At 44.8% G+C, this 72,089-nt stretch overlaps 1 long non-coding RNA gene and 5 pseudogenes across 3 annotated transcripts; 5 read left to right on the top strand and 1 right to left on the bottom strand.

Moving 5' to 3' along the window:
• Nucleotides 1–36,404: 36,404 nt before the first annotated feature.
• LOC120103588 (WW domain-binding protein 11-like) lies at nucleotides 36,405–40,512 on the top strand (annotated as a pseudogene). The gene has a single exon (XR_015623273.1). The product of XR_015623273.1 is annotated as a WW domain-binding protein 11-like (transcript).
• Nucleotides 40,513–40,575: 63 nt separating this feature from the next.
• Nucleotides 40,576–42,665, top strand: Gle1-ps8 (GLE1 RNA export mediator, pseudogene 8; annotated as a pseudogene).
• Nucleotides 42,666–45,761: 3,096 nt separating this feature from the next.
• On the bottom strand, nucleotides 45,762–63,327 carry LOC148005404 (uncharacterized). Its single transcript, XR_015623274.1, has 3 exons — nucleotides 62,981–63,327; nucleotides 56,671–56,965; nucleotides 45,762–46,482 (listed from the first exon to the last, which is right to left on the bottom strand). It is a non-coding gene; the product is annotated as an uncharacterized LOC148005404 (long non-coding RNA).
• Nucleotides 47,166–49,009, top strand: LOC100912568 (probable ATP-dependent RNA helicase DDX41-like; annotated as a pseudogene). The gene has a single exon (XR_015623272.1). The product of XR_015623272.1 is annotated as a probable ATP-dependent RNA helicase DDX41-like, transcript variant X2 (transcript).
• Nucleotides 49,235–51,038, top strand: LOC148005405 (WW domain-binding protein 11 pseudogene; annotated as a pseudogene).
• Gle1-ps3 (GLE1 RNA export mediator, pseudogene 3) lies at nucleotides 51,669–53,738 on the top strand (annotated as a pseudogene).
• Nucleotides 63,328–72,089: the final 8,762 nt, after the last annotated feature.

Raw genomic sequence — 72,089 nt, 5'->3', positions numbered from 1 at the left:
TCTTTCTTCCTTCCTTCCTTCTGTAGGATTTATTTTATTTAGATGAACACACTCTACCTGTCTTCAGACACACAAGAAAAGGGCATCAGATCCCATTACAGAGTCACCATGTGGTTGCTAGGAATTGAAACCAAGACCTCTGAAAGGCCAGTCAGTGCTCTTAACCACTCTCCAGCTCTATAGCAGATTTTCTAATTTAATGGTATCTTTGTTTTCCTTCTTGATAAGCATTGCATTTTCCTGGGCCCTACTTGTTAGAAGCTCTTATGAATGCTTTGCCAACTGAATATTCATGTTTTAATATTTTAAATATGAGTAATTTTAATAATGAGTAATATTTTTACTTGCAATGATAGAATTCATTTTTTTTATTTCTATATTTTTTTTATAAACTTGAGTATTTCTTATATACATTTCAAGTGTTATTCCCTTTCCCGGTATCCGGGCAAACATCCCCCTCCCCCCTCCCCTTCCTTATGGGTGTTCCCCTCCCAACCCTCCTCCCATTGCAGCCCTCCCCCCACCAGTCTAGTTCACTCGGGGTTCAGTCTTAGCAGGACCCAGGGCTTCCCCTTCCACTGGTGCTCTTACTAGGATATGCATTGCTACCTATGAGGTCAGAGTCCAGGGTCAGTCCATGTATAGTCTTTAGGTAGTGGCTTAGTCCCTGGAAGCTCTGGTTGCTTGGCATTGTTGTACATATGGAGTCTCGAGCCCCTTCAAGCTCTTCCAGTTCTTTCTCTGATTCCTTCAACGGGGGTTCTATTCTCAGTTCAGTGGTTTGCTGCTGGCATTCGCCTCTGTATTTGCTGTATTCTGGCTGTGTCTCTTAGGAGCGATCTACATCCGGCTCCTGTCGGTCTGCACTTCTTTGCTTCATCCATCTTGTCTAATTGGGTGGCTATATATGTATGGGCCACATGTGGGGCAGACTCTGAATGGGTGTTCCTTCAGTCTCTGTTTTAATCTTTGCCTCTCTCTTCCCTGCCAAGGGTATTCTTGTTCCCCTTTTAAAGAAGGAGTGAAGCATTCACATTTTGATCATCCGTCTTGAGTTTCATTTGCTCTAGGCATCTAGGGTAATTCAAGCATTTGGGCTAATAGCCACTTATCAATGAGTGCATACCATGTATGTCTTTCTGTGCTTGGGTTAGCTCACTCAGGATGATGTTTTCCAGTTCCAACCATTTGCCTACGAATTTCATAAAGTCGTTGTTTTTGATAGCTGAGTAATATTCCATTGTGTAGATGTACCACATTTTCTGTATCCATTCCTCTGTTGAAGGGCATCTGGGTTCTTTCCAGCTTCTGGCTATTATAAATAAGGCTGCAATGAACATAGTGGAGCACGTGTCTTTTTTATATGTTGGGGCATCTTTTGGGTATATGCCCAAGAGAGGTATAGCTGGATCCTCAGGCAGTTCAATGTCCAATTTTCTGAGGATTCTCCAGACTGATTTCCAGAATGGTTGTACCAGTTTGGAATCCCACCAACAATGGAGGAGTGTTCCTCTTCCTCCACATCCTCGGCAGCATCTGTTGTCCCCTGAGTTTTTGATCTTAGCCATTCTCACTGGTGTGAGGTGAAATCTCAGGGTTGTTTTGATTTGCATTTCCCTTATGACTAAAGATGTTGAACATTTCTTTAGGTGTTTCTCAGCCATTCGGCATTCCTCAGCTGTGAATTCTTTGTTTAGCTCTGAACCCCATTTTTTAATAGGGTTATTTGTTTCCCTGCGGTCTAACTTCTTGAGTTCTTTGTATATTTTGGATATAAGGCCTCTATCTGTTGTAGGATTGGTAAAGATCTTTTCCCAATCTGTTGGTTGCCGTTTTGTCCTAACCACCGTGTCCTTTGCCTTACAGAAGCTTTGTAGTTTTATGAGATCCCATTTGTCGATTCTTGATCTTAGAGCGTAAGCCATTGGTGTTTTGTTTAGGAAATTTTTTCCAGTGCCCATGTGTTCCAGATGCTTCCCTAGTTTTTCTTCTATTAGTTTGAGTGTGTCTGGTTTGATGTGGAGGTCCTTGATCCACTTGGACTTAAGCATGGATCGATCTGCATTCTTCTACATGTTGACCTCCAGTTGAACCAGCACCATTTGCTGAAAATGCTATCTTTTTTCCATTGGATGGTTTTGGCTCCTTTGTCAAAAATCAAGTGACCATAGATGTGTGGGTTCATTTCTGGGTCTTCAATTCTATTCCATTGGTCTATCTGTCTGTCTCTGTACCAATACCATGCAGTTTGTATCACTATTGCTCTGTAATACTGCTTGAGTTCAGGGATAGTGATGCCCCCTGAAGTCCTTTTATTGTTGAGGATAGCTTTAGCTATCCTGGGTTTTTTGTTATTCCAGATGAATTTGCAAATTGTTCTGTCTAACTCTTTGAAGAATTGGATTGGTATTTTGATGGGGATTGCATTGAATCTGTAGATTGCTTTTGGTAAAATGGCCATTTTTACTATATTAATCCTGCCAATCCATGAGCATGGGAGATCTTTCCATCTTCTGAGGTCTTCTTCAATTTCCTTCTTCAGTGTCTTGTAGTTCTTATTGTACAGATCTTTTACTTGCTTGGTTAAAGTCACACCGAGGTACTTTATATTATTTGGGTCTATTATGAAGGGTGTCGTTTCCCTAATTTCTTTCTCGGCTTGTTTCTCTTTTGTGTAGAGGAAGGCTACTGATTTATTTGAGTTAATTTTATACCCAGCCACTTTGCTGAAGTTGTTTATCAGCTTTAGTAGTTCTCTGGTGGAACTTTTGGGATCACTTAAATATACTATCATATCATCTGCAAACAGTGATATTTTGACTTCTTCTTTTCCGATCTGTATCCCCTTGACCTCCTTTTGTTGTCTGATTGCTCTGGCTAAAACTTCAAGAACTATATTGAATAAGTAGGGAGAGAGTGGGCAGCCTTGTCTAGTCCCTGATTTTAGTGGGATTGCTTCAAGTTTCTCTCCATTTAGTTTAATGTTAGCAACTGGTTTGCTGTATATGGCTTTTACTATGTTCAGGTATGGGCCTTGAATTCCTATTCTCTCCAGGACTTTTATCATGAAGGGGTGTTGAATTTTGTCAAATGCTTTCTCAGCATCTAATGAAATGATCATGTGGTTTTGTTCTTTCAGTTTGTTTATATAATGGATCACGTTGATGGTTTTCCGTATATTAAACCATCCCTGCATGCCTGGGATGAAGCCTACTTGGTCATGGTGGATGATTGTTTTGATGTGCTCTTGGATTCGGTTTGCCAAAATTTTGTTGAGTATTTTTGCATCGATATTCATAAGGGAAATTGGTCTGAAGTTCTATTTCTTTGTTGTGTCTTTGTGTGGTTTAGGTATAAGAGTAATTGTGGCTTCTTAGAAGGTATTCGGTAGTGATCCATCTGTTTCAATTTTGTGGAATAGTTTGGATAATATTGGTATGAGGTCTTCTATGAAGGTTTGGTAGAATTCTGCACTAAACCCGTCTGGACCTGGGCTCTTTTTGGTTGGGAGACCTTTAATGACTGCTTCTATTTCCTTAGGAGTTATGGGGTTGTTTAACTGGTTTATCTGTTCCTGATTTAACTTCGGTACCTGGTATCTGTCTAGGAAATTATCCATTTCCTGAAGATTTTCAAGTTTTGTTGAATATAGGTTTTTATAGTAAGATCTGATGATTTTTTGAATTTCCTCTGAATCTGTTGTTATGTCTCCCTTTTCATTTCTGGTTTTGTTAATTTGGACACACTCTCTGTGTCCTCTCGTTATTCTGGATAAGGGGTTATCTATTTTGTTGATTTTCTCAATGAACCAACTTTTGGTTCTGTTGATTCTTTCTATGGTCCTTTTTGTTTCTACTTGGTTGATTTCCGCTCTGAGTTTGATTATTTCCTGCCTTCTACTCCTCCTGGGTGTATGTGCTTCTTTTTGTTCTAGAGCTTTTAGGTGTTCTGTCAAGCTGCTGACATATGCTCTTTCCTGTTTCTTTCTGCAGGCACTCAGCGCTACGAGTTTTCTTCTTAGCACAGCTTTCATTGTGTCCCATAAGTTTGGGTATGTTGTACCTTCATTTTCATTAAATTCTAAAAAGTTTTTAATTTCTTTCTTTATTTCTTCCTTGACCAGGTTATCATTGAGTAGAGCATTGTTCAATTTCCAAGTATATGTGGGCATTCTTCCTTGATTGTTATTGAAGACCAGTTTTAGGCCGTGGTGGTCCGATAGCACGCATGGGATTATTTCTATCTTTCTGTACCTGTTGAGGCCCGTTTTTTGACCAATTATATGGTCGATTTTGGAGAAAGTACCATGAGGAGCTGAGAAGAAGGTATATCCTTTTGCTTTAGGATAGAATGTTCTATAAATATCCGTTAAGTCCATTTGGCTCATGACTTCTCTTAGTCTGTCTACATCTCTGTTTAATTTCTGTTTCCATGATCTGTCCATTGATGAGAGTGGGGTGTTGAAATCTCCCACTATTATTGTGTGAGGTGCAATGTGTGTTTTGAGCTTTAGTAAGGTTTCTTTTACATATGTAGGTGCCCTTGTATTTGGGGCATAGATATTTAGGATTGAGAGTTCATCTTGGTGGATTTTTCCTTTGATGAATATGAAGTGTCCTTCCTTATCTTTTTTGATGACTTTTAGTTGAAAATTGATTTTATTTGATATTAGAATGGCTACTCCAGCTTGCTTCTTCTGACCATTTGCTTGGAAAATTGTTTTCCAGCCTTTCACTCTGAGGTAATGTCTGTCTTTGTCTCTGAGGTGTGTTTCCTGTAGGCAGCAGAATGCAGGATCCTCGTTGCGTATCCAGTTTGTTAATCTATGTCTTTTTATTGGGGAGTTGAGGCCATTGATGTTGAGAGATATTAAGGAATAGTGATTATTGCTTCCCGTTATATTCATATTTGGATGTGAGGTTATGTTTGTGTGCTTTCATTCTCTTTCTTTTGTTGCCAAGACGATTAGTTTCTTGCTTCTTCTAGGGTATAGCTTGCCTCCTTATGTTGGGCTTTACCATTTATTATCCTTTGTAGTGCTGGATTTGTAGAAAGATATTGTGTAAATTTGGTTTTGTCATGGAATATCTTGGTTTCTCCATCTATGTTCATTGAGAGTTTTGCAGGATACAGTAACCTGGGCTGGCATTTGTGTTCTCTTAGGGTCTGTATGACATCAGTCCAGGATCTTCTGGCCTTCATAGTTTCTGGCGAGAAGTCTGGTGTGATTCTGATAGGTCTGCCTTTATATGTTACTTGACCTTTTTCCCTTACTGCTTTTAATATTCTTTCTTTATTTTGTGCGTTTGGTGTTTTGACTATTATGTGACGGGAGGTGTTTCTTTTCTGGTCCAATCTATTTGGAGTTCTGTAGACTTCTTGTATGCCTATGGGTATCTCTTTTTTTAGGTTAGGGAAGTTTTCTTCTATGACTTTGTTGAAGATATTTACTGGTCCTTTGAGCTGGGAGTCTTCACTCTCTTCTATACCTATTATCCTTAGGTTTGATCTTCTCATTGAGTCCTGGATTTCCTGTATGTTTTGGACCAGTAGCTTTTTCCGCTTTACATTCTCTTTGACAGTTGAGTCAATGATTTCTATGGAATCTTCTGCTCCTGAGATTCTCTCTTCCATCTCTTGTATTCTGTTGGTGAGGCTTGTATCTACAGCTCCTTGTCTCTTCTTTTGGTTTTCTATATCCAGGGTTGTTTCCATGTGTTCTTTCTTGATTGCTTCTATTTCCATTTTTAGTTCCTTCAACTGTTTGATTGTGTTTTCCTGGAATTCTTTCATGAATTTTTGCGATTCTTTCAGGGATTTTTGCGATTCCTCTCTGTAGGCTTCTACTTGTTTATTAATGTTTTCCTGTGTTTTCCTAAGGGAGTTCTTCACGTCTTTCTTGAAGTCCTCCAGCATCATGATCAAATATGATTTTGAAACTAGATCTTGCTTTTCTGGTGTGTTTGGATATTCCATGTTTGTTTTGGTGGGAGAATTGGGCTCCGATGATGCCATGTAGTCTTGGTTTCTGTTGCTTGGGTTCCTGCGCTTGCCTCTCGCCATCAGATTATCTCTAGTGTTACTGTGTTCTGCTATTTCTGACAGTGGCTAGACTGTCCTATAAGCCTGTGTGTCAGGAGTGCTGTAGACCTGTTTTCCTCTCTTTCAGTCAGTTATGGGGACAGAGTGTTCTGCTTTCAGGCGTGTAGTTTTCCTCTGTACAGGTCTTCAGCTGTTCCTGTGGGCCTGTGTCTTGAGTTCACCAGGCAGCTTTCTTGCAGCAGAAAGGTTGGTCTTACCTGTGGTCCCGAGGCTCAAGTTCGCTCGCGGGGTGCTGCCCACGGGCTCTCTGCGGCGGCAGCAACCAGGAATACCTGCGCCGCCCCTTCCGGGAGCTTCAGTGCACCAGGGTTCCAGATGGCCTTTGGTGTTTTCCTCTGGCGTCCGAGATGTGTATGCAGAGTGCAGTCTCTTCTGGTTTCCCAGGCGTGTCTGCCTCTCTGAAGGTTTAGCTCTCCCTCCCACGGGATTTGGGGGCAGAGAACTGTTTATCCGGTCTGTTTCCTTCAGGTTCCGGCAGTGTCTCAGGCAGGTGTCCTGCCGCTCCTGGGCCCTCCCCCACGGGAGCCCAGAGGCCTTATACAGTTTCCTCTTGGGCCAGGGATGTGGGCAGGGGTGGGCAGTGTTGGTGGTCTCTTCCGCTCTGCAGCCTTAGGAGTGCCCACCTGACCAGGAGTTGAGGTCTCTTTCCCACCCTTCATTAGGTTTCTATTGCTGTGATCAAACACCATGACCAGAAACAACTTGTTTATTATCCATTCAGTTGGGCAGGAGCTCAAGGCAGAAACCTAGAGGTAGGAGCCAATGAAGGGGCCATGGAGGCATGCTGCTCACTGGTGTGCTCCTCCTGGCTTGCTTGGTCTGCTTTCTTATAAAACTTAGAATATCCAGGCCAGAGGGCACCACTCGGAGTGAGCTGTGCCCTCCCATATCAATCATCAATAAAATAAATCACAACCTTGTCCATAGGCCAAGTGGTGGCATTTTCTCATTTAAGGTTTTCTCTTCCAAACTGAATCAAGCCTGTATCAAGTTGACATAAAACTAGCAAGCAGGGATGGCCTGTCTGTGGAAGTGACATTAGCACATAAAACAGATGTTCCGGGATGGAGTGGACCTGTGAAGATATGTGGAGTAGAAAGTGCAAGGCAGCAGCCATCTTGGCAGGTTGAGGAATACAGAAGAAGCCGCCACTGTTGCACTGTGGTGAGTCTTGAGAGAAGCACTGGTGGGTTTTGCTCTTCAACGCAATGATGTGTAACTCCGAACATGAATATTCTATTCATGAATTTATATTCTAGCAGCAGACAGACAAAACTATTTGATAAAATGAATTCTAGATCCCGGCCCGCAGCAGCTCTCTGCTCCCAGACCCTGTGAGAGAGAGACCCAACCGCCTGGTCCATATACTTGGAAATTGAACAATGCTCTACTCAATGATAACCTGGTCAAGGAAGAAATAAAGAAAGAAATTAAAAACTTTTTAGAATTTAATGAAAATGAAGGTACAACATACCCAAACTTATGGGACACAATGAAAGCTGTGCTAAGAGGAAAACTCGTAGCGCTGAGTGCCTGCAGAAAGAAACAGGAAAGAGCATATGTCAGCAGCTTGACAGCACACCTAAAAGCTCTAGAACAAAAAGAAGCAAATACACCCAGGAGGAGTAGAAGGCAGGAAATAATCAAACTCAGAGCTGAAATCAACCAAGTAGAAACAAAAAGGACCATAGAAAGAATCAACAGAACCAAAAGTTGGTTCTTTGAGAAAATCAACAAGTAGATAAACCCTTAGCCAGACTAACGAGAGAACACAGAGAGTGTGTCCAAATTAACAAAATCAGAAATGAAAAGGGAGACATAACAACAGATTCAGAGGAAATTCAAAAAATCATCAGATCTTACTATAAAAACCTATATTCAACAAAACTTGAAAATCTTCAGGAAATGGACAATTTCCTAGACAGATACCAGGTACCGAAGTTAAATCAGGAACAGATAAACCAGTTAAACAACCCCATAACTCCTAAGGAAATAGAAGCAGTCATTAAAGGTCTCCCAACCAAAAAGAGCCCAGGTCCAGACGGGTTTAGTGCAGAATTCTACCAAACCTTCATAGAAGACCTCATACCAATATTATCCAAACTATTCTACAAAATTGAAACAGATGGATCACTACCGAATACCTTCTACGAAGCCACAATTACTCTTATACCTAAACCACACAAAGACACAACAAAGAAAGAGAACTTCAGACCAATTTCCCTTATGAATATCGACGCAAAAATACTCAACAAAATTCTGGCAAACCGAATCCAAGAGCACATCAAAACAATCATCCACCATGACCAGGTAGGCTTCATCCCAGGCATGCAGGGATGGTTTAATATACGGAAAACCATCAACGTGATCCATTATATAAACAAACTGAAAGAACAAAACCACATGATCATTTCATTAGACGCTGAGAAAGCATTTGACAAAATTCAACACCCCTTCATGATAAAAGTCCTGGAGAGAATAGGAATTCAAGGCCCATACCTGAACATAGTAAAAGCCATATACAGCAAACCAGTTGCTAACATTAAACTAAATGGAGAGAAACTTGAAGCAATCCCACTAAAATCAGGGACTAGACAAGGCTGCCCACTCTCTCCCTACTTATTCAATATAGTTCTTGAAGTTCTAGCCAGAGCAATCAGACAACAAAAGGAGGTCAAGTGGATACAGATCGGAAAAGAAGAAGTCAAAATATCACTATTTGCAGATGATATGATAGTATATTTAAGTGATCCCAAAAGTTCCACCAGAGAACTACTAAAGCTGATAAACAACTTCAGCAAAGTGGCTGGGTATAAAATTAACTCAAATAAATCAGTTGCCTTCCTCTATACAAAAGAGAAACAAGCCGAGAAAGAAATTAGGGAAACGACACCCTTCATAATAGACCCAAATAATATAAAGTACCTCGGTGTGACTTTAACCAAGCAAGTAAAAGATCTGTACAATAAGAACTTCAAGACACTAAAGAAGGAAATTGAAGAAGACCTCAGAAGATGGAAAGATCTCCCATGCTCATGGATTGGCAGGATTAATATAGTAAAAATGGCCATTTTACCAAAAGCGATCTGTAGAGAGCGGTGTGGCGAAACAAAGATGGCGCCGACATCCAGCCTTGTCTGGATATAAACGACTTACTGCGCATGTGCAGGCTTGTCCCCTTGCTAGGGCTCCCTCTAGTGGTGAACAGCGGTACTGCACATGTGCGGTTTATGCACCAGGTGTTAGTTGACCGTTAATATGCTAATGAGGTGATTCATTCTCCGCCAATCCCTGGAGGACAAGTAGTGGGGTGATCCAAGCCCCACCAATCCCTGAGAGATAATTAGCATACTGTTGTCTATATAAGCCGAGCGATTTTGCTGCTCGGGGTCCCTGTTCAAGAGAGCTGTAACACTGAGAAGAGCTGTAACACTAAGAAGAGCTGTAACACAGTAAAGGCTTGCTCGCAGAAGAATCCTGTTGTCGCGTGTCGTTCTTGCTGGCGGGACATTGGGCGCGCGACAAGTGGTGCCGAGACCCGGGAACCAACATCGCCGGTGCCGAGGGGACCCTTCAATGTGCTAAAGAGGATTCAGAACTGCGAGAAGGTAAATTAAAAGGTAAGCTTCGAGAGGCATGCCCCTTTTTGGAAGAGAGCATGTCAGAAACGGATCAGAGTGAGAAATTAGGCTTCTGAGAGGCATGCCCCTTTTTGGATTTAACAGAGCATGTCAGAAACGGAGCGGAGTGAGAAATTAGGAGCGCGCAAAAAAGAAAAAGGTTACTAAAACAAAAGTGAAAGAGATACAAAAGGCGGAAGAAATGCCGCTGGAGGAAAAAATAGGTATACCCCGGAGGATGAAGTACAAGTCATCCGGAGAGGATACTTTGTATCCATTAAAAGAATTAGAAGCCTTAGAACTGGCTGGCAGTGACTCTGAGCAAGAGTTGTCAGAGTCGGAGGAGGAGGAATTAGAGGAAGAGGCAGCCATATATGAGGAAGAAAGATATGGGCCTAGGTGGAGAGCCACTGTGAAGAAACCTAAAGTTATGGATCCTTTGTGGGCAAGGCTGGTAATTTTGTTTCTTTTTTTCTTTGTGTGGGATAGAGAAGTCACTGACGGCAAGCTTAAGCCCGGACCAAAACCTCTTTGGCAAATGGTCCCTGCCTGCTTAGAGGATAAACGATGTGAGGAAGCCCTTAGAGCCGTTAGGACAGGTCAGAGGGTCCTTGCAGAACAACAAGAAAGTATGTCAGAGGGAGAAAAGGCCTCGAAAGAAAAAAAGAAAAGAAAAGGAGATAAAAGGAACAGAGAGAAGGTAGAGATAAAAAATGGGGTCAGTGCAGCTTTTGTTGTGGCTCAAGTTGAGGCTATTGCTAGGTATGTGATTAGGCTCTGGAAACCTCACAGAGTCATACTGATCAGATTTGATAGAGGTAGACCGCCTGAAAATTTATTCAGGAGAATCAAACAAAAAGATAAACTTGAGTGTGCCTACTTGGATTCCTGGTCTCAAGGAGATTTAGCAAGTGACAAGGTGCTTCTCTTAAAAAAGCAGTTTCAATCGGCCCTTGGAGCCTTGCACCTGTAGCTAAGATATGTGTAGCCACTTCAATTTTGTTTTCTGATTGGTTTTAAATGTATAAATATTCTCTACATGCCTTGGTTATGGACTATTGGGTTTTAAGTTATTGGATATGGTTTTAAAAAGGTCAATTTCACCACCCTCCTCATGTGGGGATTAACCCTCATGGTCTGATCCCGCTAAAACTTTGGCAGATGGATGTCACACACATATCTCAATTTGGAAATTTAAAATATGCATATTTCTGTTGATACCTGTTCTGGTATTATACACGCTACTCTGATGACTGGTGAAAAGGCTCGTAATGCCATTAGCCATTGCTTAGAGGCATGGGCAGCCTGGGGAAAGCCTGATAGTCTCAAGACAGACAACAGGCCTGCCTACACTGCAAAGTCCTTTCAGGCATTTTGCCAGACAATGCAGGTCAAACATACTACAAGATTGCCATACAATCCCCAAGGTCAAGGAATTGTGGAAAGAGTACATCGTACCTTAAAAGAGCTTATACAAAAACAAAAAGGGGGAATTGCCAGCAGCTGAACACCAAAAGAACAACTTTCTTTAGCTCTTTTTACTCTAAATTTCTTAATTCTGGATGCGCATGGCCGTTCTGCCACGGATCGCCATGCTGCTACTACACCTATAACTAATGTAGAAGTAAAGTGGAAGGATGTCTTAACTGATGAATGGCGTGGCCCAGATCCCGTGATTTCGAGATCTAGGGGAGCGATTTGTGTTTTTCCGCAGAATCAAGAAAATCCAATTTGGGTACCTGAGTGTTTGACTCGAAAATTGCCTTCTGCTCTTCCTGAAGATGAGACTACAAACCCTACTATTACTACTGGGAATGGTAATACAGGTTAATTCTCTCACCCTGTGGGCTATTGCCAGATCCTGGCCAGTACCCATGCCAGTTCATAGCAATTCTACTGTTTTGAGAATAAGACTGACAAGCATAATCTCTGGTCTTGGTTTCAATGGGTGCTGTCCAATGAGCAAGGGGCATATACATCCCTGACCCCCTTTGTTAGGTTGATGGGAGAGAACTTCGTGCTGTATAATGTTTCAGCTACCAGAAAAAGGTGATACCAGGTTGATCAATATTCAATATAATAACCTCTTGGTAAATAATACTGCCACTAGTACTTCAGTATGTGCTAGATCACCTTTTTTCTGATAAGCACTAATGTAAGCAGTGGTGCTTTAAATTGTAATAGCTCTGATGTAGTCTGCTATTTAGCTGAATGCTGGGATGGCACTAATGACACCGCAGTGTTGGTTAAGATTCCCTCCTTTGTGCCAATCCCAGTGGAGGCAAACCCAGATAGCTTTCCTATTCTTAATTTGCTGAGAGACAAAAGAGATTTTGGAATTATAGCAGCCATAATTTCAGCCATTGTGCTGTCTGCTGCCGCAGCTACCACAGCTGCAATCGCTATGACCAATCAAATACAGACGGCTGAGACTGTCAATCAGATTGTAGAAAGAACTGCAGTGGCACTAGAGACACAAGAAGAATTTAATACCCATTTGGCATCTGGCCTTCTATTAGCCAATCAAAGGATAGATTTAGTTCAAGAACAAATTGAAGCACTGTATCATATGACACAGCTGTCTTGTGTTTCCTCCCTGAGAGGTTTATGCATTATTCCTTTTCGAGCTAACTTTTCTCAGCATTTTCAACAGAGCAAAGAAATCTCGAATTATCTGAAAGGAAACTGGTCCATGAAAGCAGAGCAACTATCAAGACAATTGCTGATGCAGATTGCTGTCCTCAACAGCACTAGGCTGGACCCCATCACAGTTGAAGACTTTACCTCATGGATTACCAATGCTTTCTCCCTTTTCAAGGAGTGGGCGGGCATGTTTGTCCCAGGGAGCTATTGTCCTCCTGGGATGCAGAGTAGGTCTCTGGCTTATTGGCCGTTTAAAAAGAGAACATGCCAGACACAAAATGGTTGTTTACCAGGCTATGACCACCATTAAAAAGGGTGCTTCTCCCAACATATGGCTGGCCTCTTTGAAAGATCAAGAGTTCGCCCTAGATCATTTTTGTCACAGTCATGTGGAGTCATTGTATCCAGGGACGGGCAACTTTCCTCGAACTCGGACCAACCTAAGACACGGGGCCCGGTGGCGATAGGGTAACTCTATGACGGGTAAGGCCGAGTTTGGATGAGAACGACCTAAGACAGGAGCAATGACAAGATTGACGTGACACCCAGATCTAGACCAGTCATTTTATTAAACAAAAAAGGGGGAGATGTAGAGAGCGGCGCGGCGAAACAAAGATGGCGCCGACATCCAGCCTTGTCTGGATATAAACGACTTACTGCGCATGTGCAGGCTTGTCCCCTTGCTAGGGCTCCCTCTAGTGGTGAACAGCGGTACTGCACATGTGCGGTTTATGCACCAGGTGTTAGTTGGCCGTTAATATGCTAATGAGATGATTCATTCTCCGCCAATCCCTGGAGGACAAGTAGTGGGGTGATCCAAGCCCCACCAATCCCTGAGAGATAATTAGCATACTGTTGTCTATATAAGCCGAGCGATTTTGCTGCTCGGGGTCCCTGTTCAAGAGAGCTGTAACACTGAGAAGAGCTGTAACACTAAGAAGAGCTGTAACACAGTAAATGCTTGCTCGCAGAAGAATCCTGTTGCCGCGTGTCGTTCTTGCTGGGGGGACATTGGGCACGCGACAGCGATCTACAGATTCAATGCAATCCCCATCAAAATACCAATCCAATTCTTCAAAGAGTTAGACAGAACAATTTGCAAATTCATCTGGAATAACAAAAAACCCAGGATAGCTAAAGCTATCCTCAACAATAAAAGGACTTCAGGGGGAATCACTATCCCTGAACTCAAGCAGTATTACAGAGCAATAGTGATGAAAACTGCATGGTATTGGTACAGAGACAGACAGATAGACCAATGGAATAGAATTGAAGACCCAGAAATGAATCCACATACCTATGGTCACTTGATTTTTGACAAAGGAGCCAAAACCATCCAATGGAAAAAAGATAGCATTTTCAGCAAATGGTGCTGGTTCAACTGGAGGTCAACATGTAGAAGAATGCAGATCGATCCATGCTTATCACCCTGTACAAAGCTTAAGTCCAAGTGGATCAAGGACCTCCACATCAAACCAGACACACTCAAACTAATAGAAGAAAAACTAGGGAAGCATCTGGAACACATGGGCACTGGAAAAATTTTCTTGAACAAAACACCAATGGCTTACGCTCTAAGATCAAGAATCGACAAATGGGATCTCATAAAACTGCAAAGCTTCTGTAAGGCAAAGGACACTGTGGTTAGGACAAAACGGCAACCAACAGATTGGGAAAAGATCTTTACCAATCCTACAACAGATAGAGGCCTTATATCCAAAATATACAAAGAACTCAAGAAGTTAGACCGCAGGGAAACAAATAACCCTATTAAAAAATGGGGCTCAGAGCTAAACAACGAATTCACAGCTGAGGAATGCCGAATGGCTGAGAAACACCTAAAGAAATGTTCAACATCTTTAGTCATAAGGGAAATGCAAATCAAAACAACCCTGAGATTTCACCTCACACCAGTGAGAATGGCTAAGATCAAAAACTCAGGGGACAGCAGATGCTGGCGAGGATGCGGAGAAAGAGGAACACTCCTCCATTGTTGGTGGGGTTGCAAACTGGTACAACCATTCTGGAAATCAGTCTGGAGGATCCTCAGAAAATTGGACATTGAACTGCCTGAGGATCCAGCTATACCTCTCTTGGGCATATACCCAAAAGATGCCCCAACATATAAAAAAGACACGTGCTCCACTATGTTCATTGCAGCCTTATTTATAATAGCCAGAAGCTGGAAAGAACCCAGATGCCCTTCAACAGAGGAATGGATACAGAAAATGTGGTACATCTACACAATGGAATATTATTCAGCTATCAAAAACAACGACTTTATGAAATTCGTAGGCAAATGGTTGGAACTGGAAAACATCATCCTGAGTGAGCTAACCCAAGCACAGAAAGACATACATGGTATGCACTCATTGATAAGTGGCTATTAGCCCAAATGCTTGAATTACCCTAGATGCCTAGAGCAAATGAAACTCAAGACGGATGATCAAAATGTGAATGCTTCACTCCTTCTTTAAAAGGGGAACAAGAATACCCTTGGCAGGGAAGAGAGAGGCAAAGATTAAAACAGAGACTGAAGGAACACCCATTCAGAGCCTGCCCCACATGTGGCCCATACATATACAGCCACCCAATTAGACAAGATGGATGAAGCAAAGAAGTGCAGACCGACAGGAGCCGGATGTAGATCGCTCCTGAGAGACACAGCCAGAATACAGCAAATACAGAGGCGAATACCAGCAGCATACCACTGAACTGAGAATAGAACCCCCGTTGAAGGAATCAGAGAAAGAACTGGAAGAGCTTGAAGGGGCTCGAGACCCCATATGTACAACAATGCCAAGCAACCAGAGCTTCCAGGGACTAAGCCACTAACTAAAGACTATACATGGACTGACCCTGGACTCTGACCCCATAGGTAGCAATGAATATCCTAGTAAGAGCACCAGTGGAAGGGGAAGCCCTGGGTCCTGCTAAGACTGAACCCCCAGTGGACTAGACTGGTGGGGGGAGGGCGGCAATGGGGGGAGGGTTGGGAGGGGAACACCCACAAGGAAGGGGAGGGGGGAGGGGGATGTTTGCCCGGAAACTGGGAAAGGGAATAACACTCGAAATGTATATAAGAAATACTCAAGTTAATAAAAAAAAAAAAAAAAAGAAACCTAACGAAGACACTATTCCTGCATACAACTACCCAGCTACCTTTACACTGTCTGAGACTTAATCTATCCCCTTATAGCACTTCATTATAGGAACAGTTGGGTTTTTTGTTTTTACTTGCAATGATAGAATTCATTTTATCAAATAGTTTGTCTGTCTGCTGCTAGAATATAAATTCTAGGACAGAAATGGATTGGATCCATGTTGCCTTTTTAGTTAGGGCTTTATTGTTGTGAAGAGACAGCATGACAAGACAACTCTTGTAAAGGCAAGCAGGTAAATGGGACTCACTTAGAGTCTCAGACATTTAGTCCATTATCCTTATAGCAGGAATCGTGGCATCATGCAGGCAGACTTGGTGCTGGAGAAGCAGCTGAGAGCTCTACACCTAGATCTGAAAGCAGACAGGAGACTGTCTTCCACGTCAGGCAGAACTTTAGCATGTATATATAAGACTTCAAAACCCACTTCCATGGTGGTACATTTCCTCCAACAAGGCCACACCTACACCAATGAGGCTATGCCTCCTAATAATGCTTCTCCCTATGGGTCAAGCATTCAAACACATGAGTCTATGGGGGGCCAAACCTATTCAAACCAACTCAATGCCTGACATATAATCAGTATTCCAGGCTGGAGGCAGGAGTTAACAAGAGGCAAAGTCCCTGCCCTTGTAGATGGGGAGTATCACTTGGCTAAGGTAGGGAAGAAAAGAAAGTGATAAACAAGAAATATCAGGATAGTTGTGTCCTGTAGTAAACCCTCAGAAAGATAGAAGCAGGAGTGTGACAAAGAAAAACTGAGCAGAAGCCACTGATCCCTTCTTTGGACAGCATTGTCAGGCAAGATCCCTGTGAAGAAATCCCATCCCAACAGGTGAGGAGCTCAGTCATTGTGGTAGAGATGGGGCTAGGAAAGCTCCAGGGTGCAGAAACTGCAACTGTAAAGATTCAAGGTTAAACTTTAATGTGTTGAAGAGACAGAAAGGGACGTGAGGTGACTGAGGCAAAGACAGTTGTGCACAAGAAGATGCAGGTGACAAAATGGGCTACACCACATACAGCGAGAAGGGTTTAGATTTTAGTCAACCCCATGATAGAAACCCATTAGAGAGTTATAAACCAGGAGATGGTCTGACCAGAGAAGATCAATAGAAAATGCAGCTAAGCAACCAAAGCCAGAAAGGGAACATCTCAGAATCTCCCCAAGGCCCAGCTGTGATTGTGCAGTAGCAGGACCTGCAGCTGGCGATTGGGTATTTAGAATTTCCAGCAAGGTTTTGCAAATCTGTTCCAGAAAGGAGACATCTGCAAGAAGAATCAAAGCACATGGTTCCTCTTTAAGGCTGTAAACAAAATCAAGGTAGAGGAGGTGATGAGGAAACTGTCTGCCATATTCTGGGGCAAAGGAAGGAAGGAGGGTAAAGGAAGAAGCAAAACCAGTGTGGTGGCCAACAGCACCCAAAGGTGAGCAGTGCCCTTCAGGGAGAACAGCAGCAGCACGGAACACCAACTGCAGCCAGGAGTTTGGTGTCAGTGCCTGCTCAGAACGGAAAGATCCCAACAGGAACTACCCAAAGCTAAGACCCAAGCTGGTCACCGCCCAGCGCCCTCAGAGTGTGGTGTGACATCCACTTGCCAGTCTCTACCCTTGTTTTACAGGTATGGTAGGGCTGGGAAGAGCAGAAGCAGGGCCCGCAGAGGGAGGGTGAGACCTCTTGGATCAGGACACCTACAGGGACCTAGTGATGTCAAGGGTGTTGCCTCCCCCACAGTGTGGTCAAGCTCTTCTGGACCTGACAGAGGGCTAAAGGAATGTGTATGGATGTCTGAAAGGAAGCAAATCCATGTGAGCAGTCTAGAATTTCTGACCTGAGGTGTTGGAGTAGCATAATACTCAAGCTGAGAGACCCCCACAAAAAATTATAGCACCTGGAGACCTCACTGTCCTCATCTGTCTCCAGAAGAAAACTCTGTTATGGAAACAGTTCACATCCCTCAGTTACAGCAAAAGCCTTATGAATTCTTCTGTGCATGTGCTGCATGTACACACATGTGATGTGTATCTGTGTGTGCATGTGTGTGCATGTGTGTGCAGGTGCACATGTTAGAGTTGTACACTGGGTATGTGTCCCGGTGGCACCCAAGAACAATCTCAATGTCTTTCCTTAGATGCCACCACATTTTTTTAAAGACAAGATCCCATTGTACTGCAATTTCACAAGTAGGCTAGCCAAGTTCTGGGATCCCTCTATGGGTGCCACCATAGTGTTGGGATTACAAAAATATACTGCCCAGCGATGTTTGTTTTTCTGGGAGTAGTTTTGGGGATCAAACTGAGGTACCCATATTTGCAAGAGAAGCACTTTACTCAAATGAGCTGTCTCTCCAGCATCCCGTGTGAATCAGAATCCTAAAAAAGTTTCTTGGAGTGGGATACATCTATGTATGTAAGATGCTAATCTGGATGCTTTAAGTGTATTTTTGCATTTAGTCTTCATATTATATTCTGTCCCTATCATTATTATACCCCATTTTAGAGTTGAGGAAACTGTGGTCCAGAGATGTAATTGTCTAAGACTACCTCATAGACGACTGGTTCTCAGCCTTCCTAAAGTTGCTACCATTTAATACAATTCCTCATGTCGTGAATACCCTCCTGTCTTAGTTATGGTTTTTACTACTATGAATGGACACCATCCAATGAGTCTCTTCTAAGGACAACATTTAATTAGGGCTAGCGTATAGGTTCAGAGATTCAGTCCATTCTAATCAAGGTGGGAACATTTTGATAATTAAAAAAAATCAAAGCAGATAAAGAAATCCGAACAAACATTAACGGACGAGACAGTATTTCCGCTGTCTCGTGCCCTGACCTTCATGATAACAAGGCCTAAATTATTATTTCATATTTCTGTCTACTTACTGTATAAGCCTCTTTCAGGCTCTATACCAGGCAAAGAAACCCCATAAGTAGACCATATTTAAAGATCCCGAGAAATTGTCCTGGCAAGACATTTTAAACTCTTCCCTAAAGCATTTTTTCATTCAATGCCCCTAACCTCACCTTCTGTGGGGCTTAATATCGGCTGCACCTACCGACTGGCTCTACTGTGTTGTGCTGTCCCCTTCACTCTTCTCTCCACCGTGAGAGCCATTGCAAGAGAGGCACAGGTTCTAATGTTGCTTTTGCCATATCCTTCCAGTCCTGGGGTTTGTTCGGATTTTAATAGCACAAGAAGTCAGGATTTGTTTTGTAAATGGCGAATGCATCCCCATGACCCTGTGTAAGGTCATCGTCTGGAGGTCTCTGTTATACACTAAGCAGATAAACTAAACTTTGTCTCTAATAACCACTGGTTGGCTTTCTCTAACTGTACCTTGTGTCTCTACCTGAGTATTTTGTCAACTGAAGTTTTAAGTTCCTCCCTTCAGGTCTGTGCCCATGCTCATATCTCCCCTCCTGCTGCTCCTCCTGTTCCTTGAGTTCCTGTACTCTCTGTTCGAGGTTCTGCCTCCACATTTAACACTTCATTCATGTCGTGATTCTGATATTGTGGCATCCGCCTTATTTACTATCTTTAGTAAATTATTCTCCCGTCTGCTTCCAGATTGTATCTCTGTCTCCTGCTGTTCAGTCTGGTCTGTGAATTGCTGAATCCTCTTTTCCAGCATCTCTTCCAGCTCCTGTCTCCCACCTTTGTTCTCCTCTTTCTGTCACTTATTATGATCTATAATTTCCCGTGCCTTCAGTTCTAGTGTTTCCTCTAGGCCATGCTGCCAAGTCTTAATTGTATCTCTCTGTTGCTCAATCTCATCTATGAACTTGTCTAGTGTTTTCTCTAATCCCTTTTCTACGGCACATAATTTTTTATCTAGGGCCCTGTCTTTTGAGAAGACATAGTAAATCAAGAGAATCAATATTGCAGTAACCGTGAATTCCAAGATGTCTATTTCCTTTAAATCCATCCCTATTGAACTGTTCAAAAATATCATCCCATAACTCTCAAATGTTATTTATTGTTTCTCATCTTTAAGTGTATGTATGTATGTATGTATGTATGTATGTATGTATGTATGTATGAATGCATATGTTTATTAACAACTTATAATTTTATATTACCTGATCTGGAGCCTTTTGTACCTTTGTCTCCCTCTGCTGTTCGATTCAGGACATTGCAGTCCTCTCAGATTCTTTTATTCCCAGGGAGGGGCTGACTTTAGAAAGACCTGAGGCTTCTGTGCTTCTGAGCAGGCTCTCTGTCTTTTGTTTGGGTTGCTCCTGGAAGTGTGCATTCTGCTCACAGGTAGCCTGCAGTGCAAACAGTCAGGGAGAGTGAGTCTGGCTGTCAGGAGTAGGGAAATATGCATGGAAAGACTCCCTCTGGTATTGATGCCCCAGTCAACTCACTGTGTCTGCCAGAAAACTAACTCCCAGGCATTTGTGCTCCAGAGTCCCAGGTCCATCCCTGGGAATCCTACATTGGCTCTGCCCAAGTCCAGCTCAGGGCTGGGGTGCCGTCCCTGGCTGTAGCTGTCTGTCTACCTGGAGCTTGGGGAGGAAGCCTCTCTGCAGCTCTCTGTAGGCCCCTCAGACACAATCACCTTTCACCCCACACATTGCTGCAGCCTTAAATCACTGTCCCAGCAGGTTATTCGGGGGTGGTGGGGGAGAAGGGGCAGTGGACTGTTATCTCAGGTTAGTTAGTTGGGTTCTAATCAAAATGATGGATGCCTATTTGTTGTAGAAAACTAACCTCAGTAAACCCATGCAAAAAACACACAACTCAGTTATAATATTTATAAGCTGCATGCCTAGATTGGGCTGCCCAGTTCTGCTATTTGCATGAACTGGAACATGCCCCCTGATTCTATTACAATATCACTGGCTTCCTCTTTTCCAATTTGCATGCCTGTCTTCTGGGATAAAAGGTGTATACCACCATGCCTGGATTTTAGACTTTCTTCACCTAGAACTTGCTCTGTTCCAGGCTGACCGCAAACTCAGTGATCTACTAGGCTTTATCTCCTGGGATTAAAGGTGGACACCACCATGCCTGGATCTAAATTTAGCCAGGTAGGATCTTGCCCGAAAATGCCACTCCCTTAATTTGTTATCTCCTCAAATGTAAGATTCAATTCCATTTCACTTCCTGGTACCCCTTTAACACTTGGACCATATATTTTATAGTTTTCCTTTCTCAGTTGGCTATACTTGTTTAAAATGCTTTTCATGTGACTTTACAAAAGAACAAAGCATATGATGGGCATCTCTGAGACTTCCTTTGTCAATGCAATTACTCTGAGTCTCTAAACCTTAGCCTCGGGCAGAAGAGGAAAAATTAGCCACATTCTTCACCAAAATACCACAAAAGCAGTCTCTAGGCCACATATTAAAATTCTCCACTGAAACCTCTTGGCCAGGTCTGTACAATTCAGATCACTCTCAGTAACAAAGTCTTTCATATTCCTACTAAGATAGCCCATTAAGTCCCATTTAAAGCATTTCACTCCTATTCAAATCCAAAGTCTCCAAAGCCACAGTCTTCCAAACAAAAGCATGGTCAGGCCCATCACAGCAGTACCTTAATTTGTGGTACCAACTTCTGTCTTACTAGGGTTTACTGCTGTGAGCAAACACCATGACCAAAGCAACTCTTATAAGGACAACATTTAATAGGGGCTAGCTTCCAGGTTTAGAGGTTCATTCCATTATCATCAAGGCAAGAACATGCAACATATAGGTAGGCATAGTTCAGAAGGATCTAAGAGTTCTACATCTTCATCTGAAGGCTGCTAGGAGAACACTGACTTTCAGGCAGCTAGGATGAGGGTTTTAAAGCCCACACCCAGGGGCTGGGGATTTAGCTCAGTGGTAGAGCGCTTACCTAGGAAGCGCAAGGCCCTGGGTTCAGTCCCCAGCTCCGGAAAAAAGAACCAAAAAAAAAAAAAAAAAAAAAAAAAAAAAAGCCCACAACCACAGAGACAAAACTATTCCAACAGGGACACAGCTTCAAATAATGCCACTCCCTGGGCCAAGCATACACAGCCATCAAGCCTATCAACCATAAAATTATTTTGTTGCTACTTCATAACTGTAATTTTGATAATATTTTGAATCATAACATAAATATCTCATATGCAGATTATCTGATATGTGACCTCTGTTGGGGTCATAAAACACAGATTGAGAATCACTCCCATAATCACAGAGTTGAGCCAAAGCCCCATGAGGCTGATTCCAAGGCTGCCTTTTGGCATTGGGAGGTCCACTTGAATCAGTGATGGATTCAGGAAGAAAATAATTTGAAAAAAATCTGTGAATAAAAATTGAGCAAATTGGCTGGAGAGATGGCTCAGCAGTTAAGAGCACTGACTGCTCTTCCAGAGGTCCTGAGTTCAACTTCCAGCAACCACACGGTGGCTCACAGCCATGTGTAATGGGATCCGATGCCCCCTTCTGGTGTGTCTAAGACAGCCACAGTGTACTCAAAAACATTAAATGAGTAAATTAAGAAAAAAAAAGATTTGCACAAATGATGAATAGTACTTCTTCATAACTAACTAGTCACTGACCACATCTCCCAAACTAATGGACAAGTTGAGATTTTAAAATTGAATTCCACCCTTCCCCAAACTACTGGGTCTTGGGTCTTCTCATGTAAAGCAAAAGAATTTCATGGGTGGAACTCTAAGGGATTTTTTTTAAATATTTTTATTGGATATTTTATGTATTTATATTTCAAATGTTATCTCCCTTCCCACCTTCCCCATGCCCCCTACCACCCTCCCCCTGCTTCTGTGAAAATGTATCCATTCTCACCTACCTACTCCCATCTCAAAGCCCCGGCATTCCCCTACACTGGGAAAATGAGCCTTCACAGGACCAAGGGCTTCTTCTTCTCTTGATCCAGACAATAGCATCCTCTGCTACATATGTGGCTGGGGCCATGGGTTCCTCCATGTGTACTCTTTGGTTGGTTGTTTAGTCCCTGGGAGCTCTGGGGTGTCTGGTTGGTTGATATTGTTGGCCTCCCTATCCGGTTGCAAACCCCTTCAGCTTCTAAAGGATCTTCCAAGCATCATGGTCCAAAATTCCTCAATTGTATATCCAGATTTGATCTCCTATAGATGTCCACACACTGAAAATGCAATACCAACTACTACGGAGAACAGTGCTGAGTAAGCCCCTGATCTGAATTTACCCCAAACTGAATTATCTCTGTGTTTATCCCAAAGGCTTTCTCCATGCTTCTCTTCACTGTGCTCTGGGAGTATGGCCTCTCTACAGGTTACATGCCCAGGGCTCAGCAGCTTTGTCCAAATACTTAAAAGGGGAAAGGTACGTTTTGGGTCATGCTTTTGGTGACTTACGTCCATAGACAGCCAGCTCCCCAGTGGAATGGGCCTATGGGAAGAGCATCATGGTAACAGGAGCATGTGACAGAGAAAGATGGCCACCTCAGAGGGCAGGATGTAGAGTAAATCAACCATCTTCTGTCTTCCACTGGTGTTTAGCCTGTTGAAAGGTACCGCCCACATTCGAGTAGGTCTTTCTTAGGTCTCCCACCTCAACTGACCTAATCTACAAACTCCCACAGACATGCCTAGAGATTTGTTTCCATGCTGATACCAAACTCCATCAAGAAGGAAATCAAGGGGTTGGGGGATTTAGCTCAGTGGTAGAGCACTTACCTAGCAAGCACAAGGCCCTGGGTTCAGTCCCCAGCTCCGAAAAGAAAAAGAAAAAGAAAAAAAAAAAAAGAAGGAAATCAAACATAACCATCACAGTAACAGAAAACTACTACAGGAGGTAAAGTGGCTTCTCTAAAAATGCCACACCATGTTCCTCTGTTCACACCATGTTCCTAAGATACCATAAGAACAGTGCATCTCTGGTAGGACAGTAAAACAAATCAGAAAAGAGAGAGGAGTGAGTGGGAAGAAATGGAGGAGGGTTAGGAGAATCATCGGTATCCAGGCTTTCCCAGGAGCGAAGGTGTTCACCTTTAATCCAAGCGCTCCTGAGGTAGAGGCAGGGGGATCTCTGTGCATTGAAAGTGTGCATTTGCATAAAATATGTTTGCCCTGGCCCTGTCTGTGGCTCTCTGCCTCCTGTCCACTGATAGGCAAACTTTCCCCTACCACATGCTCTTTGCCACACTGTTCTACCTCACCATGCATGGACCTGAAGCAATGGAATCAGGGGGCCATGAACCGAACCAAGTGGAAATTAACTCTTTCCTCCTTTAAGTTGTGTGTTGCTTGATCACAGAGATAGAAGCTTAGCTTCCATCTTGGCAAAGACTTAACACGAAAAGGGTTGCGTTTGATACTCATCACTACAGCAGAGGGCAGGCAGTTTGGAGATGCCAATCCATAGAGCATGTGTCTATCATGAATGAGGCCCTGAGTGCAATCGCCAGTCCCTCTAACACAAAAATACCTATGTATATATTTTATAGATCATATATTTTACACATATAAATGCTGACTGTGGTTATTAAGTAGAACCAAATAAAATTTTTTGCAACCTACATTTAATAAGGGTTCAACCTCTCTCTCCTCTACTACACCACCCAGCAGATAGGTAGTGGAAGAGAAAATTTGTTAGGACATGGGGTAAGTGGATCTGTTCAGCCACAGTTCTTTGAGGGGGTGGGAGGGTGGGGGTGAGGGGGAGATTGATCTTCTCAGCAGGAGTTCATTCACATAGCAAACACCAAATACACCTCAAAAGCTGCAGACCTCTAGGCAGGCAGACACCAGGCACAAATCAGGAACTACAGTCCAGTCCTTTTGGCAGGTAGACTCCAGACACAAACTGGCACCTGTCATTCAATCCTGAGGAAACTGCAAGGCTGCCCAACAGGCCTGATACGGGCCACAGGGACATCATGGGCAGTTCTTTGGTCAGTTTCTTTCAGTGGCAACACCATCCCAGGTTGAGTTCAACAATGCTATGTGAGGCGAATCAATATGTACATGTCTTAGTGAAGAACAGAGAAGTGGAACATTCCAAACTGAGGCCCAGGGCTACTCTCCCATTTTCTGTGGGGTCATATTGATACTCCTTCCTCACAGACCCTTCCTGATGTTTGCTATACCAAAACACCCTTTCACCTGTGTCTGCTTCAGGAGAACATTCTTTCTCGTGTTTGCTTTAGCAAGACATACTTTCACCTGTGTTCCCCAGCAAAATATCGTTCGACATAACTAATTTCCCAAAGATCTAGAAGTTTCCACTTCCCCTTTGTGCTCTCTATTGAGAGGCAATAAAATAGTTGGTGAAAGGAACTATGCAGATTGGTTGATTGGTTGACTGGTCCTTGTTGGCTGTTGTTTGCTTTTTTTGAGACAGGGTGTGTCTTTAGTTTTACTGCTGTGAGGAGACACCATGACCAAGGTAACTCTTATAAGAACAACATTTAATTGGGTCTGGCTTACAGGTGCAGAGGTTCAGTTCATTATCACCAAGATGGGAACAAGGCAGCATCCAGGAAGGCATGGCAAGAAAGGAGCTGAGAGTTCTACATCTTGAGGTAAAGGCTGCTAGGAGAAGACTGATTTTTGGTGGTCAGGAGGAAGGTTTCCAAGCCCACCCCCACAGTGACACACTTTCTCCAACAAGGTGGAGTGTCTATTCTATAGATCATATATTTTATACATAAAAGTGCTGACTGTGGTTCTACCTAGTGCCACTACCTAGGCCAAGAATATTCAAACCTCCACAAGCTGTACCGTAACCAAGGTTACACTTAAATTCCTGGTCTCCTTCTGCCTATTATTAGTGCTGGAACTTTACAAATGTGCCACTGTACCTTGCTGAAATGTTCCCTTTAAAGAAGTACTCCAACTGAAAGAGAGATAGAGATAGAGATAGAGAGAGAGAGAGAGAGAGAGAGAGAGAGGAAGGAAGGAAAGAATGAAACCACCATCACCTTGCAATCCTTAATGATTGACAGCTGTAATATCCAACACTAAGGAAGGCTAGTAAGACATTTGATCTTTGCTATAGATAAGAAAACCTCCACACTTTTTTGCCTTGTCCTACCTCTGTGAAAAAACGAAGCAAATCGGTGAATGCTACCAGGTAAATGTATCTTAAGAAGCATCTATGTGAAACAAACAACATTCTGTATGAAGGGTTGAGTAACATTAATATGTTTCATTAGTGGCCAGCAAAATGGTTCAGAGGATAAAGCCACTTATGGCCAAGCCTGAGACCTGGAAGTGGATGCTGGAGGTCCATGTGGTAGAAGGATAGAAGGAATTCCTCTGGCTTCCACATAGGGCATGTTCATCTGTGAATACACACACACACATACACACACACACTAAATAAATAAATAAATAAATAAATAAATAAATAAATAAATAAATGAAAGAAAGAAAGAAAGAAAGAAAGCATTAACAGCGCTTCTAACTCAAGGTTGTGGGGAACTCTATAGGTCAAATGATTCAGCTTCTTTGATAAAATAGTAAATAAAAACAAAGGTGGGCTGTGTTGGAAAGACATCTTAGCAGTTAGACTAGTAATTCCTCCAACAGGGACTGAGGTTCTACTCCCAGCATCCAAATGGCAGCTCACAATCATCTGCAACCACAGGACTAGAGGATCTGAAGCTTTCTTATGATCTCCTCCTGCACTGGGTCCACACATAGCACATAGGCATACATGCAGCAAAACAACCATTTCCATGAAAATAAATATTTAATTTTATTATAATTGGTGATACACTCTCGTCTAACCATGTTCAAAGGTTCAAGTATGTTTGACGTTTTTATATATGAAATATTCTACAGGTTCATGTTAAAAACTTTTAATTTCCCAGTGAAGGTTGTGCACCCCATTAATTCCATCACGTGGGAGGCAGACTTCTGAGTTGAAGGCCAGCTGGTGTACAAATAAAGTTCCAGAATAGCCAGGGCTATACAGCAAAACCCCGACTCAAACAAACAAACAAACAAAACAAAACAAAACAAAAACATAACCTCTCAATTTCATAAAGTACATTTAAAGATATTTATATTTTAGGAGAGTCATAACCCTACTCATCCAAGATACTCATCGTTATCATTTTATAATATTTCCTTCTAACCTTCAAGATAATATCTACTGCATACATCCTGCTGGGAATATTATTTTGTAATCTGATTTATTCTAGTAAGATTTGCTTTTCTTTTCACTAAATGTCCCAAAATACTATTCATAATGTATGTTTAACTCCCAAAACTGATGAAATCAATCTTCACTTTATTTTTCATTTATATGTCTGCGTGAGTATACACTATATTGGGGCGTAGAGTGCTCCATTGGTTGTGAGTCACATGATGTGCTGATGTGGTGGATTATCTATATAAAGATGAATTTAAGTCAATAGAAAGTCTGTTTTTTTAAGATTAATATACTTATTATATATAATTACATATGATGCCATCAAAGAAGAGGGTATCAGATTTCATTACAGATGGTTGTGAGCTACCATGTGGTTGCTGGGAATTGAACTCAGGTCCTCTGGAAGAACAGTCAGTGCTCTTAATACTGAGCCACCTCTCCAGCCCTAGAAAGTCTTTAATAGCCGGCTGGTGTTGAGGATCTTGGTGTAGCCCTGAGCTTTTCCTCAGGAGATTTTTAGCACAAAACCACATCCTGGGTTGACACACATTAGTGTGGAAAACAGTCAGCCAGAAGCCAAAGGATAGAAGCCAAAAAGCAAGGTGAGTACATTGAGAGACTTTCCCAGAACTGTGCACTGGGTGGATTAGCTCCCTGTTTTTTTGGGTTTTTTTTTTTTTTTTTTTTTTGGAGCTGGGGACCGAACCCAGGGCCTTGTGCTTGCTAGGCAAGCGCTCTACCACTGAGCTAAATCCCCAACCCCAGCTCCCTGTTTTCATTTAGGCAGGTGGTGCTGTCTCTGTGCAGTGAAGAGGCCTGCATGAGACTTCCACCATGAAGTCAGCTGTGCTAAGGTCTGGAGGCCGTTACAGTGGGAAGCAAATATCTGGTCTTCAGGAAGAGCAGCAAGCCATCTTAGTCACTGAGCCAAACTCTCCAGACTCTCATTCCTCCGTTTTTGCTACTAAAATGTTTGCTGCAATAGGCATGCTTGACAGTCTTCACTCAAAGCACTGCCAAGGGTTGTTTTTTTTTTTTTTTTAAGTTGTATTCAAGTATGACACACACCTGTAATCCCAGCGGTGTGGAAACACTGGCAGGAGAACTCCTTGAGTCCAGGCACTAAGGCCACCCTTGGCAACATACTCAAGATGCCCTCTGAAAAAAACAAGAGACTATAACATTTAATTTTGAGGAAAGGATCCTGTCAAGTTTGTGTTTCTGGGAGTTCCAGAACAATCCTGGTTTCTTTATTAAAGTGGGTGGGTACCGAAGGTGGCAGGGTTAATTGTTAAAACCCACAAGCCCAATCACACAGCTCCCTGTACAGAAGTGCAGATACTCCTGAGAACTCAGAAAATGCTACTCTCTACCCACATTCCCAACCCAAGAGGAAAGTGTCTAGGGACATCTGTGCCCCCTAGGATTTCTACCTGGGCTTAGAGTCTAAAGCCAGTTGCCAGGAGCACCTGAGAGCAGAGGTAAAACCAATTTTTCTGCTCCAAGTGACCTGCCAGGTGGACTCAGAACACACAAAGGCAGAAGTCCTCTGGGACAGGGCACTTCTGGTTTCTGGCTATGCCCTGAACTGAAATGAACTGATCCAACAGCTCCCTGCACTCAAATCCCATGGGGGAGAGAGCTGAACACCCAGAAGTTTGAACAATCTTGAGACCCCAGGACAGTCCACCACTTCTTCCCACCTCCCCCACATCCTTAGCCCAAGAGGAAACTGCATAGTGCTTCTGGATGCAGGAATATAGGAGCAGTCAGCCACAGGAACCTGCTGGGTCCAGCCTTCACCCAAAACTGAACTAAGCCAGTCACACAGGTCACTGTACCCAAATCTCAGGGGGGAAAAGAGCTGGAACCTCAGACATATGAACACTCCTGAGAAATCAGAGAACACTAGTCTCTGCCCACATAATCAATCCAAAAGGAAATCACGTAGTACCATATGTGTCCCCTGGGCCCAGGGACCTAGGAACAGTCAGGGGAAGGACCATTTGGGTTTCTGCCTGTGCCAACAGCTGAAAGCCAGGCACCAGGAGTGCCTACACACCTGAGAACAGAGCTCTGTGCTCCCAGATCTGCCTGAAAGAAAACAGATCTACAGGAGTGCTGACACACAGGCCTACAGGAGAGTCAAGCCACTGTCAGAGACAGAAAGACAAGTTAATGCCAGAGACAACCTGATGGTGAGAGGCAAGTGCAGGAACTTAAGCAACAGAAACCAAGACTAATTGCCATCATCATAGCCCAACTCTCCCACCAAAGCAAATACTGGATATTGAAACACACCAGAAAAGCAAGATCTAGATATAAAATCACATTTTATGATGATGATGGTGATGATGATGGTGGTGGTGGTGATGATGATGATGATGATGGTGATGATGGGGACTTTAAGAAGGACATAAATAACTCCCTTAAAGAAATATAGGACAACACAAGTAAACAAGTAGAAGCCTTTAAAGAGGAAGCACAGAAATCCCTTAAAGAATTACAGGAAAACACAAGCAAGCAGGTGAAGGAATTGAACAAAACTGTTCAGGATTTAAAAATGGAAATAGAAACAATGAAGAAAACACAAAGGGACACAACCCTGGAGATAGAAAACCTAGGGAAGAGATCAGGAGTCATAGATGCAAGCATCAACAACAGAATACAAAAGAAGAGAGAATCTCAGAGGCAGAAGAAGCCATAGAAATCATTGAAAGAACCATCAAAGATCATGTAAAACGCAAAAAGGTTTTAGCCCAAAACATCTGAGAAATCCAGGACTCAGTGAGAAGATCAAACCTAAGGATAATAGGTGTAGAAGAGAGTGAAGACTCCCAACTTAAAGGGCCAGGAAATATCTTAAACAAAATTATACAAGAAAACTTCCCTAACCTAAAGAGATGCCCATAAACATATAGAATTCCAAATAGATTGGACCAGGAAAGGAATTCCTCCTGTCACATAATAGTCAAAACACCAAATGCACAAAACAAAGAAAGAATATTAAAAGCAGTAAGGAAAAAAAGGTCAAGTAACATATAAAAACAGACCTATAATAATTACACCAGACTTCTCACCAGAGACTATGAAAGTCAGAAGATACTTGGCAGATATCATACAGACCTTAAGAGAACACAAATGCCAGCCCAGGCTATATATCCAGCAAAACTCTCAATTAACATAGATGGAGAAACCAAATATTCCATGACAAACCAAATTTACACAATATCTTTCTATGAATCCAGCCTTATAAAGGATAATAGATGGAAAAACCCTGGGCTCCAACTGCATAGTTAGCAATAAATAGCCTGGGCACCAGTGGAAGGGGAAGCCCTTGGTCCTGCCAAGGCTGGACCCCCAGTGAACAGGATTATTGTGGGGAGGATGGTAATGGGGGGAGGATTGGGAGGGGAACACCCATATAGAATGGGAAGGGGAGGGGTTAGGGGGATGGTGGCATGGAAACCGGGAAAGGGAATAACACTTGAAATGTAAATAAGAAATACTCAAGTTAATAAAGATGGAAAAAAAGAAAAAAGAATGGTCAATATCGAAAAAAAAAAAAAAGATTCCACTCTGTGTTTACACAGGTTGTTATGAATGTTCTAAAGGGATGAATGTGTATATGGCTTTGTATGTTTAGGTGGGCAATTATATCTCATCCACTGAACCAAAGGGTATTGTGTTCTGTGCTCTCTCATGTAGGGATTTAAGTATAAGGGAGTATGCTATGGCTAGGGAGTCTGGGCCCCCATTGAGTTGGGATGTGTTTCTGCCAAGATATCTAGCAGTCACAAAGACCCAACAAAGAAAGAGAACTTCAGACCAATTTCCCCTCTGAATATGGACGTAAAAATACTCAATAAAATTCTTGCAAACCGAATCCAAGAACACATCAAACGATCATCCAACATGACCAAGTAGGCTGCATCCCAGAGATGCAGGGATGGTTCAACATACAGAAATGCATTAACATAACCCAGTATGTAAACAAAGTCAAAGAAAAAAATCCACATGATCATTTTATTAGATGCTGAAAAAGCTTTTGACAAAATTCAATACCCCTTCATGATAAAAGTCCTAGAAAGATCAGGAATGCAAAGCCCATACCTCGACATACTAAAAGCCATACACAGCAAACCAGTAGCTAACATTTAACTAAAGGGAGAGAAACTTGAAGCAATCCCACTAAAATCAGGGACTGAGCAAGGCTGCCCAGTCTCTCCCTACTTATTCAATATAGCACTCTAGGTCCTAGCCAGAGCTACCAGAAAACAAAAGGAGGTCAAAGGGATACAAATTGGAAAGGAAGAAGTCAAAATATCACTATTTGCAGATGATAGGATAGTGTACTTAAGTGACCACAAAGTTCCACCAGAGAACTACTAAGCCTGATAAACAACTTCAGCAAAGTGGCTGGGTATAAAATTAACTCAGACTAATCAGTAGCCTTCCTCTACTCAAGGATAAACAAGCAAAGAAAGAGATTAGGGAAATGACACCCTTCACAATAGTCCCAAATAACATAAAATACCTTGCTGTGACTCTAACCAAGGACGTGAAAGATCTGGATGATAAGAACCTCCAGTCTCTGAAGAAAGAAATTGAAGAAGACCTCAGAAGATGGAAAGATCACCCAGGCTCATGGGTTGGCATGATTAATACAGTAAAAATGGCCATTTTGGCAAAAGCAATCTACAGATTAAATGCAATGCCCATCAAAATCCCAAATCATTTCTTGGCGGAGTATGAAAGAGCACTTTCCAAATTCTTCTGGAATAACAAAGAAAAGAGTGTAGTGAAAATTATCCTCAACAATAAAGGACTTCAGGGGAATCACCATCCCTGACCTCAAGCAGTACTGCAGAGCAATAGTGATAAAAACTGCATGGTATTGGTACAGAGACAGGTGGGTCGATCAGGGAACAGAATTGAAGACCCAGAAATGAACCCACACACCTATGCTCACTTCATATTTGACAAAGGAGCCAAACCATCCAATGGAAAAAACATAGCATTTTCAGCAAATGGTGCTGGTTCAACTGGAGGTCAGCAAGTAGAAGAATGCAGATCGACCCATGCTTATCACCCTGTACAAAGCTTAAGTCCAAGTGGAACAAGGACCTCCACATCAAACCAGATACATCCAAAGTAATAGAAGAAAAAGTGGGGAAAAGTCCTGAACACATGGACATTTGGGAAAATTTCCTGAACAAAACACCAATGGCTTATGCTCTAACATCAAGAATTGACAAATGGGACCTCATAAAACTGCAAAGCTTCTGTAAGACAAAGGACACTGTCATTAGGACAAAACAGCAACCAATATATTGGGAAAATATCTTTACTAATCTTACATCTGATACAGGGCTAATATCCAAAATATTCAAAGAACTCAAAAAGATAGATTCCAGAGAGCCAAACAACCCCTTTAAAAGTGGGGTACAGAGTAAAACAAACAATTCTCAGCTGAGGAATATCAAACGGCTGAGTAGTACCAAAGAAATGCTCAACATCCTTAGTCATCAGGGAAATGCAAATCAAACAAACCTGAGATCCCACCTCACACCAGCCAGAATGGCTAATATAAAAAAAAACTCAGGTGACAGCAGATGCTGGCCAGGATGTGGAGAAAGAGGAACACTCCTCCATTGTTGGTGGGATTGCAAACTGGTAAAACCATTCTGGAAATCAGTCTGGAGGTTCCTCAGAAAATTCAACATTCCACTACCTGAGGACCCAGCTATACCCTCCGGGGCATATACCCAAAAGATGCTCCAAAATACAACAAAGACACATGCTCCACTATGTTCATAGCAGCCTTATTTAAAATCGGCAAAATCTGGAAAAAAAAAAAAAAAACCCAATGCCCTTCAACAGAGGAATAGATACAGAAAATGTGGTACATCTACACAATGGACTACTACTCAGCTATCAAAAACAGTTACTTCAGAAACTTGGAGGCAAATGGATGGAACTAGAAAATATCATCCTGAGTGAGGTAACTCAATCACAGAAAAACACACGTGGTATGCACTCATTGATAAGTAGATATTAGCCCAAAACTTGAACTACTCAATATACGATCCACAAAGCATATGATGTTCATGAAAAAGGATGACCAAAGGCAGATGCTTCGCTACTTCTTAAAATGGGGAAACAAAAGTATTCATAGGAGGATATATGGAGGCAAAGTTTGGAGAAGAGACTGAAGTAATTGTCATTCAGAGCCTGCCCCACCTGTACACCATATATATATATGCAGCCACCAAGACTGATTAGATCAATTAAACTAAGAAGTTCAAGCTGACAGTAAGCAGATATAGATGTCTCCTGAGAGACACAGCCAAAGTATGTCAAATACAGAGGCGAATGTTAGCAGCAAACCACTAAACTGAGAATGGCAGGAATTGGAGGAATTAGAGAAAGGATTGAAAGAGCTGAAGGGGCTTGCAACGCCAAAAGAACAATGTCAATCAACCAGAGCTCACAGGGACTAACCCACTACCCAAGAGGACACATGGACAGCCCCATGGCTCCAGCTGCATATGTGGTTGTCCTTGTTGGGGCTCCAATGGAAGGAGAAGCCCTCGGTCCAGCTTCTGTTGGACGCCCAGTGTGGGGGAATGTGTAGGGGAGGGAAAGACGGAGGGGGGGTGGAAGGGAGCGGAACAGCTTTATAGAAGGAGGGGAAGTGGAGGGGATTGGGGCTTATGTCTGGGAAACTGGGAAAGGGAATAAAATTTGAAATGTAAATAAACAAAGATGCAATAAAGATTTTTAATTTCAACACTTGGGAGATACAGGAAACTGGGTCTCATGAATGAAGACGGGGGTTATAAATATTTACATAATTAATAAATATTATCAAACCACGTTCCAAATCAAAGGTTTCACACATATACTTCTCTAATAGTGATGAGAGTGATGAGGAAATTTCTTTTTTCCCTAAAACAATTTCATTTTGAGGGTCATATTATCTCCTCTTGAGTGCTGGGATTAAAGGTGTGCAGCAAGCACAAGCAGCAAGAAACCTCTAACTGGTTATAACCAGTTAATTCCAGACACCACTGCACTCAGCCAATCTTCTGAACATGTTTAATTTGCCAAATTTAATGAACAGACTAAGTTAAGAAACCTTCTAATAATTGTGTGGCAGCCAGACAGCCTGTCTTTAACATCCGTCAGCTCCATGACACTGGGATGTTGATGAAATCTCCCTGGCACTGTCTCCTCATCCCTAACACCGAAGAAAGAAGAGCATTTCTTGGGTGGGTCACCTGTGCATCCAGCACTTGGACTAAATTTGCCTGAATTTGGAGGTTTGCCTCTAGTTTCAGGCCAGTGTGGACTACATACTGAGTTCTAGGAAAAAAATCCGGAGTCCAGTATGAGACCCTGTCACAAACCACAAATAAACAAACAACACTAACTGTTCTGGAGGTCATGGCCACAGAGTGAGATGATTCAACTACAGTCTATTCTTTTCTGTAGATAGTCCTTACCTTGGTAAAAGGTAGCTGCAATTGTCAGTGGTGGTGTCTCTTTTATAGCTTGTTAACTGTCGTTACTGTCTCTAGAGTAGAATGGCTCCTTGCAGAGTAAAATTTGTGGTTTTCTGATGGTGATTTTTTTTTTGTTTCACCAAGGCATTGTTTTTCCACCTAGCACTTATGATAAATGCTCATAGATCAATGTAGGATCTTTGAGCAGCTGCAAGCAACAGAAACCCCAAGGCAATCGAATGTACCTGGAGCACTTTACCTGGCTAACCTTAAAATTCTCTGGACTCTACCCTGAGTATTGCACGAGCCCCATGCTAGTGTCCCATGTGGTACAGTGCACATGGTCAAAAGACTATGGCTGGGGAGGTCACAGGCCCTGGTGGGGAATCTGACCAAGCCAGCTCAGTCAGTCAACCAGGGACTCCAGGGGGTGGTGAGGAAATAAAAAGACAAACAGAGAACACTGTGAGGCTGAAGCAGGTTTATTTTTTTCCACTCTGCTTTCATACCATTCTACGTACATGTAAAGAATAGGGTCAGTTCTTAGATCAAAAACAGAGAAGTCAAGGAAGGCAAAAAATAATGTGATCAAACCAGGCAACAAACAAAGTCCCTGGTCACTGTACCTAGGATCTTATCAGGATGACCAAGATAAAAGGATTCCCTACATATTCTTCCATACTGTTTACCTTGATCTTTGTATAAGCCCGAATGTAAATATTCTTATGTGAGCCTACTTCCTTGTCCTAGCTCAATGTCAAATGCTTGCCAAATTTCTAGAGCAGCACCAAGGGGTCTGCACAGGAATCAAACTGCCTTCTAATTATGTGTGTTGGGACTCACAGACTACAGCTGTCATCAACACGATCTGTGTGAGAATAGATACCTTTCCGGGTCTTGTTTGTTTGTTTTGGTTTTGAAGCAGGTAATGGTTAATGAAGAGATACCTAGAACTTGCTGCCTCAGGCTGGCCTTGAAGTCAGAGAACTGATTGGCTTTATCTCCTGGGATTAAAGGTGTGTACCACCGAGCCTGGATCTTGCTACAAGTTCCACACTCTCCAGTTCAGTTTAATATCCTTGAACTCAGAATCCAAATCCATTTCTTTAATACTAGAACTCTCTATATTTTTTCTTATCTTGCTATACATATTCCAAATGCCCTTCATGAGATATAGGCAGAGAAAAAGGTCTATGATGGGAATTTCTGAGACTTCCTTTGTCATTGCAATAATCTGGGTCTCTTAGCCTCAAGGTGACTGTTCAGAGAGGAGCAGACAGCAGTCATGTTGTTCATCAAAATACTACAAAAATAGACTTTTCTCCACCTACTGAAGAACCTGTCCGCTAAAAACTCTTGGTCCACATCTGTACAATTCAGATCACTCTGAATAACAAGGCCTGCAATATTACAACTAAGATAGCCCATTGAGCCCCATTTAAAGCATTGCACTGCCTTTCAAAACCAAAGTGCCCAAATAGAGTCTTCCAACAAAAGCATGGTCGTGCCTCTCATAGCAATTCCCAAGTTCCTGGTACCAACTTCGGTTTCAGCTAGGGTTAATTGTGTGACTGTAATATTGCTCTCCTCTAGATTTCCACTGGACAGTGAGGGCTCATCATGGTGCAAGCACCCCAAATGCTATGCCTCTGTGGAAAAGGAGAGTTGACCTCAAGAACACAGATCCATCCCTTGTCTCCTATCCTCCAGTCCAGGTTTTGGTCTCTGACTTTCTGTTTTCCCACATTAATCATTTTAACATTGTCATATGTAGACTCTTCTGTCTCTCATTAGCATAGCAAGCCTGTGGGTTGTAAGAATTGCCCTTTTGTTTCTTTCCTTGTTGTGCTGATTCGATTCTGTTTGGAGCAGGATGTGGTAGTCTCGCGAGGTGTGGCCTTGTTGGAGGAGGGGCGTCGCTGTGGAGGCGGGGCTTTGGGGAAAGGTATATCTACCCAAGCTCTGTCCAGGCCCAGACACAGTACTCTCTCCTTCCTACCTTGGAGTTTATTTGGAGGTAGAGGCTCGCGGGATAGGTGATCTAGGCCCACGCGGTCTATACAAAGAGTTCCAGGGCAGTCAGGACAACCGAAAAAGAGTAAGGGAAGAAAGGATCTTCCTTCTTCTGAGAAGCTGAAGTTCACCAGGTATGTTGATTTGGGTCCTGAATACAGAAGCATCCGTGAGTACATGTATTTCATATTTTTCTTCCCAGAGTGTCCAGGATGTGGAGCAGAGGTCACCGGGTGTCAACCATGGATAAAAATTCTTTTTTTTTTTTTTCTTTCCGGGGATGGGGATCGAACCCAGGACTTTGCCCTTCCTGGGCAAGCGCTCTACCACTGAGCCAAATCCGCAACCCCATGGATAAAAATTCTTAAGGAGTTCCTTGACGACTGGCCTGCTCAAACCTGGCATCTTTCATTAGTTGCCTTGCCTGCCTGCTTTCCTCCCTCCTTCCTTCTCTGCAAGAAAGCAAGTCACTCTTGCTTTTATGTGTGGGATTTTGCTAGCGGGCTTGACATCTCTTGGTGTGCTGCATCCTGGAATTGTAAGCCAGATTACCCCCCCCCCCCCGCCTCCCTTGTAAATTATGTATTGCTGGAATAGTTTAACCACAGCCACCGAAATGAAACTAGAACCAAGAGATAATGTTTAGTAGTGTGGGACTAGTCTTGGTACAGGAAAATAAGTGAGTTGTGCTAAGTGTTAGAGGTGCCAAATATCGGAGTCTTCTTCAGGCACTATGATGTAGATTAGTAGGACTATGAGGGGAAAGGAAGGTAGAACTAGAAATGCTTGCCCACAAGAAAAATTCCAGGGGTACAGTGTGTATTGTGTGCTTACCTCAGCAGTGGTGAAAAGACAAATCTCACAATGGCCAAGTTGGCAATCACAAAGGTTCAGGTGGCTCTCACTAGTGTTTTTAGATGTCCTTTATGAAAATGAGCAAAACGGTCTGGAGAAGCAGGTCAGTCGTTCAGGGCATGGGCTGTTCTTGTGTAGTTTGGTTCCAGACACTATCCCCAGTAACTGCTCACAGAGGAAAAGTTAATTTTCTCCAATGGAGTCTCACTGTTTACAAAACCACTCTTAAGGGAAGGACCCACACCAGATGTAGGTAGCCAACACAAAATGAACTGAGGAATGTTTTTCCAGGTTTTCTTTTTATTAGTTTTGTCCTATTCTGGTCAGTTGGTTTGTCACTAGGTCTTTCTCACATCTAAAGAGATGAAGTTGAACTTTCTGTTTGCTCTTTGTTTTCTCTGGATGGCCCAGGACTCCATGTAACTGTCTTGTCAATGTTAATTGCATATGTGTTATTTTGTGTCTCCTAGTAGAACTTAATAACAAAACGTGTGGCTTCTTCCCTTTTTCATTCATTTCATGAACTGAACAAAAGTTTAAGAGTTATTTATATCAGCATAATGTAGCTGTCTTCAGACACACCAGAAGAGGGCATCGTGAACACATTAGGTTGGGAGCCACCATGCAGTTGCCAGACATTGAACTCAGGACATTTGCAGGAAAAGTCAGTGCTTTCAACCAGGGAGCAATATCTGGAGCTCTGAACACAAGTTTTTGTTACTTTTTCTTTATTGTTTTGAGCATGTCCATTCAAAGTGTGGTGGTGCATATTTGTGAGGGGTCTAGTGCTGTACTAAGGCCCTGATAAACACAAATGACCTTATAGTCTTGATCACTCTAAATTTCTTAAAAATCTCTTAAAATGGTATCTGAGTTTATTGTTTTATGAAGCCCTAGACTGCTCTTTTTGTATATCTTTCTAACCGTAATGATGAGATGAAATTTTTATTAAGCTATACAATTTGATGCTGTGTGCATAAATTTGATAAAAAGAATTCTTTCCAGGGTTCGAGGTTTCTAGATCGCCTTGCCTGGGTGGTGGACACAGAGGGAGAGAAGGCCCCTTCTCAGAAAGGACTCGGCGGTCCTTCTGTTTTTTATTTACTGAAGAGGAAATATATATCAAATATATTGTCAACATGGGACGAAGATCAACATCCTCCACCAAGAGTGGGAAGTTTATTAACCCCACAGACCAAGCCAGAAAGGAAGCCAGGCAGAGAGAATTGAAAAAGAACAAAAAACAGCGCATGATGGTCCGAGCTGCAGCTTTGAAGATGAAAGATCCCAAACAGATTATCCGGGACATGGAGACCCTGGATGCAATGGCGTTTAACCCAGTGCAACAGCCACAGCTGCATGAGAAAGTACTGAAAGCTAAGCTGAAAAGGCTGCGGGAAATGTTTGAAAGAATTCTACACCTTTATCAAAAAGAAAACCCAGATTTGTACAAAGAATTGAGACAGCTACAGGTAGCGTATGAACAAAAGAGAAATCAACGGATCCAGTATTTTGATGCGGTCAAGAACGCTCAGCATGTGGACTTAGAGAGCATCCCTTTGCCAGACATGCCCCATGCTCCTTCCAAAGTCTTCATCCAGGACATTCCCCTTCCTGGTGCCCAGCCGCCCTCCATCCTGAGGAAAGCCTCAGCATACGGGCCTCCAACCCCAGCAGTTCCTGTCCTGCCTCTCCAGGGTCCTGGTGTTCCACATTTGCCCCCTGGCAGAAAACCACCCGGCCCTCCACCTGGCCCTCCTCCTTCTCAAGTTCTGCTGGTGGATGGCTGTAAAGAGGGCTTTGCTCTAGGTCTTCCCCCTCAGAGACAAGATGAAGACATGCTGTACAGCCCAGAGCTTGCTCAGCGTGGTCATGATGAGGACATGTCCAGCACCAGGGAGGAGGATGGCTATCCGGAGGACATGGAGCAAGATACACATGATGAGAGTACTGGGGACAGAGACCCTGACAGATTGGACTCAGAGAGTCACCCCAGTGGTACTGAGAGCAACAATAGTAAAGAGAAAAGGTCAGGTCTGAGGGTGCGATGTGCTGATAAGCCTGGGAAATCAAGGAAGAACAGCATAAAGGAGCTGACTCCTCTTCAAGCCATGATGCTGCGAATGGCAGGTCAGGAAATCCCTGAGGAAGGACGGGGAGTAGAGCAATTTTCAGAGGAGCAGGATGAGCAAGACTCTAAAGGTTCTGAAGTGTGGAAACAATCGCAGAAGCAGGATAAAGAAGATTCCCACTCTGAGGGCACAACTGCTGCCTCTTCACAACACCAGGCTCCTCCACAGTCCATTCCTCCTCAGACACAAGCACCTCCCATGCCAGGACCACCTCTTCTACCTCCTGGACCACCTACAGGCCCTCCTCCTGGGCCACCTCCAAAGGCTACTGCATTCCTGAGACCACCTGGAATGCCAGGAATTCAAGGACCTCCTCCTGGTAGACCTCCTGGCCCTTCCCCAGGTCCTCCTCCAGGTCTACCCCCTCAGCCCCAGCAAGGACCTCTGCCAAGGCTTCCTCATGCACTTCCACGGATCCCTCCTCATCCTGGGATGATTTGCCCATCCTTGGTGCCTCCTCTTAAACCTGCTACACCTTCCCTTTACACAACTGGTCTCTTGCCCAACCCAGGGGTGGTGACTGCCCTGCCCAGCCTCATTCAGGGACCAAAGGCAGAAGGTGCAAGTGTAGTCACCATGGAGAAGAAAGCCACAGTGACCATCAGTGCCAAGCCCCAGATCACTAATCCCAAGGCAGACATCACACGGTTCGTGCCCACTGCACTGAGAGTGCGACGTGAGAATAAAGATGATGTTGTTTTCCAAAGAAGGTTGGAGGATGAGGCTGCTGTGCCCATTGCTAAAGCAGCCCCAAGATGGGGTCCCTCATTTCCTGCTTCAGCCCAAACTAAGGACGATGCTTATGAAGCGTTTATGAAAGAGATGGAAGGGCTGCTGTGACAGAGTCTCCTGCCAGGACAGGCTTCTCTCCAGAGGACTGGATTGTGGAACAACAGACTCTTGCTAAACTTAGAGGGAAGAGCAATGTCCACTGTCAGGTGTTGTCCAAGTCCCGTTCCAGGAGCCTCCTAATGTTTGCCTGCTGGGATCCCCCACACAACGCGTTTCTTTATAATCGACCAGGACGTGAAGGAATGAACGCTGCCAACCCGTTTCCTATGAAACCACCACATCCTCCGTCTCATCCCCTCTCTATTTTCGGAATTCTGTAAGGGAGGTCTTAGCTACTCGTTTTCACTCATGTGCAGTGGGGACTAGAGTAGAAAATTCTGGAGGAAAAAAGATTATTCCAACTTGACTTTTGTGATTGAGTTATATTTAATATTTTCCTGTAAATATTTTGTAATATTTTCCTTGTACTGAATGGATTGCAATATCCCTACTAATTCAACGCTTGGTACATGGGAAGAAATATACAAATCTGGGATTAAAGATAATTTTCCAAAAGCTAAAGTCTTTGCGTGTTTTATATAGAAATAAAATGTTGCATATCAAGATAAAAAATGCTTTCCCAAATAGATTTCAAATGAGACCTTACTTCAAATATAAATAGTTTAAAGGTAAATGATGTGGAATGGTGACTGCTGGGAAACCCTGAGGGTGTCCCGAAACAAAGGCCTCCTGCACCGTGAGCACAAGGGACTGATGAGACTCTAGCATGATTTAGAATAATGCATTTCATTTCCCATACTGTCCTGTTACTCCGGATGGGTGGTAGATCACATCCCACCCACCAACTCACACCACAAGTCAGATATGGCACCCCCTTGGATAATTCACCAACCTCTAGATCTGCTTCAGGCCACAACCAATCCCCACTCCTTAAGTCTCCTGGCACAAGTACCCCGCAAAGCCCTTCACCCTCAACAGCAAGTAAAAGCAGAACCAACGTGAATGCCGGTTGGCAGAACCTATAGCACTTCAGTCCTCTCGTGTCATAGGAGTGGAGGGTTGCATCTGAAACTACAAATTGGGCAGCAGAAGGAGAGCAGCAGAGGGCCTGAGGCGGCAGCAGGAGGAGCAAGAGAGGAAGTTGCGAGCCCTCTCAGAGATGGCATGCCAACAGCTGGGGAGGTTTGACGAGCTGAGGGAGCAGAAGCTGCAGAAAGACTTCTGGGACTTACAGGAAATGATGTAATAGAGTACCAGACAAGCCCTGGACCATCAGAAGAAGCTGAGAGCTGAGCATGGCGGCAGAGCCAAGCTTCTCTCCCTGCAGGTTGGAGAGGCTAAGCAACAGCAGCAAAAGAAGCAGGCAGAGTAGGAGCGGCTTCCAGAGGAGGAAGGCCAGATCCGTGTGCATAGCAGGTGCACACTCAAGCGGAGGTCGTGCAGCTCCACCAGCAGCTGGACAGAGCTGCACATTCAGCTGAGACCTCCTGAAGGTGGACCTGTCAGCCTTCCAGAGCCGGGGCAAGCAGCTGTGCGACTTCATCTCCGGACTCCTTTCCACCACCTTGGACACTGACTATCCCACAGCAGAGAACCAAGCTGAGGGTGAGGGAGCCCTGCAGGAAATGAGGGACCTCCTCTTCTATTTAGAGCAGGAGATCTCCAGAGGCACCGAAGTGAAGGAGGAGGAGGAGGCCCGCATCAAGCGACAGGAGTCACAGGGCCCCCAGCGCCCGAGGGCTCCTGTCCGGACCTCTGCCCCCAGCCCAAGCCCAGCAGGGACTCAGGCGAAGGTGACCTGCAGGCACAGGTCCAGGATGGGACGACGCAGTGGTATCAGCGACTTCAGGATGCTTCTGCCAAAGCGAGTTGGCCTTTGAGGACCTGAGCAGCAGCAAGGACAGTCAGGACAGAAGGATCAAGACGGACTTGCAGAAAGCAGCCACCATCCCAGTGAGCCAGATCTCCAGCAGCGCGGGTTCAAAGCTCAAGGAGGTTTTCGACAGACTCCACAGCCTGCTCTCTGGACAGCCTGTGCAATCTGGTGGGCGTCCTGTGTCTGTCAGTCTTCACCCTCAGGGGCTGGACTTTGTCCAGTACAAAGTGGCAGAGAAATTCATCAAGCAAGGGGAGTCGGAAGTGGCCTCTCACCCCGAAGCGGCCGTCGGCATTGCGGCTGTGGCCTCTGGGATGTGGATGCTCCACCCCAGAGTGGGAGACCTCATCCTCGCTCAGCTCCACAGGCAGTGTCCCTACTCCGTTCCTTTCCACCCTGCTTTCAAGGAAGGGATGGCTTTGGAGGATTATGGACGGATGCTTGGCTACCCAGTGACACATTCCAAGGTGGAGGAACAGGACCACTTTCTGAAACGGATATCCGGGATGATCCGTTTCTATGCCGCCATCATCCAGCTCCAGTGGCCATATGGAGACCAGCAGGAGCCTCACCTTCACGGCTTACAGCATGGCTAGGGCTGGTTGGCACAGGTCTTAAACCTGGAGCCTCTCCCGCATGTGACAGCCACTCTCCTCTTTGACTTCCTGGAGGTGTGTGGCAATGCCCTGTGAAACAGTACCATGTTCAGTTCTGGAAGCTGGTCCTTGTCATCAGAGAGGACTACCTGCCCAGAATTGAAGCCATCACCAGCTCAGGACAGATGGGCTCTGTAGTGCGACTGCAGCAGTTCTTGGACAAATGTCTGCAGCGCAGGGAGATCCCTGTCCCCAGAGGTATTCTGACACCCTCCTTCTGGAACTCTTGATGTCCTTCTTCTCAACTCTGTTTCTGGGGTGGGTGTGGGGGATCTGGGAGAGGAGGGACGCAGAGGGTGGGGGCTGTTTGTGTCGGGGGAAGGGAGGGGTGGTAGCTCCTTTAAGAATAAAGCAACGGATTTGGAAGAATCCTGTCAGGTTGAGAAGCCTGTCTGTGTGTTTTTCTTTACCTGTACCCTGTGAATGAGGCTCTTGTGCTTGACAGCCGTTTGTCAGTCTCTTGGCAGGTTAGGTAGTTCTAGAGGTGTCACAAACACATACAGAACAGGCCTTTTCCGTTTTCACAAGTATAAGGAGGGGTGAGAAAGGGGCACTTGGCACTCAGCTGAACCTTTCCTCTCTAGTGTCCTTCAGGAGATGGCTGACCATTTTCTCGGCTCTTAGCTTGTAGAAAGCCAAGGTGCGTCTGTCTTCTGCAAGGCCTGTGCCACCTGGACACTGCTTTCTGGTACTTAGCCCCAGGCCCTGTAGGGGAACACCAGCTGATCCTCCCACCCACCCTGCTTTTCCACCCTATAGATTGAAATTCCCTGAGGGATTCCTCTCAGACCCCTTGGGGAAGGTGCCCCATGCTTGGACTTTTGTGAGACCAGAGAGTGGGGTCACTGAGGTCAGGAAAGCTCCCAGAGAACGGTTTTCAGCACCCTCCTTTCTCAAATCCAGTAAGTACCACCTGGGTGACTCTCACCCATTACATTCCCAAAATCAGGTGCAACACAAGCTTGCCTCCAGGCACCACCCTGCCTATCTGGAGAACACAGCTCCTTTGTGTTCTCAGAAAACACTTCCAGGAAGGTTTCACCTCAGCCATGCTGCTCCCTTCATCATCGCCCCTCATCTCCTAACTCCAGATGACCGGCATCAACTTTCCCCACAGACCACTTCTCTTCTTGACTACAAAGCCAGAGTCACATGGCCAAAGCTCACAAGTTCTGCTGCTTACAGGAAGGGTCTGCAACATGGTCCCCTTGTTCTACCACAAGATCTCTGGCATCCTCTTTCCCAACTCCTTCGCTGCCTAAGCTTGACTGTCATGGATCTGGCTCTGGGCATTGATCTTTACCTCAAACATCCATATTTCTATCTCCTATCCTGAAAGGGGTGTGCCAACCGGCCTGCATTTAAGTTTTTCTACAACTCCAAATTGCTCTCTCTGACTGACCTTGAACTCAGAGATGTGCTTGGCTGTATCTCCTGGGATTGAAGTAATGTACCACGGTGCCTGGAATTAAAACTCCTTGCTCGGTAGTACCTTGCCAAACTCTGACACTCTCTCAGTTCAGTTCCATAGGGTTAACTCAGGATTCACGTGTGTTTAATGTGCTGGTGCCCCTTTCATATTCAAACACAATATTTTAACTTCTCTCCTTTGTAAGCTTGCTATGCATATTTCAAATGGTCTTCCTTAGATGTAGGCAGAGAACCACGTCTCTGATGGGCATTTCTGAGATCTCCTTCCTCAACGCCATGTATCTCTGTCCAAACCTTAGCCTCGTCCACATTCTTCCAACTAGGGCAAAAAGCAGCCATGTTCTCCACCAAAATACTACAAAAAATCAGTCCTAAGGCCCCATACTGAAGTTCTTCCCCACTGAAACCTCTTGGATAGCTCTGCCTTATTCAAATCACTGTTAGGAACCAGTTCTTCCATATTCCTAATGAGATAGCCCTCTGAGCCGAACTTAAAGCATCCACTGCTTTCCAAGTCCAAAGATCCTCAATCCACAGTCTCCATGGAACTATGCTGGTGGGCTTTGATTATATGGCTTCCACCTTTTCTTTCTTTCTTTGTTTCTTTCCTTCTTCCTTCCTTCCTTCCTTTCTTTGTTTTCATTTTTTAAATGAATTGCCTTGAACTCAAGTCTTCCCGATTCAGTAGTGAGTACTGTAGAGAGTGAGTGACCTCCTCTTCAGCCTCGGTCAGCTCACTTCAACTTCTGAAAACCTTTCAGTATCCAGGGTTTACAACCGAGATGGAGAGAAGTTAGGTCTTTTGAGTTTTTGTTTGTTTATGTGTTTGGTCTTTGTAAATTCCTGGGGTGGGTGGCTCAAACAAGCTAGGTAACTGGTTAAATTGGACAACCGGATGAGATAGGCAAACTCATGAACATCCAGCAAAAGTGAAGCAAACCCACACCCCACATAACTAAAGGAAAGTGTTGCCCGTGGTAAGTGATTGAAAAGGGAATGTTATTGGGTCTGAGAGGACAGTCGAGTGCACTCATTCCCAACAGTCACAAGGTGGCTCAGAAACATCTGCTCTTCTAGGACCCAGCGGGTCCAAAGCCCTCTTCTAGCCTCCTAGAGCAGCAGGTCTGCATGTGGTTACAGAATACATGGAGATAAAACACTGGTAGAAACATACATATAAGGGGTTGGGGATTTAGCTCAGTGGTAGAGCGCTTGCCTAGCAAGTGCAAGGCCCTGGGTTCAGTCCCCAGCTCCGAAAAAAAAAAAAAAAGAAAAGAAAAGAAACATATATATATTATACATACACACACACACACACACACACACACACACACACACACACACACACACATATATTTGTACATCTCTATTACTTTTTGTTGCATGTAGCATAAGCTTGTGTCTGTTTCTGTTTACATGTGTTTGTGTGTGTGTCTGTGTTTGTGAAGCTACCACGACATGTGCATAAAGTCTGAGATTGTCTGTTGTCTTTGGCTCTGTCTGACCCTGCTGTCCTCTGGTAGTCAAGTCTGGCAGCAAGAGCCTTTACCCACTGTCACACCCATCAGTTTTACAGATCTACTTTTCTAATTGCGGCCTAATAAAATTGCTGTTCTCTAGAGAACCACTGGACAGCGAGGGCTCATCGTGTTGTCCCCACCCCAAATACTATGCTTTCCTCTGTGGAAAAGGAGAGTTGTGGGTCAGAACACAGATCCATTCCTTTTGTCCCATCCTCCAGCCCAGGTTTTGGTCTCTGCCTTTCTGTTTTTCCCACCATAATCATTTTAACCTTGTCCTCAGTAGGCTCTTTTGTCTCTCATTAGCATAGCAAGCCAGTGGGCTGTAAGGATTGCCCTTTTGTTTCTTTCTGTGTTGTATTTCATATTTTTCTTCCCAGAGTGTCCAGGATGGGGAGCAGAGGTCACCGGGTGACAACCATGGATAAAAATTCTTAAGGACTTCCTTGAGGACTGGGCTGCTCAAACCTGGCATCTTTCATTAGTTGCCTTGCCTGCCTGCTTTCCTCCCTCCTTCCTTCTCTGCAAGAAAGCAAGTCACTCTTGCTTTTGTGTGTGGGATTTTGCTAGTGGGCTTGACATCTCTTGGTGTGCTGCATCCTGGAATTGTAAGCCAGATTACCACCACCACCACCCCCCCAGCCTCCCTTGTAAATTGTGTATTGCTGGAATAGTTTAACCACAGCCACCGAAATGAAACTAGAACCAAGAGATAATGTTTAGTAGTGTGGGACTAGTCTTGGTACAGAAAAATAAGTGAGTTGTGCTAAGGGTTAGAGGTACCAAATATTCGAGTCTTCTTCAGGCACTATGATGTAGATTAGTAGGACTGAGGGGAAAGGAAGGTAGAACTAGAAATGCTTGCCCACAAGAAAAACTCCAGGGGTACAGTGTGTATTGTGTGCTTACCTCAGCAGTGGTGAAAAGATAAATCTCACAATGGCCAGGCTTGGCAATCACAAAGGTTCCGGTGGCTCTCACTAGTGTTTTTAGATGTCCTTTATGAAAACGAGCAAAACCGGCTGGAGAAGCAGGTCAGTTGTTCAGGGCATGGGCTGTTCTTGTGTAGTTTGGTTCCAGGCACTATAGCCAGTATCTGCTCACAGAGGAAAAGTTAATTTTCTCCAATGGAGTCTCACTGTTTACAAAACCACTCTTAAGGGAAGGCCCCACACCAGATGTAGGTAGCCAACACACATTGAACTCAGGACATTTGCAGGAAAAGTCAGTGCTTTCAACTAGGGAGCAATATCTCCAGCTCTGAAAACAATTTTTTGTTTCTTTTTCTTTATTGTTTTGAGCATGTCCATTCAAAGTGTGGTGGTGCATATTTGGGAGAGTTCTAGTGCTGTACTAAGGGCCTGATAAACACAAATGGCCTTATAGTCTTGATTACTCTAAATTTCTTAAAAATCTCTTAAAATGGTATCTGAGTTTATTGTTTTATGAAACCTTAGACTGCTCTTTTTGTATATGTACCTCGTAATGATGAGATTAAATTTTTATCAAGCTATACGATTTGATGCTGTGTGCATAAATTTGATAAAAAGAATTCTTTCCAGGGTTCGAGGTTTCTAGATCGCCTTGCCTGGGTGGTGGACACAGAGGGAGAGAAGGCACCTTCTCAGAAAGGACTCGGCGGTCCTTCTGTTTTTTATTTACTGAAGAGGAAAATCAAATATATTGTCAACACAGAACAAGCCAGAAGGGAAGCCCGGTAGAGAGAATTGAAAAAGAACAAAAGTGGTTTTTTCAGGCCTGGCACTGCGTATGTGTGCGGCCTACGATGGAGGAGTGGGAACCCGAGCGGAAGCGAGCTCGCAGGAACCAGGCGACTGCAGGTGCGAGCCACTCAGAGGATGAAGATGAGGACTACGTGCCCTACGTGCCCTTGCGGCAGCGCAGGCAGCTTCTGCTCCAGAAGCTGCTGCAGCAAAGACGCAAGGGAGCTGCAGAGGAAGAGCAGCAGGACAGTGGCAGTGGCAGTGAGCCCGGAGGAGACGAGGACAACATCACGCTGGGTCCTCAGTCCAATGTCAGCCTGCTGGATCAGCACCAGCGCCTCAAAGAGAAGGCTGAAGCACGCAAGGAGTCCGCCAAGGAAAAGCAACTGAAGGAAGAAGAAAAGATTCTGGAGAGTGTGGCTGAAGGCCGAGCCTTGATGTCAGTGAAGGAAATGGCCAAAGGCATTACCTACAACGATCCGATCAAAACTAGTTGGACACCCCCGCGCTATGTCCTGAGCATGTCAGAAGAGCGGCACGAGCGTGTTCGGAAGAAGTACCACATCCTGGTGGAAGGAGACGGTATCCCGCCACCCATCAAGAGCTTCAAGGAAATGAAGCTCCCTGCAGCTATCCTTCGAGGCCTGAAGAAAAAGGGCATCCTCCACCCAACACCCATTCTGTCTGGTCGGGACATGATTGGCATCGCCTTCACGGGGTCAGGCAAGACACTGGTATTCACACTGCCCGTCATCATGTTCTGCCTGGAACAAGAGAAGCGGTTGCCTTTCTCCAAGCGGGAAGGGCCTTATGGACTCATCATCTGCCCCTCGCGAGAGCTGGCTCGGCAGACCCATGGCATCCTGGAGTATTACTGCCATCTGCTGCAGGAAGACAGCTCCCCTCTCCTGCACTGCGCGCTCTGCATCGGGGGCGTGTCGCTGAAGGAGCAGATGGAGACCATGCGACATGGTGTGCACATCATGGTAGCCACACCGGGCCGCCTCATGGATTTGCTGCAGAAGAAAATGGTCAGCCTAGACATCTGCCGCTACCTGGCCCTGGATGAGGCTGACCGCATGATCGACATGGGCTTTGAGGGTGACATCCGTACCATCTTCTCCTACTTCAAGGGCCAGCGGCAGACTCTGCTCTTCAGTGCCACCATGCCGAAGAAGATTCAGAACTTCGCCAAGAGTGCTCTGGTCAAGCCTGTCACCATCAGTGTTGGTCGTGCTAGAGCAGCCAGCCTTGACGTCATCCAGGAGGTGGAATATGTGAAGGAGGACGCCAAGATGGTGTACCTGCTTGAGTGCTTGCAGAAGACGCCCCCACCTGTACTCATCTTTGCAAAGAAGAAAGCAGATGTGGATGCCATTCACGAATACCTCCTGCTCAAAGGAGTTGAGGCTGTGGCCATTCATGGGGGCAAAGACCAGGAAGAGTGGACCAAGGCCATTGAGGCATTCCGGGAAGGCAAGAAGGACGTCTTAGTGGCCACGGACGTGGCCTCTAAAGGCCTAGACTTTCCTGCCATCCAGCACGTCATCAACTATGACATGCCTGAAGAAATCGAGAACTATGTGCACCGAATTGGCCGAACTGGGCGTTCGGGAAACACGGGCATCGCCACCACCTTTATCAACAAGGCCTGCGATGAGTCAGTGCTCATGGACCTCAAAGCCTTGTTGCTGGAGGCCAAGCAGAAGGTACCACCTGTTCTGCAAGTGCTGCACTGTGGGGATGATTCCATGCTGGACGTCGGAGGAGAACGGGGCTGCACCTTCTGTGGAGGCCTTGGTCATCACTGACTTCCCCAAACTAGAAGCTATGCAGACTAAGCAGGTCAGCAACATTGGCCGCAAGGACTACCTGGCACACAGATCCATGGACTTCTGAGCTTCCCTCTCCTTCCCAAGAGTCCAGTCCCAGGACATCAGCCATGTGCACACCAGCCCTCAAGACAAGAAGCCAGCCTCCTTGGCCCAGCTGGCCTGGGCCACCCCAGTGTTCTCTTCCCCAGCTGCCATTAAAGCACAATCCCTTAAAAAAAGAAAGAAAGAAAGAAAGAAAGAAAGAAAGAAAGAAAGAAAGAAAGAAAGAAAGAAAGAAAGAAAGAACAAAAAACAGCGCATGATGGTTCGAGCTGCGGCTTTGAAGATGAAAGATCCCAAACAGATTATCTGGGACATAGAGACCCTGGATGCAATGGAGTTTAACCCAGTGCCACACCTGAATGAGAAAGTACTGAAAGCCAAGCTGAAAAGGCTGCGGGAAACGTTTGAAAGAATTCTACACCTTTACCAAAAAGAAAATCCAGATTTGTACAAAGAATTGAGACAGCTACAGGTAGCATATGAACAAAAGAGAAATCAACGGATCCAGTATTTTGATGCGGTCAAGAATGCTCAGCATGTGGACTTAGAGAGCATCCTTTTGCCAGACATGCCCCATGCTCCTTCCAAAGTCTTCATCCAGGACATTCCCCTTCCTGGTGCCCAGCCGCCCTCCATCCTGAGGAAAGCCTCAGCATATGGGCCTCCAACCCCAGCAGTTCCTGTCCTGCCTCTCCAGGGTCCTGGTGTTCCACATTTGCCCCCTGGCAGAAAACCACCCGGCCCTCCACCTGGCCCTCCTCCTTCTCAAGTTCTGCTGGTGGATGGCTGTAAAGAGGGCTTTGCTCTAGGTCTTCCCCCTCAGAGACAAGATGAAGACATGCTGTACAGCCCAGAGCTTGCTCAGCGTGGTCATGATGAGGACATGTCCAGCACCAGGGAGGAGGATGGCTATCCGGAGGACATGGAGCAAGATACACATCATGAGAGTACTGGGGACAGAGACCCTGACAGATTGGACTCAGAGAGTCACCCCAGTGGTACTGAGAGCAACAAGACTGAAGAGAAAAGGTCAGGTCTGAGGGTGCGATGTGCTGATAAGCCTGGGAAATCAAGGAAGAACAGCATAAAGGAGCTGACTCCTCTTCAAGCCATGATGCTGCGAATGGCAGGTCAGGAAATCCCTGAGGAAGGACGGGGAGTAGAGCAATTTTCAGAGGAGCAGGATGAGCAAGACTCTAAAGGTTCTGAAGTGTGGAAACAATCGCAGAAGCAGGATAAAGAAGATTCCCACTCTGAGGGCACAACTGCTGCCTCTTCACAACACCAGGCTCCTCCACAGTCCATTCCTCCTCAGACACAAGCACCTCCCATGCCAGGACCACCACCTCTTCAACCTCCTGGATCACCTACAGGCCCTCCTCCTGGGCCACCTCCAAGGGCTAGTGCATTCCTGAGACCACCTGGAATGCCAGGAATTCAAGGACCTCCTCCTGGTAGACCTCCGGGCCCTTCCCCAGGTCCTCCTCCAGGTCTACCCCCTCAGCCCCTCAAGGGTTCCTCCTGTACTTCCAGGGATAATCTTTTTTCCTCCAGAATTTTCTACTTTAGTCCCCACTAGGCTACTACTCTAGTCCCTGCCAAGGCTTCCTCCTGCACCTCCAGGGATCCCTCCTCATCCTGGGATGATTTGCCCATCCTTGGTGCCTCCTCTTGAACCTGCTCCACTTTCCCTTTTCACAACAGGTCTCTTGCCCAACCCAGGGGTGGTGATTGCCCTGCCCAGCCTCATTCAGGGACCAAAGGCAGAAGGTGCAAGTGTAGTCACCATGGCGAAGAAAGCCACAGTGACCATCAGTGCCAAGCCCCAGATCACTAATCCCAAGGCAGACATCACACGGTTCGTGCCCACTGCACTGAGAGTGCGACGTGAGAATAAAGATGATATTGTTTTCCAAAGAAGGTTGGAGGATGAGGCTGCTGTGCCCATTGCCAAAGCAGCCCCAAGATGGGGTCCCTCATTTCCTGCTTCAGCACAAACTAAGGACGATGCTTATGAAGCGTTTATGAAAGAGATGGAAGGGCTGCTGTGACAGAGTCTCCTGCCAGGACAGGCTTCTCTCCAGAGGACTGGATTGTGGAACAACAGACTCTTGCTAAACTTAGAGGGAAGAGCAATGTCCACTGTCAGGTGTTGTCCAAGTCCCGTTCCAGGAGCCTCCTAATGTTTGTCTGCTGGGATTCCCCCACACAACGCGTTTCTTTATAATCGACCAGGACGTGAAGGAATGAACCCTGCCCACCCCTGTTCCCTCTGACATCACCGCATCCTCCGTCTCATCCCCTCTCTATTTTGGGAATTCTGTAGGGAAGGTCTTAGTTACTCGTTTTCACTCATGTGCAGTGTGGACTAGAGTAGAAAACTCTGGAGGAAAAAAGATTATTCCAACTTGACTTTTGTGATTGAGTTATTTTTAAAATTTTCCTGTAAATATTTTGTAATATTTTCCTTGTACTGAATGGATTGCAATATCCCTTACTAATTCAACGTTTGGTATTGGGAAGAAATATACGAATCTGGGATTAAACATAATTTTCCAAAAGCTAAAGTCTTTGTGTGTTTTATAAAGAAATAAAATGTTGCACATCAAGATAAAAAATGCTTTCCAAAATAGATTTCAAATGAGACCTTATTTCAAATATAATTAGTTGAAAGGTCAATGATGTGCAATGATCCCTACTGGGAAACCCTGAGGGTGTCCCTCACAAAAGGCCTCCTGCACTGTGAGCACAAGGGACTTATGAGACTCTAGCATGATTTAGAATAATGCATCTCATTTCCCACACTGTCCTGTTTCTCCGGATGGGTGGTAGATCACATCCCACCCACCACCTCACACCACAAGCCAGATATGGCACCCACTTGGATAATTCACCATCCTCTAGATCTGCTGCAGGCCAAAACCAATCCTCACTCCTTAAGTCTCCTGGCACAAGTACCCTGCAATCCCCTCACCCTCAACAGCAAATGGAACCCAGAGCACTCATGAGTCCCTGTTCACAGACCCTATAGCGCTTCAGTGCTCTCGGGCTATCAGAGTGGAGGGTTGCATCTGAAACTACAAATTGGCCAGCAGAAGGAGAGCAGCAGAGGGCCTGAGGCTGCAGCCGGAGGAGCAAGAGAGGAAGGTTCGAGCCCTCTCAGACATGGCATGCCAACAGCTGGAGAGGTTTGACCAGCTGAGGGAGCAGAAGCTGCAGAAGGACTTCCGGGACTTCCAGGACAGGATGGAGAAGGGTCGCAGAGAAGCCCTGGGCTGTCAGAAGAAGCTGAAAGCTGAGCATGGCGGCAGAGCCAAGCTTCTCGCCCTAAAGCTTGGAGAGGCTAAGCAGCAGCAGCACAAGAAGCAGGCAGAGTAGGAGCGGATTCCTGAGGAGGAAGGCCAGATCTGTGTACGAAGCCTGTACACCGTGCAAGAGGAGGTCCTGTCTCAACCAGCAGCTGGAGGCCTCCTTTCAGCAGCACAGAGACCTCCTGAACGTGGACCTGTCTGCCTTCCAGAGCCGGGGCAAGCAGCTGTGCGGCTTCATCTCCGGACTCCTTCCCACCACCTTGGACACTGGCTATCCCACAGCAGAGAACCAAGCTGAGGCTGAGGGAGCCCTGCAGGAAATGAGGGACCTTCTCATCCATTTAGAGCAGGAGATCTCCAGAGCCACCTAAGTAAAGGAGGAGGAGGAGGAGGCCTGCATCAAGCGACAGGAGTCACAGGGCCCTCAGCGCCCGAGGGCTCCTGCCCAGACCTCTGCCACCAGCCCAAGCCCAGCAGGGACTCAGGCGAAGAAAGACCTGCAGGTGCAGGTCCAGGATGGGACGATGCACTCACTGGTACCAGCAACTTCAGGATGCTTCTGCCAAATGCGAGTTGGCTTTTGAAAACCTGAGCAGCAGCAAGGACAGTCAGGACAGAAGGATCAAGATGGACTTGCAGAAGGCAGCCACCATCCCAGTGAGCCAGATCTCCAGCAGCGCAGGTTCAAAGCTCAAGGAGGTCTTCGACAAACTCCACAGCCTGCTCTCTGGACAACCTGTGCAATCTGGTGGGCCTCCCATGTCTGTCACTCTTAACCCTCAGGGGCTGGACCTTGTCCAGTACAAAGTGGCAGAGAAGTTCGTCAAGCAAGGGGAGTTGAAGTGGCCTCTCACCCCAAAGCGGCCTTCCCCATTGTGGCCGTGGCCTCTGGGATCTGGATGCTCCACCCCAGAGTGGGAGACCTCATCCTCTCTCAGCTCCACAGGCAGCGTCCCTACTCCGTTTCTTTGTACCCAGCCTTTAAGGAAGCGATGGGTTTGAAGATTATTAATGGAAGCTTGCCTACAAATTGACATATTCCAAGGCTGAGCAACATGACAATATTCTAAAACAGATGGCTGGGATGATTCATTTATCTGCCACAATCATCCCGTTCCAGCGGCCTGACAAAAGCAGGTCAGAACCTCACCCTCATGGCTTACATTATGACTGGTGGTCATTGGAATAGGCCTTAAACTTGGAGCCTTTCCTGGATGTGATACCCACTCTCCTGTTTGACTTCCTGGAGGTGTGTGGGACTGCCCTCATGAAGCAGTACCAGGTCCAGTATGGAAGATGGTCCTTGTCATTAGAGAGGACTACTTGCCCAGAGTTAAAGCCATCATGAGCTCAGGATAGATGGGATCTCTGATGCGTCTGCAGCAGTTCTTGGACAAATGTCTGCAGCACAGGGAGTCCCTGTCCCCAGAGGTTTTCTGAAGTCATCATTCTGGAGTTCTTGATGTCCTTCTGAACACTATGTCTGAGGCCAGGGGTTAGGGGGTTAACAATAGAGCAACTGGTTTTGAAGTATCCTGTCAGGTTGAGAAATTCGTCTGTGTGTTTTTATTTACCTGTACCATGTGAATGAGGCTCTTATGCGTGACAGCCGTTTGTCACTCTCTTGGCAGGATAGGTAGTTCTAGAGGAGTCACAGACACATCCAGAACAGGCCTTTCCCATTTTCACAGGTATAAGGAGGGGAGAGAAGGGACCCTTGTCACTTCGCTGAACCCTTCCTCTCCAGTATCCTTCAGGAGATGGCTGACAATTTGCTCGGCTCTTAGCTTGTAGAAAGCCAAGGTGTGTCTGTCTTCTCCAAGGCCCCTGCCACTGGGCCCTGTTTCCAGTACTTAGGCCCAGTCCCTGTAGCCAAACACCAGCTGATCTTCCCACCCACTTTCATTTTCCTCCTTTTTTGCCTATATATTGATATTTCCTAAGTGCTTCCTCTAGGACCCCTTTGGGATGGCACTCCATGCTTCAACTTTTATGAGACCACTGAGTGGAGTCCCTTAAGTCAAGCTCGAGAGGATAATTCTTTTAGGCTCTCTTACCTGGAGGATAATTCATGATCCTCCAGATCTGCTTCAGACTGGTACTAATCCTCACTCCTTAAGTGTCCTGGCTTAAGTACCCTGCCAATCCCCTCACCCTCAACAGCAAATGGAACCCAGGGCACATGTGAGTCCCCGATCACAGACTCTATGGCACTTCAGTGCTCTCAGGCCTTCAGAGTGGAAGGATGCCTCTGAATGTACAAATTGGCCAGCAGAAGGAGAGCATCAGAGGGCCTGAGGTGGTTGCAGGAGGAGCAAGAGAGGACGGTGCATGCTCTGGATGTGTCTCTCAGGAGAGATCTATATCCAACCCCTTTCAGCATGCACTTTTTACCTTCATCAATCTTAACTAATTTCAGTGGCTGTATACCTATGGGCCACATGTGGGGCAGGCTCTGAATGGCCGTTCCTTAAGTCGCTACTCTAAACTTTACTTCGACATCTCCTCCTATTGACATTTTTTCCACTTTCAAGAAGGAGTGGGAGCATCCACATTTTGGTCATCCTTCTTCTTGAGCTTCCTGTGATCTATGGATTTCATCTTGGGCAATTCAAGCTTTTGGGCTAATATCCACTTATCAATGAGTGCATATCAAGTGTTTTTTTCTGTGATTGGGTAACCTCACTCAGGATGACATTTTCTAATTCATTCCATTTGCCTATGAATTTCATGAAGTCGTTGTTCTTGATAGCTGAGTAACATTCCATTGTATAAATGTACCACATTTTTTTAATCCATTCCTCTGTTGAAGGGCATTTGGGTTCTTTCCAGGTTCTGGCTATTACAAATAAGGTTGCTATGAACATAGTGGAGCACGTGTCTTTGTTGTATGTGGAAGCATATTTTGGGTATATGCCCAGGAGTCGTATAGCTGGGTCCTCAGATAGTGGAGTGTCCAACTTTCTGAGGAACCTCCAGACTGATTTCCAGGGTGGTTGTACCAGTCTGCAATCCCACCAACAATGGAGGAGTGTTCCTCTTTCTCCACATCCTCGCCAGCATCTGCTGTCACCTGAGTTTTTTATCTTAGCCATTCTCACTGGTGTGAGGTGGAATCTCAGGGTTCTTTTGATTTGCATTTCCCTGATGACTAAGGATGTTGAACATTTCTTTAGGTGCTTTTCTGCTTTCGATATTTCTCAGCTGAGGATGCTTTGTTTTGCTCTGTACCCCAATTTTTTTGGGGTTATTTGGTTCTCTGGAGTCTATCTTTTTGAGTTCTTTGTATATGTTGGATATTAGCCCTCTATCAGTTGTAGGATTGGTAAAGATCTTTTCCCAATCTGTAGGTTGCCATTTTGTCCTAATGACAGTATCTTTTACCTTACAGAAGCTTTGCAGGTTTATAAGGTTCCATTTGTTGATTCTTGATCTTAGAGCGGAAGCCATTGTTGTTTTCAGGAAAATTTCCCCAGTGCCCATGTGTTTGAAACTCTTCCCCATTCTTTCTTCTATTAGTCTGAATGTGTCTGGTTTGATGTGGATGTCCTTGATCCACTTGGACTGAAACTTTGTACATGGTGATAAGATTGAATCGATTTGCTTCATCTACATGCTCACCTCCAGTTAAACCAGCACCATTTGTGGAAAATGCTCTTTCTTTGAACCAGCACCATTTGTTGAAAATGTTCTTTCTTTGAACCAGCTCCATTTGTTATAATGCTATCTTTCTTCCATTGGATGGTTTTAGTATGTCCAATACAGAGGTCAATGCAAGCAGCAAATCACTGAACTTAGAAGAGGACCCTGTTTAGGGGAATTAGAGGAAGGATTGAAAGAGCTGAAGGGCCTTGTAACCCTGTAAGAACAACAATGCCAACCAACCAAATCCTCCAGGGTCTAAACCACTATGGAAAGACTATACATGGGACTGACCCAGGGCTCCAACTGCATATGGAGCAGAGAATAGCCTTGTTGGGGCACCAGTGGAAAGGGAAGACCTTGGTCCTGCCAAGCTTGAACCCCCATTGCAGGGGAATATCGGTAGGGTGGTAAGGGAGGTGGATGGGGGGAACACCCATATGGGGGAGGTATGGGGATGCCGGCTTATGCGGACAGGAAACTGGGAAAGGGAATAACATTTGAAATGTAAGTAAAGACATATATCTAATATATATTTAAAAAAGGGGGGGGTACGAGCCCTCTCAGAGATGGCATTCAAAGAGCTCAAGAGGTTTGACGAGCTGAAGGAGCAGAAGTTGCACAAGGACTTCCGGTACTTATAGGAAGTGATGGAGAAGAGTAGCAGAGATGCCCTGGGCCATCAGGAGAAGCTGAAAGCTGAGCATGGCCGCAGAGCCAAGCGTCTCACCCTAAAGCTTGGAGAGGCAGAGCAGGAGCGGATTCTCGAGGAGGAAGGTCAGGTCCATGCCCTTCTCTGAGTCCTGAAGTGCAGAGATTGGAGAAGGGGGCCTCCAGGTTGTGGACAGCTTCTAGCCTGAGCAGGGTCAGAACAGGGTGGGCACTGGCCTGTGCTACCAGAGAGGATTTTCCTTAACTTGTTGGATGCAGAGTTGCTGGCAGAGGTTTTAGGGAGCACAGAAAATCCTTTTGTCATCTGTGGCTTTGTAAGGGAAGGACTTCTTCATATCTCTCCATGGTAGACCCTGGATGAAAAGAGACATTGCATGGTTTTAAACACTTGTTGTCAGGGCAGAATGTGGATGCAATAATCCATTCCCCACCTCTGGAGGTGGGCCTGAGATTAAATACCTTTTGCAGGGAGGAATTTCTGGGAAGGGAATTTATTGGTTAAGCCTGATGGTCCTATGCAGAAAAGCATGCAGTCCCATCTGTCTGATGCTTATTTGGGACCATTTTCACGAGCCAAGGCTTTGAAAGTTTCTGTTAGAACTGAGATAATAATTGGGTAAAATGTCACACATCTGTCATTCTAGCCTTTGGGAAGCAGGCAAGACATGCCCTGATTTAAGATCATCCCTGCTAAGCAAGGAGGAGGCCAGTCCAGGCCACATGACATCATGTCTGTGTAGAAGATTCCTTTTTCCTGGCTGGGTTTCATGATGCCAAGTGGGACTATGCAGGCTGCTATGGGATCAAACTAGCTGTGACCTCTGAACTAGAATACCAACCCAAATCATTAAAGTGATGGGAAATCGGAGACGGGTTGGAAGGGTGAAGGGAAGGAAGAAATGACGTAATAATTTTTGTTTGCTTGCTCTTTTCAGGACAAGGTTTCTCTGTGGCCTTTGCTGCCATGAAACTCACAATGTAGGAGGTTGCCCTCAAACTCAGGTCTACCTGCCTCCTGCATCTGCCTCCTATGTGGTAGGATTAAAGGCGTTTGGCTCTGCCTCTGCTGCCACTGTCTCCACCACCACTGCATAGAAATATTTAAAATCAGTTTCTCCCAATCAAGAGTATCATGGGGTTCCAGGCTACTACTGTGTTGTTCTTCAGGTAAGCTTTTCAGTTATGGCTGATAAATAAATACCAAATAGTCTTTCTACAACCAGAGGGAAACTTCTGAAAGACCCTCATGATTAGTAATATCAGAGCCTCATAAAACAACTGGAGAGTAGGCAAAATAGCCCCCAAAATTCATTTTAAAACAATACAGTAATCATTCTAAAAAACACTTCCCATCTTTGGGTTTCATAGTTTTTAAAACAGATTTATATAACATATATATATATATATATATACATGTACATTTTATACACACACACACATATATATACACATATACATATATAGATATTTGTACACTGTCACAGTCTTCAAACATACCAGAAGAGAACATCAAATATCATTATAGATGGTTGTGAGCCACCATCTATTTGAACTCAGGACCTCTGAAAGAGCAATCAGTGCTCTTAACCAGTCAGCCATCTCTCTTAACCACTCAGCCATCTCTCTAGCTCATGGTTTCACTTCTTCATATCCCTCATTGGCCCCTATGCTAAAGGCTTGGTTTCCAGCCTGTGGTGCTATTGGAAGTGGGAACCTTTAGGATATAGAGCCTAGTTAGTGGAGGATGTTAGAGCAATGGGAGGTTCTGTCCTTGAAAGAACACTTGGGCCTCTGACTCTTACTCATTCTCTCATGAAGTAGACAGCCTTCCTCCACCTTCTGCCACCAATATGACGGACTAGGCCAAGACAAACCCAACAAGCCTGAGTAAAACTGGACTGAAAGACAGATTTCTGAAAGGATGATTTCTTCCTTTAAACGGTCTATGTCAGGTATTCTGTCAGGGCAACAGAAAGCCAGCACACTAAAGAAACCACCTTAAGACAGTAAGCTTCTTACCTGATCACTTCAGACAGGGTGCTGTAGATACTGAGAGCAATGCGCAGATACCATGGATTTGCTAAATGAAAGGATGAACTGGGACAAAAAACCTGTTTCAAAGGTCAATGTTAGGAGATTTCAAGGTTTCAAATCAACACTTGTGGTATGGAAACATGAATCTACCAGATGGTGGTGGAAGTCCTAAGGCTCTGTACTAAGTTTAACAGAATGTAAGGGGAAACACTACAGTGGCTTTGGCATGTACCAAGAAGGGACACAGATCCTATTTCTAATCATATAACTCCATCTGAGCCACAAAAATTAGGACATCACTATAGTCTCTACGTTTAAGGGGGCTGATCTATGCATTAATAATTACCAAAAATGCTCTTGTATTTTAAGTTTTGCTGAGCAAATTAAACTCTGAACTTAGCAGGCATAGTGTCTCACCTATAACCTCGGCACTAAATGATCTTAGAAGCCTATGGTTCCAATGACCAGAATCCCCTGCAGGTACAGGGAAGCCTTTTACATCTCAGGTTGCTGGACCCAAGCCCAGAGTGTGATATTCAGGACCCCTCAAACAAGACTCAGACACATTGTCAGGTGACTCTGAGACCCAGCTGTGAAAGCCAATGGGATTCCTGAGACAGGAAATGCTGTTTCCATGGGCTTCCCCCACCCCCACCCTGAGGTGGATATTCCCAAACCCTGTACAGCCACTCAAGCTCCTCCCATGGCTACAAACTTATCTAATGGTTCCATCAAATTAAGGGGACCCACTCATACTACAACATGATACATTTCATTTAGGATGTCTATTTATAGGTAGTTCAAGGTCAGAGTTGCTCCCTTCCCAAGATCACCTGCTACTGTGCTGTTTGAGGTTACCCCAGGCCAGTGAGTCACCAAGGAACAGCACACTCCCAGCAGGCAGCCAACTGCCTAGAAATACACCCACTCCCCCAGCTTTGGTAGAGACTGTCAAGCCCAGGAGCCATCTCAAGCTGGTTTGAACAAACACGCCCTCCATCTTCTCTGTCCTTCTGTACCTTCCAGGGCTGCGCTTTAGTTTCAAAACAGCTGGCACTCATTTGGCACAAAAAGTCTATGGCACTCATTCCAGGGGAAGAAGTCACTCCTGCATAATGTGTCAAGCTCCTCCCTGGGTCACAGAGCTTGGATCCCTTCCATCTTTAAGAAAAAAAAGGGGGGGGGCAAGAGGGCTGCTCACATCAACAGCTGTCTTATAGGACAGCCTGCTTCAGGGCTCATCAAGACTGAGTTACCCACCTGCAAAGCAGGGAACAGAACACTACCTGACGCTCCTCCCTCCTATGGTTTGAGTAAACCTTTGTTGCTACCAAAGCAAGGGAAGGATCTCACACAGAAGGAGTGTTCTTGGGGTTGGAGGGACCAGGATTCCTATATCCCAGTCATCTCCAGCTGGCAAGGCGAGCAGCTTCGGAAAAGAGTGAAGCAGTTTAGATTGTCTAGAGAAGAGAAAGAGAAAAGGAAAGGGAGAGGAAGGGGGAAGAAGAGGAGAGGGAAAGAGGAAGAAGGAAGGGAAAAGAGAGGGAAAATGGGGTCAGAGAAAAAGGACACACTAGGAAATGCTTAGCAGAACACAGAGGCACACCAGCACATTAACTGTCCATAACACCATTGCAGTGTAGGAAAACCAAACTGAGTTACACCTCCTCCAAGTGCCTCAAGTGTGTACTGAGGAGAGGGCTCTTAGGCTCAGCTGGCCCTGAAGTCAATCTGGAGAACTTCCTTGGTGACCTCCCATGAGTGCACACTTGCTGCATATGCAGATTGGGTTCTCCTGTTGCAACTAGGCTTTAGCAATAGCCTCTCTTCAGGGTACCAAGCCTCAACACCTTTGCATGACCCCTTCGGTCCTGGCCCCTCAATTGCAACTCACGCTGCACCTTCACCAGTGGATTTCCATGGCCTCAGACCCCTTTCAGGCCTTGAGAACCAGAATCACATGGACGCCTCCCATCCATTACCAAGTACAGCTGCAGCACAAGGTCCAACCTTGGCTGTCTCTGGAACACAGCCTCAGCCTCTTTGTGCTCTGGGTAAACACTTCCCAGAAGGTTTCACCTCCGTGATGCTGTTCTCTTCTTAATCACCACTAGTTTCTTAGCTCCAGCTGACCAGCTTTATGGTCCCAGGAATGCAAATGTTTTGCTTTAGTAGTTCTGTTATCTTGGTACTAACCCAAACCACAGAATCTTCACAATCAAAACAGCAATGGCCCTGATAAGTCTCTAATCTTCCCTCTGAGATTTCATAAGCCAGGCCTCCATTGTTTGTGCTGTTCTCATCATTATCCTCTAAGCTCCTACAGAAGCTCTCAATACCTAATGGCTCTTTTAGCACAAAGTTCCAAAGTTCTTCCACAGTCCTCCCCAAAACATGGTCAGACTGTCATAGGAATACCCCACACCTGGTACCAACTTGTCAGTCAGGGATTCTAGTCCTGCACAAACATCATGACCAAGAAGCAAGTTGGGGAGGGGGTTTATTCAGCTTACACTTCCACATTGCTGTTCATCCCCAAAGGAAGTCAGGACTGGAACTGAAGCAGGTCAGGAAGCAGGAGCTGATACAGAGACCATGGAGGGATGTGACTTACTGGCTTGCTCAGCTTGCTTTCTAGTACAACCTAAGAGCACCAGCCCAGGGATGGCACCACCTACAATGGGCCCTCCCACCTTGGATCACCAACTGAGAAAATGCCTTACAGCTGGGTCTCTTGGAGGCTCCTCTCTCTGTGATAGCTCCAGCTTGTGTGAAGTTGACACATAAAGCCAGCCAGTCCACCTCCTAACAATCAGATATACTTTTGGCTAGAATCTCTCACTCCTATTCAGGTCGTTCATGTCTAACCCCTATTAGGGTCATTCATGTCTAACACCCGTCAAGGTCAACCATCTCCAACCCCCACTTAGGATCGTTCATGTCCAACCTTAGTGTGGAGCAGAGAAAGCTGGTAAAAGACTTTCCCACACATTTGAAACCATTAGTATCTCCAACTAGCCTGAGAGCAAAACTGAAACATGCAGTGCGGGGCCTATACATCCCTCATCAAGAATCAAGAACCAACAGCCTGGGAAAGCCTCTTAGTACCTCAAACACAGGCTGTCAGGATGCAGCCATGGGCTGCTTGCATCATGGAGCCCCTATAACTTCTAGGGAAGGATGACAAGCACATTCAGAACACTCCTCAACACTTTCTTCTCTCTCCCTCCCTGTCCCTCCCTGGCACCTCTCTCCATCTCCTTCTCCCCCCTTCCCCCAACTCTGACTAGCTTGCTCTCATTCAGGGATGTTCCCTCTCTCACTCACTCACTCCCTCTCTCACTAACTCTCTCCCTGTCTCACTCACTCCCTTCTCTTACTCACTCACCCACTCCCTCTCTCTCTCACCCACTCCCTCTCTCTCTCACTCACTCCCTCTCTCTCTCACTCACTCCCTCTCCCTCTCACTCACTCCCTCTCTCTCTCTCAATTACTCCCTCTCTCTTCTCTCCTCTCCCTCTCCTATCTCTCTCCCTCTCCCCTCTCTCTCCCTCTCCCTCTTCTCTCTCTCTCCCTCTTCTCTCTCTCTCTCTCTCTCTCTCTCTCTCTCTCTCTCTCACACACACACACACACACACACACACACACACACACCTCAGTTTCTTAAGAGCTAAAGGAAATCCTTGTCTCCGTCCTATTTTGCACTTCTGGGATTCTCAAAAGCCTCAAAATGTCACAAAAAAAGAAAAGATCAACCCAGGCTGGAGAGGTGGCTCAGTGGTTAAGAGCACTGACTGCTCTTCCGGAGGTCCTGAGTTCAATTCCCAGCAATCACAAAGTGGCTCACAACCATCTATAATGGGATTTGATGCCCTCTTCTGGTGTGTTTAAAGACAGAGACCATGTACTCATATACATAAAATAAATAAATAAAATCATTTAAAAAAAAAGAGCAACCCAACACTAAGTGATAGACACATGTCATTTTGAATTAATAAATCAATCAAATAGGAGAAAGTCTTAAAAAAAAACAAATAAGTAATGAAAAGAAGAGGAAGAATATAATGAATCAGAAACATTTCCTGATTTTCCTAACACCTCAAGCAACTTCCAGGAGAAACCTCAGTAAAACAGGAGGAGTTCCCAATCCATTTCTGTGGCAAGTTGTGGTCTTCAAATCCAGTTTTTAAAAGAAAAATAGTAAAAAAAGAAAATCTAGTTTGGTTTTCGCCACAGAAAACTTCTATTGTCTCAGGTGCAAACTCTTCCTGGAATGGATAAAACCTGTAGTTGGTTTGCCTCCTGCCTGTCTGCCTTTTCCCCCAGAATCTTACCTTTTGGTTGAACTGAAGAGGTGGGAATCTGTCAGTTTGGTATTTAATGAACTGATTTTGCTGCATGTTTCCTCCTTGGAAAGATTCAAATCCCAGGATCTTTCTGAGTCCCTTTCCTCCCTCTCTCTCTCTCTCTCTCTCTCTCTCTCTCTGAGAGGGAGTGGCAGGGAAGAAGGGAGCAAGCTGGAGTTGCTAACCAGGTCCTGTGGGTCTGGAGCTGCTGGTGGCTACAGGAGGGGAGGATACATCACCTCTCCCTTACTCAGTGACTTGCAGTCAAGAGGAGATCAGTTGGGCTGAGCCCTGACCCTGACACTGCTAGAGGAGCCCAGGAATTTCAAGCTCTCCAGAGTTGGCCCCTCCCTCTCCCTCACAGTCCCTGGCATTTAAAGAGACAGCTAGGCTGCCTGGCTCAGGGCTGCAGCACCTCCCTGGGTGTTTTGCAAACAGCTGAGAAAGATCTTACCAGGGAAGGGGCACTCTAAAGCTCTCTGTGAGTAATAACTGGGCTCTGGAATATCTTTGCCCTCACCCCAGCCTGAGAGAAGAGTTCTTCCTCAGAGTTGGAGCAAGACTCCAAATACAGATTTCTTTAAAAGAAGAAAGAGAATGAAATCCTCACAGTCCTGTACACTAAGGACTGCCCACTTCCTAGGGCACACTTGTTCACTGCTGACTACAGACAGAGAGGACACTAAACTGACAATGGGCCTCAGTTTCCCATGGAAAATCTGGGTGATCTCTGAGGGAACTCAGTAGTGAGCAACTTGGGATTGAGTTTTGGGTAGTTCCTGTTGGGCCCTTCTGTTCTGGGCAGGCACTGACACAAGCCTGCTGGCTGCAGTAGGTGTCCATGCTGCTGCTTTTCTTCCTGAAGGGCACTGCTCACCTTTGGGGACACCTCACTGCTTTTGCTTCCTCCTTTTACCAGAAACTCCTTCTTCCTTCCTTTGCCCTACAACATAGCAGACAGTTTCCTCATCACCTACTGTACCGTGATTTCGTATACAGCCTTAAAGAGAAGCCCTGTGCTTTGGTTCTTCTTGCAGATGTCTCCTCTCTGGAACAGAGGTGCAAAATCTTGCATGAAATTCTAAACAACCAATCACCAGCTACAGCTCCTGCTGCTGCAGAAACACAGATGGCCTTGGGGAGATTCTGAAATGTTCCCTTTCTGGCTTTGGTGGCTCAGTTGCATTTTTTATATTGAGCTTCTCTGGTGAGATCCCATCCTGGTTTTGAACACTCTAATGCATTCCTATAATGCCTTGACTAAAATCTAAACCCTTTGACCCAGAAACAACTTGACCTCTCAGGACTTCTGACAAACCAGAATCACAGATGAGGCCCCAACCTTCCTTACAATACCTGGTCTAATAAGACCACCCCAGGACAGAGGGGACATAGGAACCACTGCCTAACCAGAGACACAAGCTCCTTCCAGTTTGTACCTGTGCCAGGGGGCAGAGCATCTCAGAAGTCCAAAAGAAGAGACACATGAACACAATTCTACTTCTAAAACAAAAGTAACAGAAAGCAACAATCATTGGTCCCTAGAATCTCTCAACATCAATGGACTCAGTTCCCCAACACAAAGACATGGGCTAGTAGCCTAGATATTTAAGTAGGACCCATCATTTTGCTGCATACAGCAAACATACCTCAGTGACAAAAATAGACACTACCTCAAATTAAAAGGCAGGAAAAATTTAAAGCAAATGGTCCCAAGAAAAAAGCTGTGGTAGCCATTCTAATAGCCATTAAAATAGACTTTCACCCAAAAGTTAGCAAAAGTCATTGAAGGAAAAATAACCCAGATGAACTCTCAATTCTAGACTTATATGGGCCAAATTATGCCCCACCTTTGTTCCTGACAAGTGGATGTCACACCACCCACTGTAGGGAATTGGGTGAACTCCCTGAAGCTCAAAGCACATATTGTACCTCACACAATCATAGTGGGAAACTCAGCTTGGGAAAACTCACAGCTCTGAGTGCCTCCATTAAGAATTTGGTGAGATTCTACCCTGGCAGCTTAACAACACCTGAAAGCTCTAGAACAAAAAGAAGCAAATGCACCCCAGAGGAGGGCACAGCAGGAAAAAATATCAAACTCAGGGCTGAAATCAACCAAGTAGAAACAAAGAGAAGTACACAAAGAATCAACAAAACCAGGAGATGATTCTTTGACAAAACTCAACAAGAGACATAAACCATTAGCCTAACTAACTAGAGGGAACACAGACAGTATCTAAATTAACAAAATCAGAACTGAAAAGGGATACATAACAACAGAAAATGAAGAAATTCAACAGAAACCACCAGACTCTACCTGAAAAGCCTCTACACAACAAAACTAGAAAATCTAGATAAATAAGATGATGTTTCTGACAGATGCCAGGTACCAAAGTTAAATCAGGATCACATGAACCATCTAACAGTCCCATATTCCCCTAGGAAATAGAAGCAGGCATTAGAAGGCTCCCAACCCAAAAAAAGCCCAGGGCCAGATAGTTTTACTGCAGGATTGTCTCAGACCTTAAAGGAAGACCTAATAGCAATACTTCTCAGACTATTCCACAAAATAGGAATGGAAAGAACACTACCCAATTCTTTCAATGAAGCCACCATTACACTAATACATAAACCACACAAAGACCCAAAAAGTAAAAGGACATCAGACCTATTTCATTCATGAATACCAATGCAAAAATACCAAATATATTCTCTTTTTTTTTTTTTTTCTTTTTTTTTTTCGGGGCTGGGGATCGAACCCAGGACCTTGCGCTTCCTAGGCAAGTGCTCTACCACTGAGCCAAATCCCCACCCCCCAAATATATTCTCATAATCCAAAGGCATTAACAAATTAAAACTATCATCTTAATTAAAACTTATTCACTATAATCAAGTAGACCTCATCTTGGAGAGTCAGGGATGGTTGGATATATAAAAATCCACCAATGTAATCTGCTATATAAATAACCTCAAAGAAAATATCCGCCTGATAATCTCATTAGATGATAAAATTTTTGACAAAATATAATACCCCTTTATCTCAAAACTGTGGGAAAGATCAGAAATTCAAGGCACATAACTAAATGAAATAGAAGGGATATACAGAAAAGCAATGGCCAACGTCAAACTAAATGGAGAGAGTCTTGAAGCAATCCCACTAAAATCAAGGAGGAGACAAAGACGCACACTCTCCCTCCCTATCTATTTGATATCATACTCAAAGTTCTAGCCTGAACATTTAAACAATAAAAAGAGGTCAAATGTGTTGATTTTCTGTCTAAGCTCCACCCCCACAGCTACCTGGCAACAGCCAGGTATGCTCTGCCCCACAGCTGCCTGGCAAAAGCCACCTGTGCCTGACTATAAAGAGGGCTGCTTGCCTCCTCCTTTCTCTCTCTCTCTCTCTCTCTCTCTCTCTCTCTCTCTCTCTCTCTCTCTCTCTCTCTCTCTCGCCCTTACTTTTCTCTGTTTTCCTGCCCTCTTTGTTCCTGTCCTTTCTCTACCCTTCCCTCTACCCCTTTCCCTCCAGTGCTCATGGCCAGCCTTTCCTCTCTTCTTCTCTTCTTCTCTCATTAAATCTCTCCATGTGGAACCATGTTGGCTTGGTGTGTTCTGTCCAGGAAGCGAGCTGAGATTTCTACCCCAACAAAAGGGATGCAAATTGGAAAGGAGGGAGTCAATATATCAATATTGGCAGACAATATAATAGTACATATAATTGATTCCAGAAATTCTACCAGAGAACTTCAGCAGAGTAGTTGGATATGAAATTAACTCAAACAAGTCAGTTGTCTTCTTCTACTCAAAAAACAAATGGGCTGAGAAAGAAGTTAGGGGAAGGACAGTCTTCGAAATAGTCACAAATAATAGAAAATATATTGGTGTGACTGTAACTGAGGAATTGAAAGATTTGTATGATGAGAACTTCAAGTCTACGGAGGAAGAAATTAAAGAAGACCTTAGAAGATAGAAAGATCTCCCATGTTCATAGATCAGCATGATTGACAGTTAAAATGGTGGTCTTACCTGAAGCAATCTGCAGATTCAGTGCAATCCCCATCAAAATTCCAACTCAGATCTTCACAGAGATAGAAAGAGCAATTCTGAAATTCATCTAGAAAAACAAACATCCTAGGATAGGAAAAACAATTCTCAACAATAAAAGAACTTCTGGGGAATCACCATTCCAGGCCTCAAGCTGTATTAAAGAGCAGTAGTGATAAAAACTACCATTGGTACACAGAAAGACAGGTAGATCAATGAAATAGAATTGAAAACCCAGAAAGAACCACACATCTATGGTCATTTGATGTTTGACAAAGATGCCAAAACGATCCACTGGGGGAAAAGGGCAGCATTTTCAACAAATGGAGCTGGTTCAGCTGGTGGTCAGCATATAGAAGAATGCAAATAATCCATTCTGTTCTCTTTGTAGGAGAGTTCGCCTTGTAGAAAGCTCATGTCCAAGAGAATCAAGGACATCCACATAGACTGATAAGCTGATTCTAATAGAAGTCAAACCGGGGTAAGAGCTTTGAACACATTAACACAGGGGAAAATTTGCTGAACAGAACACCAATGGCTCAGGCTCTAAGATCAACAATTGATCTCATTCAATTGAAAAGCTTCTTTAAGGCCAAGAACATTGTCAATATGACAAAAGAGAAACCCACAGAATGGAAAAAGGTCTTTACCTACCCTACATCCAATAGAGGGCTAATGTTCAAAATATCCAAAGAAGGGGCTGGGGATTTAGCTCAGTGGTAGAGCACTTACCTAGGAAGCGCAAGGCCCTGGGTTCGGTCCCCAGCTCCGAAAAAAAGAACCAAAAAAAAAAAAAAATATCCAAAGAAGGAAAGAAGTTAGACAGCAGAGAAGCAAATAAGCCCATTCAAAATTGGGGTACAGAGCTAAACAAAGAATTCTCAACTGGATAAACTGGAATTGCTGAGAAGCAGTTAAACACCTTACTCATCAGGGAAATGCAAATCAAAAGGACCCTGAGGTACCACCTCACACCAATCAGTACATCTATGAACAAAAACTCAGTGTCAGCACATGCTTTGGAGCAAGTGGAGGAAGAAACACTCCTCCATTGCTGGTCGGACTGCAAACTGGTAAAACCCCGATGGAAATCAATCTCGTGGTTCCTTAGAAAATTGGAAACAGTTCTACCTGAAGACTCACCTTTGCCACTGCTGGGAATATACCCAAACGATGCTCCTACATATAGCAAAAATACATGCTCCACTATGGTTATAACAGCCTTATTTAAAATAGCTGGAAGCTGGAAACAGCATGTTACAGAGGGGATGGGGAACTGGGGACAGCCACTAGAATGTCCAAGATGCCAGCGATGCAAGAGGCTTCTGGTACCCAGATGGATGACTTTAGCCATAACATGCAACAAATGGGGGATACAACCTGTAGAGACCAGCTTCAGTAGACAGGCATGACCCCCAGATGAAGGATGGGCCCACCCACCCACCTGAAACTTTTTTACCCAATATTGTTCCTGTCCAAAGGAAAGAAAGGGACAATTAATGGAAGTGACCGAAGCAAAGGCCACACACAGACCACACTGCTTAGGGATCCACCCCAACTGCAGACACCAAACCCAGACACAATTGCTGATGCCAAGAAGTGCTTGATGACATAATCCTGGTATGGCTGTTCCCTGAGAGGATCTACCAGCAATTGACCAGTATAGACGTGGACACTAACATCCAACCATCAGCCTGAGACAGGGACCACAATTGAGGAGTGGCCGGAACAAGTAAAGGAGCTGAAGAGGATTGCAACCCTCAAGGAAGAACAATACCAACTGAACGGACAACTCAGGGCTCCCAGGGACTAAACCAACAACCCAAGAGTATACATGGAGGGATCCCTGGCTCCATATACATATGTAGCACAGGATGGCCTTATCTGACATCAGTTAGAGGGGAGGTCCTTGGGCCTGTAGTGGGTTGATGTCCCAGCATAGGGGTAAGACAGTGGGGTGAGACGGGAGTGGGCAAGTGGGTAGCACTCTCACAGAAGCAAAGGGGACGGGTGAGAGGAGGAGTGGGATTGGTGGTTTTGGGAGGGGAGATCTGGAAGGGGTGTATCATTTGAAATGTAAATGCATAAAAATATTCCTAAGAAAAAGGTTAAAAATCTCTAAACCTTCTCCTGCGTGTGGTGTAGCCCATTTTGTCGCCTGCATCTTCTTGCGCACAACTGTCTTTGCCTCAGTCACCTCACGTCCCTTTCTGTTTCTTCAACACATTAAAGTTTAACCTTGAATCTTTACAGTTGCAGTTTCTATACCTTGGAGCTTCCTTAGCCCCATCTCTACCACCATGGCTGACCTCCCCGCCTGTCAGGATGGGATTTCTTCACAGGCTTCTTATCTGACAATGCTGTCCTAAGAAGGGATCAGTGGCTTCTGCTCAGTTTCTCTTTGTCACACTCCTGCTTCTAACTTTCCCAGGGTTCATCACAGGACACAACTATCCTGATATTTCATTTATCACCCTATGTCCCCACCTGAGCCAAATTATACTTTCCATCTACCAGGGAAGGAACATCCTTGTTAACATCCTGTTTTCGACATGGACTACTGATTATATGTCAGGCACTGTTGGTTTGAAAAGGTTTGACCACCTCCCACCCCCCATAGACTTGTTTGTGTGTTTGAATGCCTTGGCCATAGGGAAAAGCATCATTAGGAGGTGTAGCCTTACTGGTGTAGGTTTGGCCTTGTTGGAGTAAATGTATCACCTTGGAAGTGGCCTTCGATGTCTTATACAGACTCATTAAGCTCTGGCCAAAATGGAAGATGGTTCCTGTCTGCCTCCAGATGAAGATAGAGACAGAGCTCTCGGCTGTTTCTCCAGCACCAACTCTGCCTGCAGGCAGCCATGATTCCTGCTATAAGGATAATGGACTAAATCTCTGAGACTCTAAGTGAGTCCCATGTAACTATCTGCCTTTGTAAGAGTTGTCTTGTCATGATGTCTCTTCACAATAATAAAAACCAAAGTAAAAAGGCAACATGGATCCAATGCCTTACTGTCCTAGAATTTATATTCTAACAGAAGACAAAACCACTGGAAGAAATGAATTATAGCATTTCAAATAACAAACCAAATGTCCCTATAATAAAGTGCTGTGAGGGGACAGATTCAGTCTCAGAGAGGATAAGGTCGCTGACAAGTTGTATACAGGGATAGGGTCTTAGGTTTTTAGTGCTGGGATAAAACACCATAGCCAGAAACAAGATGGGAAGGAAACTGCTTATTATCCATTCAGTTGGGCAGGACCTCAAGGCAGAAATCTGTAGGCAGGAGACAATGCAGAGGACAGCATTACTGGTTTCCTACTCATGGCCTGCTTGGTCTACTTTATTGTAACACCTAGGATTTCCGGTCCAGGCGGTAGTACCCAGAGAGAGTTGTGCTCTCCCATATCAATCATGCATCAAAAAGAATGAATCATGAGCTTTCACAGGGTGAAATGGTAGTATTGTCTCAATTAAGCCTCCATCCTTCACACAGACTCTAGGCAGATGGCTGTGTAAGGCACATGGTGCAGTGCTTGAGTAGCGAGAACAGCATCAGAGAGAAAGACATAGAGAACAGACTCTCTCAGGGGCTCCTCTGTCCATCACAGACATTACATAAGTCTACTATACACACACACTTTGACACAAATAAACAAAGTTAAACAAGTATAAAAATTTTGGTGTGTGTGAGTGTGTGTGTGTGTGTGTGGGTGTGTGTGTGTGTGTGTGTGTGTGTGTGTGTGTGTGTGTGTGCGCTTTGCCTACACATATAAATATAACCACATGCAGGCTTCCTGCCCAAGGATGCTAGAAGAGGGCATTGGACCGGCTGGGTCCTAGAGTAGCAGATGTGTCTAAGCCACCTTGTGAGTGTTGGGAATGACTGCACTTGACTGCTCTCTTGGACCCAATAACATTCCCCATTCAATGACTTACCACCGGCCACGCTTTCCTTTACTTATGTGGGGTGTGGGTTTGCTTCACTTTTGCGGGATTTTCATGAGATTCCTATATCATCCGGTTATGGAATTTAACCAGTTACCTAGCTTGTCTGTGTTTAAGCTACCAACCCAAGAAATTTACAAAGAGCAAACAAAAAAACAAACAAACAAACAAAAAGTCAGAAGACATAACTTCTCTCCATCTCAGTTTTAAACCCTGGATACTGAAAGGTTTTCAGAGGTTGAAGTGAGCTGACCGAGGCTGAAGAGGAGTTCACTCACTCTGTACAGTCCTCACTACTCAAGCAGGAAGACTTGAATTCAATCCAATTCAATAAAGAAAGAAATTAAAGAATGGAAGGAAGGAAGGAAGGGAGGAAGGGAAAGAAAAAAGAGAGAAAGATAAAAGAAAGGAAGGAAGGAAGGTAGGGAGAAAAAAGAAAGAAAGAAAAAAGAAAGAAATAGAGAAACAAAGGAAGGAAGGAAGGAAGAGAAAGAAAAAAGAAAGAAATAGAGAAACAAAGAAAGGAAGGAAGGAAGGAAGAGAAAGAAATAGAGAAACAAAGGAAGGAAGGAAGGAGGGAAGGAAGGGAGGTAGAGAACAGGTGGGTGTCAGAAGAACAAAGCCTACCAGCATAGCTCTGGTGAGCTTTTAACAGCTCACTAGCATTGGTTCTTGGAACAAGCCAACTTGCCCAACAGAGGACCCCCAGAACAACAACCACCACATGTGCAGTGCGTCTGCGCTGTAGGGCTTGCAGGTCTTGGCTGGTGGGGCCTCAAAGATGCACTGGAAGGCACAGGCTGAATCCCCTGCCTGCCAAGAAGCAGAAGAGAGAGCAACAGTCAGGGTTTAGATATGCTTGGCTCAGGGATCTCATCAGAGTAGATGTGTCACTGTGGGAGTGGCTTTAAGAGCGTCAGGCTAGCTGCCTGGTAGTCAGTAATCTGCTAGCAGCCTTCAGATGGACATGGAAAACTCTCACCTCATCCTGCACCTTGGCTGCCTGGATGCTGCCATGTTCCTGCCTTAATAATAATGGACTGACCCTCCCAACTTGGAAGACAGTCCCAGTTAAATGTCCTCACAAGAGCTGCTTTGACT

This window comes from Rattus norvegicus, chromosome 6 (genome assembly GCF_021556685.1).
Source record: "Rattus norvegicus strain SHRSP/BbbUtx chromosome 6, alternate assembly SHRSP_T2T, whole genome shotgun sequence".
Classification (NCBI taxonomy): domain Eukaryota; kingdom Metazoa; phylum Chordata; class Mammalia; order Rodentia; family Muridae; genus Rattus; species Rattus norvegicus.
This window is presented reverse-complemented; position numbering and strand designations above follow the sequence as displayed.